Here is a 71718-nt window from a genome sequence, read left to right as displayed (position 1 = left end):
CCCTGTTGCTTCGTTCGCACTGGAAGTAATAAGGCAGATGTGCCGACTCACCCAGCCATCTACCGTACTTCGATTCACAGCAGCCGCCGCCGATCTCCGCTCGCACTGCGCTTTGCTTCAATGTACGGTATCGGTGGACTCACCGGCGAACAGATGGTGCCAGCTCGTAGCTGTCGTTGCCACGAAGCTCATGGGCGTCTTGCGCTGGAGTTTGAGGTATAGTAGCGGCGCCTGGTGGCGGCGTGCGAAACGTTATCTGGGTAGTACTAGCTTGGGTAGTATTGAGCCCTGGCTGTGGCGAAACACGTTTCTAGCCCAAGTTTTGCGTCGATTCGCGCTTTTTTCTGCCCTGTTGCGAGTGCGAAAAAGCTCGTCACTTCTCATGGACCATGCTGACCAGGCTGCGAGCTGGCCACAGCATATAGTTTAACGAAAACGGACTATCCGTGAGACGTAATGCTGGAAGCAGAAGGAATCGGCGACGCGATCCGGGAAGACCTAGCTCAGCCACGAAAAAGTGTCTCCGTCGTTACTTCTGCGTCGTGGGCTGCCATGAACTAGAAGGTCTGAATCCCAACATCAGATTCTACTGTTTTCCTTCAAGGCCTCACGAAGCGGAGCGTCGGGTGCGCTGGATAGCCACAGTTCGTCGCACTGGGTAAGCGAAACTTCCCGTCATGCTGACTGCTTCGCCTGTCTTGAAGCTTGCTTGATTATCTGCGTTTTAAATTTCGGTCATTTGCACCTACAGTCCCGACGGCAGACCGACATAACAGCAGGCGTGGCTGGTGATTCATGATTCGAGACCTGGCCCCAGCGACAATTAACAATTCGACCGGTGCGAAGTGGTGACCAGGTGTGTGCAAATGAGCACCGATGGTCGGGCTGATTCTGTGACAATTAACTACCCCACTATGAGCAGCACTGTTAGAGAGTTAAATGCGCTCATCCTTGACCTCAACAGCACGTTGAGGCAGCGCAGCAAGGTATAGTATTGATTGCAGCACATGGATGTTCGAGCGCTGTCATGAAAAGCTACATCAAGCGAGCAGCGCACGAGCTCGCGCTGCAGCGCGATTCGCACGAACGCTACTGCGAGCTCATAAGCAGTGCATCAGGTATTTATCAGTTGATAAAGGGACAGATGGCCGTTACTACAGTGCAGGCATAACTACTTGTCTAGCGGCATGCAGTCAGCAATGATTGCAGGAGGCCCGCCGTTTCGCCCATGTCGAAAGACCACTGCCGTCGCGGCGCCTACCATTGTGTGCTCGAGCAGGTCCATACGCATGTCTGCTTATGGCTGCTGTGAATTCATTTATAGCAAGTATTTCCTCGCGTTTGTGCGGCTGAATCTAGCGGCGTGCAAACCTTACCTGACGTTCAACTTCGTACGCGACTCGCTTCACTTCTGATTGACACCGCGCTAAAACTTCGCCGCTTATTTCTTGAGCGGCGTACACGTATTCGGCGTTGCATAAGTTATTGCCTTTACACAGCGTGCCACCCCTGAAAAAACCTTCGGCGCCCGATGTTCGCTGCAAGCCGTGGTACAACAATACCGAAAGTGACGGGTCGATATTGTAAAGTGCTTTCCGAAGCAGATGACCAAGCTTGGTACTACCCAGTTCAGGAAAGAGGGCGCTTTTTAGCACCATTTTCTCAGCGCCCCCTGGGCAATGCGAGAGCCCCATCGTGTGCGGTATCTTCTCGCATCGTGTGCGGGTCTTCTCGCGCTTTCGCCATACCCTCCTCTTTGGCTTTTTTCGTCGCGTTCTCTTCGCTATCACTGTCTTTCATTGGCACTCCGCGTTCGCTTTTTCGTCCTTCGCACTGCTGGTTGCCTAGGTAACGAGGACGCCGAGGGACGAACGATACCGACGCTCGACGCAGGAGCGGGCGCGAATTTAAGCTTAAGAAGAACTTGAATTTCTAGGAAAATTTGCGAAATATTTAACTTGAATATGTGATGTGTCCGGCTTCATTTGTGCCAAAATGTTATTACCAGTCTTCATGGTGGTGCCACTGAGCTTTTCCTACTTGGAAACCGCAACCTAGCATGTCGTGAGCTCACGAAGCAGTGGGAATTGCGAATATAGAATTTATTTGATGCCCACGTTTGGGCGTGCGGAAGGTGCGCTTCACCCCTTTTTGTGTTTTGTGCTGGAAAAAGAAATTTCCTCCATGTGTGAAAGCTGCAGGTTGCTCTAGTCCTCAAAGAGTGGAACACACCAGGCGTCTTCAACGTTGATACCATCGTTGTTTTTAATCACTGCCTGGCACAGCCCATTCGCCTGTAAGAAAAGAAGATGCAAGTGTAACAATCGTAATAAAGAGCAGACAGCGTGAAGAGAGAAAATAGCCGTGCTTGTTTAGTAAACTTACTGAAGCCACATCTGCAGTCACTCGGCTTTAGTGCAACTACGCCTTTAGCTTGGGACTAAGCTTTAGCAGGCGCGAGACATCGCACCATTAGTAGTATATATTGTCAGGATTGGGGGCTCAATCCCATGGTCCGTGGTCCTTTGCCAAGAATGGAGTACGGCATGAATTCGAAGGTAGCTGGCCCATGCCGTCGTCCAACTTATTTACGCTGAGATCGTTGATGAAGTGAAGAACTGTTTCTCATCGAGAACGAGGAAAAGGGTTTATTTACAGAAATTAAATCAGTCTAACATGACTGCTTGAGAAAAAGAGTAACAGTCCAACATGACTGCATGAGAGAAGTGACTCAGTCTAACATGACTGCTCAAGAGAAGTGTTCTCAGCATTCGCACAACCACAGTTTTTATACACTCGATCCGCCGGTCCTACGACGCGGCGACTGTTCGTTTACTCATCACCAACGCGCCGCTGCTCTGCAGACCAGTTTACGTACACAAAGGCAGCCGCGCTCTGATGTCCGACGACGACGTTGTCAGGGTGCCGTTCCGGGAACTATCGACGCCGATCGAGGGTCGCTCGTTGTTCCGTGCCACGCCAAAACGTGAGACGCACCAAAATACGTCGTCCCCACGGCAGTTTGTCCGTGCGTGTCAAATCAGCTCCGCGTTGGGGAACTCCGGAATCATTGTTCACGCACCGAACCAGTTCCGTCACAATGTCGAAGGGGCTGGAGGAAGGCGGCGGATTCCAGCGCAAAGGTCGCTTCTTTGAACGCCTCGCAGCTGCAGCGACGGAGAGGGAGAGGTGCGCGTCTTGCACCCCTTGTCGTAATCGGGTGGCAAGGTGGCAATCCTGCTCAGCGGCTCGCCATTCTTGACAATATAAACACAGCGGTGTTCCTAAGAATATTGCTTGTTCCTCACCTATTCTAACCGTTTTACAGCAGCCTGAAATATCGAATTGGGATGCTAAAGCAGCAATAAATGGTATATTATCGACCATGTTGAATCATGTTTAACCAGGAACATCTTCAATCACCAACTCGCCCAGCTTACCGTATGAATTCGGATATTTTCGAACTCAATTGAAACCAAAACAAAGCAAAGAACGCAGGCATGAGGATCAGTTAGTTTTAATTGCACTGCAAGTGCCAGAAAATCCCATTGATGCTAAGGAGGACGTCTATTTTTCTGTTCTTGCTGTAGACGCTGACGGTAAATTCTGGGCATTCGTTAGTTGTCAGACTTTACCCACGCATAGCCGTCACCAGGTGCTCGCATTGAGATTTATGTGAATCGATTGCAGAACAGATTCTAGCCTTTAAATGCGTAAGCTCACCAAAAGTAGATTCTACAGAAGAAATTGCACGTACAGAGTAGTCATTTGTTAAAGGCAGCACATGTGTGTGCTTCGCGTGGGAATTTTCTCCTCTGGCCGATGCAGAAGCACTTGGCTTCACCGCAAACGATGCATGGTTCGTGGCGCGACCAGACTTACCGACGCCTCTCCAGTGCGCTGGCATTGTTTCGGCTGGCTCATGTTGCTGGAGTGTCAGCAAAGTAAGGCTCTCATTGGCGTTAATCTTGGAAATGCACTCGCTTCAAGTAAGAACACCGATTACCGACAAACACACATTACACGAGAACGCGTATATCGAACAGTGCATGATGGGCAACTAAGTGTTTTCCATGAAATGTGATATATAAAAGGAAGTACATAATGAAACCATCAGAACAACACAGGTTCTTTCACCACATCACTTTACATGCGCATTCGCAATCAGGGAAATTTGCAACGATGAGAAAGGAACAGATGGTGCATTCGCAAACATTTCTACAGCCTAATTAAGTAATCACGACCGATCGAAAAACCACTCAGTCGTTTTTGTTTTTGGCAGTATGCTTTGCTTCTAAACGTCGCTTACAGTGCGTATAGCTACGTTTCCAGGATGGCATACATGCCGACATATGTTTCTGTGATTTGCCGTCTAAGCCTGCTTGTCTGTCTCGGTCATATGTGATATGCTTTGAAGATCGAAACTTGTTTATCCATCTTGGTACCTGCGGCATGTTTTTCTCTAGGGCATTCTCGAAATTATTAGGAACTAGCCCAATTTATTTTTCTGCTAGCACTCGTATGTTTCCTGTAAAAGTAAACCTTAAAGACACACGCACAAAGTGAATTTGTAGGACTAGCATCATTCCTGTAGCCGCATTCCAGCATCCTAGCTACATTCATACCTGACTGTAAAGTGGTGGACACTTATCCTCGGAATATGCAACCGAGCTATCGCACGTACTCTTGGCGGTGGTGAACTCCAATATGATTGTGAAACCATCGGTCCACTGCATGAAACAGAAAAAAAGAAACAAATGAGAAGCACTTCGTGAAGCCGGCGCCATTGTAGTGGCGTATGTCAAAGTATTCTCGAAATAGCTGGAGTGCTAGGAGAAAATATGAAAACCTGTAACAGGGAGCCAAGGCCCAGTCGGACTTACAGCCTTTTGCCTTGGATGCCACATTCGTTTGAAAGAAATGAACTTAAAATCAAATAAAAAATATTGTGGTAGAAGCAAATGGTACATAGCCAAGTTTACAGAAAGCAAAGGTACAACAGGTGCGCTAAACGAAGCTGTATGTCTCTTTCTCAGGTGCAAAAAGGTGCATATACCATAATGCTATTGTCGCATGTGCTGGATGTCCTAAAATTTTAAATGCATTAGAGATTGTCCGAACAAAGCCTCAGACGTTTTCAGCGGGTTCCCAGCTCCTCATGCCTTACAGACTAAAATTTTTATTTCTAGCTGCTGAAGAGCACCTCGTAAAGTGGTTTGTGTATTTTTTTGCGACTACTTTGTTAATGTACTAATTTCTAGATCATCATAAGCATACTGCACTTGTAAGAACGGACGAATTTTGCGCGCCGACGGGGAGGGGGGGGGGGGGGTCTGGTTGCGTGGTTGGGGCTGCAAATGATTTGTCCGAATCAGGCATTGTCAGGCGCGCTTTGAAGCTTAAATTAAGGGTGAAACCCTAAGAAGAAATGCAACATGGGAACACATACTTTAGTTTCCTAGCTCATAATGGCTTCGCGCCATTCGCTCTGTCGGAGATAAACCATGTACAGGGTGTGCCCAACTACCATGCACCAAGAGTCAAAAATATGCAAATGCCACGTAGCTGGACCGAACCATGGTAAGGTTCTTTTCCTTTGCTTGGAAATAATGAGATTTATTTGTGTTCCGCCTAAAAATAATTAGCGTTATAAATAATGAACATTTCGAATAGTATAATTAGGTGGCAAGTCTCAATAAGAAAATTGTAGAGAAACGTGAAAAGCTCGGAATACAGCTTTGTGTTACTGAATACGTGCCAACGTATTTGTGTTTTTCCGGGCCTGAAAGAACCCGCGAATACACGCAATATTGCCGTGCGATTGGCCGACCGATTCAGATTGCGCGTGGTCGTGGGATTTCTGCCTTGCTTGGGAAAACACCTTTGTGTGGCACGGGTTGAGCAACAGAAAGCTGTATCGGGAGTTTCTCATGTTGTTCCATAATTTTCTCACTGAAACTTGCCACTTATAATATACTGTGTGAGAAGTTGAATATATAATTGATTGTTAACTAAGAGATTAATTGGTTCATTAATTAACGCCGCTTCGAACGGCACCTGGGTTATATGGCAGACAAGATTGTCTGAATATAAAAGACGCGGATCCAAACTACGCCCACCGCTGGTCAAATTTTAAAATATTTTTTTTCGTCATTGAAAAGTGGCCTGCAACCAGTGACTTTAGAAAGGTCGATTGAATAACTGCGCATGGCCCAAGTTGGTACCGAAGTGGTTCATTTAACAGCTGCTGAATCCCTGTTTCGCATTCTCAGTGATGAAAGTTTTTTCCATTGGATTATTTTGAACCAGGTTTCCTCAGCACGACAGCCTGATGCTCTACGCATTAGGCCACGCACTATCCAGTGGTACAGTTCGGCGGGAAATACGTTAGGCGTGAACAAAAGAACATACCACAACCTGAGTCAAGTTTCCTAATGACGACAATCGCAGCAGCAATGTAGAACATGTTCATATAATGCCACGTCATATGTATCCTGAAGGCATACAGACCATGTAATGTATTATTTTACAATATTCGACGGTCTGGTTGAAATTTCTTACTTAATGTGCATTTAAAAAAAATGTCCCTTAAGGACCTCAGGGAGGCTGGCGCTGCGGTTAATACACATTGGCGTGGGGGGTAATAAAATACAGGAGTATTGGAATAATTATAAAATATGTTATATTTAAATCATCATTCTAATGTAAACAGCGTGGAATAACCAATAGCTGAACCGAATTTTGAAAGATTGCGTGTATTTTATTGCATGAATTGTAGCTAGTTAGTATGCAAGGCCTAGCGATTTTGAAGGAATTCTGTATATGCCAGTTATATTGGAATATGCGCCGTGATACTACACTGTTGTTCATCTTGCATTGTTAGGGAAACGTTGTTTTATACATTGAAGCACAAAATTAAGTGGAATACGAATGAATTACATCAGACTCTGCAAATTGTTACCTCGAAACTGGCGTAGTTCAGAGAATTCTTTTTAAGCCGATATGGCTTGCACATATCGGCTACGATTCTTGGACTGAAGTATGCGTCAGAAAATAATAACTTGGAAAATTAATCAGCGTTACTATACTATCTTGCACATTAATTTCTCGCAGAAGTAATGGCCGCCTCATCTATCTATCTATCTATCTATCTATCTATCTATCTATCTATCTATCTATCTATCTATCTATCTATCTATCTATCTATCTATCTATCTATCTATCTATCTATCTATCTATCTATCTATCTATCTATCTATCTATCTATCTATCTATCTATCTATCTATCTATCTATCTATCTATCTATCTATCTATCTATCTATCTATCTATCTATCTATCTATCTATCTATCTATCTATCTATCTATCTATCTATCTATCTATCTATCTATCTATCTATCTATCTATCTATCTATCTATCTATCTATCTATCTATCTATCTATCTATCTATCTATCTATCTATCTATCTATCTATCTATCTATCTATCTATCTATCTATCTATCTATCTATGTGTGCTGTCTAGAATGCTAATTGATATGTAACAAGTTATTTCATAATGCGCTACACGAATGTATTTATATGTTTTCGCCCAACACCGCTCAAGTGCAGTTGCGGAGAGAATGTTTGGGAGGCAGCTGGAGTAGAAACTTGCAGGCATATATGAAACGCACCTGAGCCCTGTCGTTCTCTTCTAGACTGGAATGTTGCAAACACGACGATAAGCGTAGTTTGCGAGTATGATCTTCAGCCACACGTGCGGCCGTTCGGCGAAAACAAGTCAAGAGATTTCAGTCGTGCGGTGTGCGTTTAAGGTTTAATCCCAGCTGCTGCACTCACACAGGTGTCTTCAAAGAGTACGAGATACAAGAGCCTCCTACTCGGCAAATGGGTGAAGTTCCCTATAATGCCTGTATGAATATATCTGGCGAGGTGGTGTTGATTTCCCTACTGCGTTACATTCATAGGTGCAACTCTGCGTGGAAACCACGGAAGAGGTTTGGTCGTCAAAGTGAATCACTCCGCGCCTTTCAGAGTAACCTCTAATGGTGATACATAGTCACCCGAGCGTTCGCGTGAGACTGGTGCAACGGGCTGCTAAAGAAGCACCAGAAAAGAAAAAAAAAACAGTGAAAAGCAAAATGCTTTATAACACTTTATTAACAGTCCTAAGGAACAGTTTGTTTTGCGTTAAGGGCTCAAACCTTGCACTTATTATTTTACCTCAATAAAGAACAGTTTCACATAACATCTCGAAAAAAAGCTGTAAACGGTTACTTGTTGCGAACGAAACTAGTTCTTCTAGTTCTTCTAGTCTACACAGCGTTGCAAGCTATGTGTGACACGGAGTATATTTAGGGCTCTGCAAAAAAAAAGCGCGACATTAGCAGTTGAAAAATGTATATAAAAACACTTTCTGATTACAAGAGCGTGCCATATTGTCTTCCTTATGTTTCCACGTTTGAATTTCGGGAGGAAAGGCAAGCTCCCCCAGTGGACCTCGTGTTTCTCTCTTCGATGTAAACTACTTTTGAATATAGCCTTAACATCGTCAGCGGCACCTGGGCCTGCGGTAGTACCATGGGACGTTTACTTAGAGCCCTTTAGTTAGCGATTATTTTGCTTCACTTTGCTTTCTTTTTAGACTGCAATATATGTTGGGCATCATTTCACATTTTCAGACCGCACTATCTTCGGGATCGATCTACGTTTTTCGGTCCGTAAACCACACCTTCGGTTCCTGTTGACGCGTGCTGTTTTAACCTGCATATACGGGTTTTGATTCGGCCTTTTTTGACTTATTACGTGTAATTACTTCTCCCTATTTAGCTCTACGCTAACTTCATGCGTTTCTTTCAGGCTTTATTTCGACGCCTTTCCGCTTCTCCTACATGCACTAGCGGCCTCAAATCATCAGATTCACGAGAAGAGTGTGTTTAGGTACCTATATCTCATGAGCCTAAAATTGACCTGAACTCGCCAAAGTAGAGCTTAGGCAGGATTTAGTATAGGTTTTTCAGCACGTTCTTATTTTAAATGCGCCATCAGCGTTGCATAATACGTGAAAAATTGTTCGGGCTCCACTCTTTTGCATTGGCGCCACGCACATAACGTCGGAGCGCAAGCCTCTCTGACCAACCACGAAAAGTTAAGTGCGGATGATGGTGCCGGCACGCTTGTCTTCGAAAATTATGCTAGAGCATTGGGTTATTTGCGAACACCAAGCTAAGCAGTAGCACTTACCTCAGTTGCTATACGAGTCAATCGAAGAAGAGTGTTAAGGTGCCCCTCTTCTGGCTGAATATGGGCGTTTGCTAGGGCCAGGTTGGCGTAGCGGCGGAACGTGCTCATAGTGAGCCAGCTCTGGGGTCCCAGGACGCAGCCGCCAGAGTCTTGTTCTTCTCCCATCGGTACGCATCCTTCGAAAAAGTCGATCATCTGGGACGCGACAAAGGCCGAGCTAAGCAGCACGAGCAAGGCGGACGTGAACATTTCGTATTGTCTCTGGTGTGCCCTTTCTCTAGCAGGAATATTTGTGGGAACGTGACGGTAAGCGCCAGAATGAATACCACAGTGGATCCAGACAGGAGGCGGCTTTGTACGGCTGTACTTAACAGTTGGCGACGAAGAACAGAATGCAGGTTTTACATATGACAGGATGAGGACGCTGATAACGCAGCGATTCGGGCCATGTGTTGCACTAACATGCCAGAGTGCACGCAGGTTGAAAAGTTGGCATGCGAGATGTCACGGCGAGTGCATGCTTAAAAATATAGAACCGGAGAGTGTGCTAGCTACAAGAGAAAAATATGTCCTAAGCTTTATCAAAGGGAACATGTGGGCGTGTGACAGGCATGTTAAGCTTTGTGGCAATGATAATGCGCGAAGTAACGTCAGGCCCAAATAGACAAAGCTATATCTAAAGAGAGACCTCCCACGCGAGGTCTTGTAACGGAGCAACCACGCGGGCGCCATAGCCCGCTGAGACAGGTCACATTGTTATCCATGTATTTTGAGGACGTCAGGAGTTCGGTAATCTACGTTCTTGTTTTCGTTTCGATAGCGAATGTTTCCCTTATGGGTTCACATTGCACGCTGTAGGCTATGGGCTCATATTTCTTCAGCGTCTCCTAATGTGCAGCTTTCTAAAATTTGTTATTCAGCATGCCGCCTTTAGAAACGTAATAAGCTGGTGGTCTGCAAACTTCATACCTGGCGCTCGCCGAATTGGCATGTTTGATTGATGGCGTCATTGACTGAACGCTTGACTGTTGCTGAGGGGTGCACTTGGCTTCAAATTGCACCTCCAAACGGCCTAGGAGAAGGTCAGCCAGGCCATAAGATGGCGGCAAGGAGAGCCTCCAATAAAAACAAGCTGGCGTAATTTACCAACTCAAAGTCCTCTTAAGTAGACTCTGCTCAAAGTAGGGTGGGAGTTTAGGAAACCGCTGGAGCTCACTCTTTCATGATAAAGCTGAGGAGGCTTACTTCGGTGCGGCCGGGTATACGAAAGTGCAGGCAGCGGTTAACGTTTCCTCGATAAATGTGTACGGTAAAAAGAGGATGAACTTCCCCACCTCTGGCGACAAGCTTTGCATTCGATGAATGGTTCGGGCGTAATCAAGAGGTTCGGACAGGAGAGAAATACATGTGCACGCCAAGAATAAGGCCAGATATACCAGCGTGGAACGATGCTTTGACAAAGTGGTAATGCTTGTGTCGAGACAACATGCGAAAAAAGCTAAGAATATACTGATAGCAAATGCGGGCTGGCTATTACAGAGAAACAACTACCGCAATTCTTACTCGCCCATATACGGTCTCTCTCTACATTGAGCTTCATTAAGCGCCGATACTATTTTGTTTAGGGCATCATCGCGTCCTATTGTAAAATCACAGAAGGCCGCTAGAGGTGCATGTGACTTGTGTGTTTGGCAGTCCTGTCATCACCTCGAAGCGCGGATTTGAAGATGGCGCCATCTGCAACCCTTTGGCTGCTCAAGCTGGAAGCTTTCGTTTGATTTGAGCGGTATCGGGTAGCAATTGAAACAGGAGCACATACCATGCTTCTGTCTGTTTGGTGCCCTCATCTGCCCCAGGTCCGTGAAACTCAGAAGATATGCTTTTTTTTTTTGCCTGAGCAGGCGCAAACACACTATTGGTGTTATGGCAAGTGCAAAGAGAAATATATCCGATTATATTGGAAAATATTCCAGGTTGTATTACTCCGGTGATTGATGAGCCTTGTAATTGCAGAATGAGAAAAGACGAGGAACAAGAAGGTAAAAGGAAAAAGGAACAGTAAGTCTGGACCCACATATTGATAAATATTGTCACAGTCGGTAATGTGGAAAGAAGACGCTGATGGTGGTCTTGGAGACGACGAAGAAGTGTTTTAGCAGGATCGATGCTCTACGCTTGTTGGCTCAGCCATTAAAAGCTACCTGTAAATAGACGAACGCTTCTCCCTTCCCGTAACATCATTGGTGGACGTGCGGGGTAATCGAGCAAGATGGAGCTCCGCAGCGGACGTAACCTGGCCGCCATGTCTTCCGAAGGAGACAGTTCAACCGCGGCCCCGTCGTCGCCCCCGACGGTCATCCTGGCCCAGCCTCGCGACCCTGTCATGTTTTCCGGGATTGACAACGTTGACGTCGATGACTGGTTACAGAATTATGAACGGGTCAGCGCACACAACAGGTGGGATAACACGCTTATGCCGGCTAATGTAATATTCTACCTCAAGAAAACATCCCGGGTCTGGTTCGAAACACATGAAGTAGAGATTACGAGTTGGGACCAGTGCAAACAGAAGCTTAGGGATTTGTTCGGCAAACCCGTCGGCCGCCAACGTGCTGCAAAGAAGGACCTTGGGACCCGTGTACAGACGTCCACTGAATCGTACGTGGCCTATATCCAGGACGTCCTCGCTCTTTGCCGCAAAGTGGATAACAATATGGCAGAGGCAGACAAGGTCAGCCACGTCTTAAAGGGCATCGCGGACGACGCGTTTAACCTGCTTGTTTATACGAACATCACAATGGTCAATGAGATCATTAACGAATGTCGCCGCTTTGAAGACGCGAAGAGTCGCCGCATAGTTCAACAGTTCACGCGTCTACCTAATACCGCAGCTTCGTCGACGTGCGAAGACATTTGTCCACCGCGTGAGCCCACCTCCTCCGAGAACGTCGTCCGTATCGTTCGGCGAGAAATCGAAGCAGCGTCTCCTGCCACGCCTGTGACGCAGTGCTTTGACGATTCCCGGCCGCTTGTGTCACTCATTCAGTCGGTCGTTCGCCAAGAACTTGCGAATGTAGGTCTTCCATCCATGTGCTCCGCCAGCCGTCCTGACTTTGCTTCGTCTGCTGCCTCTGCCCCTGTTCACCGGAGCCAATACGGTCCGTATCCGAGCTATCGCAACCCGGCCGAATGGCGCACCCATGACGATAGACCCATCTGTTTTTACTGTGGACGTGTGGGCCACATCTCTCGCCACTGTCGAAGTTCCTGGCCAGCCCACTCACGATCAAGCTTTCCCGCCTGCCTCCGCTCCCCACTGAATCCTCGCCCGCCATCACTCTCCACCGAGGTTGAAGACGCACCTGACAACGCTCGAGCCACCGCGACCAGCCGATCGCCATCACCACATAGTCGCCGCTCCCGTTCGCCCCAGCTGCGTAGCTCTCCATCCCCAGCTTACCGTCGCCGCTCTCCGACGGGAAACTAACTGGGGCAGCTCCTGGAGGTGACGCTGCTCTAGAACACCGGCCTGAAATTCCTCTGCTGACCCTGCCTACTAATCGGAACCTTCTGGACGTGGATGGTTTGCCCGTTACAGCACTCATCGACACTGGAGCCCAAGAAGATCGATGCTCTACGCTTGTTGGCTCAGCCATTAAAAGCTACCTGTAAATAGACGAACGCTTCTCCCTTCCCGTAACAATATATTGATACATTGAGGTAAGACAACAGCTCTGAAACTTGCGCCTGTTCAATAACAACCTATAATGACACAACAAAGAGCTAGATAGACACGCGTAGATGCGCGCCGATAATTTCTTCGGTGATTCGGACATTGGCTGTAGTAACGGGAGAGGCACTGTTCTAATCGAGAAACAACTTGACCTACTTTATTGGAACCTTGGGGCAGTTGTTTACATGATAGTTATGTTTTAATCCACCACCATTCTTTATAATAATAAAAATAGCATATAGCTCCAGAAATTCCTCGTCTAACTTCAACGCGAAATACACGCGATTTTGAAACCGAGCACGATGTGAGCGTACAAATGTCAGCCCCGCCGTCATATCACATGAAAACGCCCCGTGGCGAAAAGCCCAACGAAGTTCGAAACTGTACGTCGCGGCTTGTCACGAGACGTACTGCTTTGCTCGACATTTGAAGCGACTGCCAGTACCAGCATTCGCCGCAACGTGCCATTGTTTAAACTTTGTCAAAAACTTGTTGATGGGATGTTTTTGCGTGGCGTAGCTGCAGCGTCTGCTGGGTTTCAATGTTGCTTTAGCCTAGCTTTAATGTTCGGTTACGAATATCTCCAATATAGAATAGTTTGAAAGCTAACTCTCCAAGTTTGAGGCACTTTTTGTACGGATAGGGTCTCTGACACCGACCACCGTTAACGGAATGGTGGTGCCATCTGGGAACGGTGTAGCGACGTAGCAGTTTACGAGGGCATTGAAGTAACACGAAGCGGCGCCACCCATTTGGGCGGTGAAACGAGGGCAAACACCTGCTTACACCACGAGTTGTGTCAGGGTTTCCAGGTTTCTCTACTTTGCGCAAATTGGTTACATTTGAAGGCTCGTGGCGGGAAAATTTTGGCGTTGGCTAGATCGCTACTTTCTGGCAACTTTTAAATTCAACATTTTTCTAGAGCTAGAGAGAAACCAGAGAAAATGTTACAAATAGTGTAATTCGCTGTACTACACCTCTTATGACACACACTATGTGCAACGACCATCCTCACCATGTCTATTTGGAAGGGAGGACGAACTACCACCTTGCAGCTTGCGAAATTTATTCCAAACAAACACCTGCTGGCTCATTCCATGGCACGTCTCCTTTTATAGTTGAGCACTCAGAAAATCATAAGGTGGAAAGGCTAGCTTTATCATGGTTTCATGAAGAATTTGAGCAAGGACATTTTAGAACACTTCGATATACGGCTGTGACACTACTATAAAAGAACTTTTCTGAAGTGATAAGAGAACCTGACTAGTATATGATATTTCCTTGCAAAGTTGAAATATGGTACAGGGATACATTGACGAATGACGAAAGAGCGAGAATTGTTCGCACGACATGTTACCTGGTATTAAGCTTCAGCGACAACTACCTGCGTTTAATTAATCAGTTATACAGGGATGATTCCCGAATACAAATACGGAGCCACCAGTTCGATAGAACTTGATCCTTGACGTCACGTTTTAAATTAGTCGAAGGGCTCTAAACATAGAAGCTCCAAAAGGATGAGTTCATAATCGGCTAGAGCAAACTTTTCTTAAGAGATTCGCTATGGCAGCCACCTGCCGAACTTTTCGCTGCTTTCTAGTGCATAACAGTTTGAAATGACCGCTTCTAAAGCTTTCTTATCAACATGGACTGCGTTTCGTAATAATTGTGGGACGCCAGGCATTCAGGGGCTCATGGCCGTGTCGCCTGCTTTGAAACAGTTAAAGACCACATCGTATGTCATGTTCTGCAAGCTCTTGCACCCAACCACGGATCAAGGTTGTTGGCGTAGTATGACTTCTGCAATTCACTCGAATGGCAATAGCAGCAGCAAACTACCGAGACGCCCATATAAGATCAAAACGATGCCTGGCAGTCATGACGTATTTCCAGCTCCGGCAATCACTTCCGGCGTTTGCTGCATACAAAATCAGGGCCCTCGAGATCGCATTTGGCTAAGCGAGAGCCGTTTTGCGAGCTGTCGGTACGTTTGTTTAATGGTTAGTGTCGCTGAATGCCTTACGCTTCCACTGCGACAGAAAAAAATCAAATACGCTACACGGACACCGCTAAGATTTTGGGTGCTTGCCGCAGAGATACGTACAATTTACGATGCAGTGCATAACTAAAGCTCGAAAATTTGGCGTCACGGCACCTAAACTTCTCGCCTCGGAGCAATAGGGAAAACTGGCGAAAGCGCCGATGATTTAAAAAATGGCGGGCAACTACAATAAAAGAACTTGTCATTGGCATTCCGTCGTGGACGGAATGCCAGTATTCTGACGGCACTAGTTCTTCGCAAGAAAGGTACGCGTCCTTCGCAAGCTGAATCCGTAGAGTGTGGCATCTTCCTGCTGGGGAATAGCTTCGTTCAAATTGGGACATTTTATTTTTTTGTTCATAAGACCTTTGGCAAGGCCAGACAGGTACCGAAGTGGTGGCTGGAATAGGCAAAGAGGGCTTCGAATCAAACACAAACCTTCATATTTACAAACTCAAAGCTCTTTCGTGTACGAGCCACTGACAGTAGGCTGGAAACTCAGAGAAGCACCAGAGATCATTCCATGATGCGACAGCAACAGCGGCTGACGTCAGTGTACTTGGTTATATGAACGCGCAACTGCTGATTATGTTTTTGCGATGAGCGTGGGAACAAGAGGATGGACGTCCTCGCCACTGGAGCCTAGTTCTTGCATTACAAGAATGGTGCTCGCGTAATCGAGAGGCTTGGGTAGGAGAGAAAGAGTAGGTGCACGCCAGGAACATTGCCAGCAACAATGGCGTACAAGTATTCCTTCGGCAAGAGTGACGCTGCCACCGAGTTAATACGCGGAAAGTAATCGGCCCATTTATCGGAAACGTGGATTGACTAGCGTAAAGAAACAAGCAGCACAGTTATTATTCGTCTAGATAAGCTGAATTGAAGGCACTTTAGCGCGTGTTCACATTCTCTTGCCAAATAATGGGAGGTAGCGAGAGAAGGAATACAACTTGTACGCGTGGCAGCCGTATCGTCATCGCCTCGCAGCGCGGGTCCTGAGGCCCGCACCAGAATATGATCTAGGTTTAGAAAGATGCGGCTGCATCTCTAGCACCACTTCCGGTTAGCCGAAGTATCGCTACTGAACCGTGTAATAGGAGACAGTCCAAGAGATCTCGCCGGCTACACTTTGGCGACCTCGGACGTCAGCTGCCCGACACCCCCACCTGAAGGTGCCGCCATTTCAGACTATCTGGCTCCTCAAATGGAATGCCGAATGTTACCTAGTTGGTATCATGTAGCAACTGTATACTTGCGTCACATTTTATGCTGCGCCCTGTTCGAGACTAATCGCATTTCGGGCAAGAAGCCTGCGATACGCTCCGGGCGTTCGCGCTAGTTGTGCTTGAACCTGCAGTGTCGCGTAACGCGCCCGTTGTGAAATTCTAGTTCTACGCACGTTCGTCTGAATACGGGGGCAGTTGAACCAGATTGACCAACAGTAAATGGCATTGGTATAGATTAAGCTAATAATGAAGATGTGCACAGGGCATTCGATACTTGGGAGGGAATTTCCATCTGTTTAGAAAACGCTCAATGAGAATAACCATGAATGCGCCGAAGACTTACGCGCGTATTGAAAACATGTGACGCCATATCTTCAGAACGCTATACAGAGCATATATGAAACAATCGAATCTTCAATGCTGCTCAGAAAAAAAGAGATCGGCATCACTGTTACAAGCCGTAAAATCTGGCGTTTGACTTGCCATTACAACTATGATTGTGAAGCATGATTTGAAGGGGAAGTCGTGAACTTTTGATCACCTGGCCTATCTAGTGTGCTCGAACTTTACTGTGCCAGGACCTCGAACTCGGCAGCGCACTGGCATAGCTACTAAGCTGCCGCGGCGAAGGCGCAACGAGGAAAATAAGTCAATACTAAATTGTAGGCAGGAAGACCGTGCTCATGATGCCATCCACCATTTTGGATATCTCAGCGATACCCCCGCATACTACCTCTATGACAGAATGCATATAGGCACATAGCATGCGCTCAGCGTACGCCTCCTAGATAGCAGAAAGCTCCGGTGGTCATCGATCTGTGAAGTCGATAATGTTACCTTGCACGACTGCGACGTAAGTTAATGGGGAAGCTCCACAGTAAGTTGCGGTATATTTGACGCCACAGATGTCACGTTGAGCGCAGACTGCAGCTTTTTTTTTTTCTAGTGCGAGCTAGTGTCGGCGTGAGCGAGAGCAGCAGCAACTAGCGAGCACCCATTGTCACAAAACTGCAGGAGCGTTCGCAAAAAAGGAACCCAAGCGCCACTTAAATTATTAAGCTAGTAGTATTAGTATTAACAAATCTGCAATTGCGCAGATAGAAACGGTCGGGTTTGGGTAGTCATGCCAGAAAACTCAATCGTCATTCGTGTGCCTAAGAACCGGCCAATGTTCGAGGGTCGCCGCAAGCGTTTATGCTAGCGTAAATGGACATTACACAAGAGCAGCGCTTACAACCTTTATTCAATGCCCAAGTGTATGCTGATGTGGCGAGGGAACGCCTGTCATGCTTTGACGGAAGTAAAATCCAGTGCAGCACAGCAACGACGAGAAGTTTTAGGAGACATGCGTGGAGTACACATGGCATGATTAAGCATCAGGGTACCATTGAACAGGAACCTTGCCTGGCAGAGTCCATTGGCCTGTAACAAAAAGGATAAGATGGCAATGTAATAGGCGAAATGATGAACGCAGTAACTTGAGGGATGAAACGCCGAAAAATTGAGTGCGCTTACACTGTGTGAAGTAGAACGAACGAAGCTGTATTGGGACGCCTATATTGACAACTATATTTACAGAGGTTGGTATAGGATTCCTATATTGATTGAATAAAGACAGACTTAACTTCGTAGTTTTCATAATCTTCATTTTATCTCTTTCGTTGCCAGTGATTATAGCTTTGTGGTCACTGAGGAACACTACAATTGGTTGTACTGCTATGCTAGACAAATTTGGCGAAAGTTAAATCTATGCACGACCGGTGACGCATGGTCGACGCATTGACGTCCGTGTAACGCTCAATTGCCACCCGTTTCAACAGAAGGTATGCAGTCCTCTTGCTGTCGGGGCGAGCTAGGTCGACGTAGGTTGACGATTGGTGGGCGCACTAAAAAGGTCTTGTTATGCTTCTGCACCCTCCAATGGCAGCACAGGAGCGCCGCCATCCCACGGGGCTTCCATATGGCCATTGAGGTCATGTGTCATGGTTTATGAGATGTAACATTGAGAGCGACCGCCACGACTTGTCTCGTTTGCACGCATGCGCATGGGGTTGCGTCGGAGCAGTTTTCGGCGTACAGGCGACACATTGGACGGACGGATCCGCTAGCCATATACAGCCTTGCTGTATAGACCATATCTTGTCCGCCAACAGTACCGACAGATCTAAATGCAGTAAATGTATTCCCGAATGGCGAAATTAGCGCGCCTAAGTTTTTGTATAGGCAACGTTGTGGAAAATCAATGAAATCATTTATGCCATCCTCGTAGCTTAATGAGGCTATTCTCATACACGCAATAAAGATGGGAATATTGTGAAACTAGTACACGTGGTGGTTCAGAACCCTCTATCCCTAGCAAAGTAAACGATATTACAGCTACCGGTTCAGTTACATTTCTGTACACTAAATGTTTGCCGGGAAGGCAGTTTGGTAAAAATCAGATTTATTGATCTGATCATTGATTTTGGTAGACATTGCATATAGTGCTTGTGCGAAGATGGGTTGCCGGAACTGGGCCCCACGTAGTCGCTATTGAGCGCTGTCGTCATAAATTGAGTGCAGAACATCCGCGAACTTTTATCCCCCAAACGCACATGAGCAGTTTCCCAAAAGAAACCACACGCGTAGTGTGCAGCAAGCGCAGACGCAGTAATCAACATACTCGTAAATTATGTTCTAAGTATGGATGGTTCAATAAAGAAAATTCAACTCCCGGGTGCTGCAGGCGACTGCTCACCGAAATATTTGTGCTCGTATATTCTGTAAATATATTAAACAGCTTGGTTAACGTTAACGGGGCCACGCTGCACAGACGCAAATGGTTCCGTACCTACAAAAATACGACTGGTATGAGTCGCAGTTGGGGATTCCTCTTTTAGAGAGTATACATACCTCACTTCCAATTGGCGTACACTGCTCCTGGGTATAGGCAATGGTGCTGTTGCAGGCACTCTCCACGGTGGTGAACTCAACTCTGATTGCGATGCCGTTGGATAGCTGCGTGGAATGAGCAAAAAAGGCGACAGTATGATTCGAGGTTATCGCAGCGTTTGCAAGTATGAACACTTCCTGCGAAAGACGCGACGTATAGTCAGTGACGTTCGGCGAGAAAAGGAGTGAGCGAGAAAAGACAAATGGAGACAAGGTGCGCTAAATGAAACAGAAAATCTGGGTTTAAAGCGCAAGACAAGCAAAATGCTACAATACCATTGAAGCTTGTGCGGAATCCGTGAATAAAAGTTCGGAATAACGTAGAGAGGAAAACGTTGTGTAGGGTGCGGTGCAACATATTGAAAGCTCGCCACGTCTTGAACAACAATTGTAATTTCTCACAGCTAAACAGCCCACTCAGCGTGTACGTTTTGTTGCGAAATTGTGTTTTTTTTTTTGCCGTGAGAAATGCGCAGAAATAAGAGGCTGCGCAGTCTGCACTTTATGGCGCTTCCACCCCCCCCCCCCCCCCATGTTTGGAACTAAACAATTCACTCATGTCTGACGGGATGCGAAGGTTAAAGCGCGAGCTTCGACCGGTATACTATAGATGCAACTTCGGAGGACAGTTTAAAGCTAACCTTTACCTAGCCCACCGCGGTATGGCATGTGGAAGTGAATCGTTGGTTATATATAAGTGAAGCACTGTATCACAATATATGGTTGTAAAAGGTGCAATTTAGAACTGACGGTGGGGCCGCGGCAAGGGTGGAGGCTTCTTACACGCTGCTAGTTCTTTTCTCATACAGCTATACTAACCTGCCTACATAACCACTGGAGGTTCATATCAAACGTTCATGTCAAAAGATATTACACGAGTGAATCAGCGCCTGTTCTAAACGTGCGAGTGCGTGGCAGACGGCCTCGTAGTCCACAAGTTGCTTGACGTCGCATCAAGAAACGCGAACAGTGCCTTTGCTCCGAACTGCCTGCACACCGTTTTGAAGGATTCCGTGTTTCTGGTAATACTGCGCGAGATCGCATAAAAAAGAAAAAAAGAGCGGATCTGGTAGGGTAATCATGATGTATGTCCTCCGTTAGCTAAGACCAGTGCGAAAGCTGGCCTTGGCAAGACCTCTCACTCACTGCTATCGTCTGCTCGCAACGGCTTTCTCGCTCGCGCTTGTTTGGCTTGGTTTGGTCTGGTTCGCACACGCGTTGATTGTCATTGTTTGAGATTGTTTTGTAATCTGATGGTGCGCGCGACGCGAATTGTGTAGTACTTTCCGGAAGACAAGTGACACTTGCGATTACGCTGGAACCATCGATGAGGTACGTATCAAAGCCGACGCGTTTGACCCGCAGATCAGATTTTCAGCGATTGCCGACTTTGCGACACGTCTCTCAAATTCTTTGCCTCATTATATCAAGAAACGAAAACACAGAGGTGCGCTCAAATTTCGCATTAGGGAACATCGTAATCGCTGGCGAATAATTGCCGTCTGGGAATGAGGACAGGTAAGCATGAATAGACGTTAGGGTTACAGGGGAGCAAACAGGAAAAAAAGAGTCAGCTCTTGTTTTTTTTTCCATTGCTCTGCAGGGCGTGGCAGTTATTTTATTGGCGATGCCTGTTCCCGTTCGTACAGATGACGGTTTATATAATGTCTCATGCGAGTCGGTTGACCAACGGAATCACGCATGGTAGTACAGGTTTCTTTTAAATTTCCTATTCGGCCGCGCACACCTTCAAGAAGCATGGATGTAAGAGATACGGTTGCTTCAGAAGAGAAGATTCGCTGTGGATGGAAACTTCTTCCGAAAAATTCACACTAATTTTCGGGGCATACGCTCGCGTTGCGGAGCTCATCCCGAGCATAGCGTGTGCTAAAGAGACGCTCAACGTGAATAGCGGCAACAATGAAGCATACGTGTTTAGCTGCGAGTGCATATGTGGCGAGGAAGATTTAACACGGCTGAATGTTTGTTTGGAGTGACAAAAAGGAAGCAACAGTGGTTCGTAGGTGCAAATGCCAGAGCTAACCTTTCCAATATGCTGCATAAAAATAACTTGCATGAGGGCTCTACGTCTTACGCGTACGCATTTAAGATGACCGCTTTCTGGCCAATCGCTGCTTATATACTATGATACTGATACAACTTAAAACCGAAAATTCGAACTTGCATAGTGCGATAGCCAATGTGAATGTCAGCTAAGTTTAAAATGCTTAAGTGGTGTTATACATTCGTATCAATAGCGCAAGGAACAGGCGATGTGCAGGGATGCGGATAAGTGTGGGTAATGATGGCGAATACACAATCACAAGAAAATTCAAGAGTGAGCGCTCCAGTAAATGTGCCAACGGAGGGCATTTTGGACATAGAGGAGACGGGTCTGCACTAGACTGTCGGTTGTTCTCTCGTTGCTTTGCTTCTCCTACCTGTGTGGTTTATTTTTACCGGTGCGTTTCGAATTTCCGTGAGGTGAGAACGCATTATATTTTAAATACTCAGTAACGGTTGCATCTCTATTGTCCAAAAATGCGCGAACACTGACAGAATAGAACGGTGTCTTTTTTCATGCGATCAGACAACTTGTAGCAAAAAATGCGTGAAATAATTAAGTACGGGCCTCTTATCTAGATAAAAGCTGTGGATTGCGTGTCGATCACTTCACGTCGAGTTACAGACAAGGAAACAATAGACCAGTGCTCAGGAAAAACAAAATCGACCATAATTTTGAGTGGAGTGGATCCTCAAAAAGGGAGAGGCGAATTGATAGCACCACAGTCACGTCTACGCGGCATGGCAAACGCCCTCAGAAACAGTACACGCTAAAGAGTTAAACAATGTCATGGGCGTCTGTACTATCTGATCGCCGTTATACTCATTCCGTAGGCAATTAAGACTCGCCAGAATTCAGAGGAGAATTCACGGCCGACGTGCGAAGTGACCAGCAAGCGGGAGTTCGAACCACCCTGAAGGCGCAGAAATACTCCGACGTAACATGCACGTGACCTGCGTTAGGCGTCGACGAAAAGTCAGCCCTCTACCGCGGGGAATCGTCGCGGCACCACCAGCGTGAATGAGTGAAGAGCAAGGAGCAATAGGCCAGAACTGAAGAAGAACACAGACGACTCATTCACACAAACGAACACAAACTTTGCTCATTCAAGCATGAACCAACTAGCTCAAGCAAGAGTTTTACTACAGCCAGCGTGCCGGCCGGGTCGAGCGGCGTGATCTAGTCGCACAATTTAAGGGAGGGATAGAGCATGCCCTGTAACGCTGAAACTTGCTCGAGTTGCTCGACTCGATTGCAAAGCACGGCAGCTTCGTTTTAGGAGGTTGCGGGCTTGATGGCCGCCGCGGCAGCTGCATTTAAAGAGGGGAGAAATGCAATAACGCTGGCGTGCAGAAATTTGGCGCAATTTAGCACCAGGTGATTAAGTTCATCCATATCCCTCCCTCCACTATGGCGTGCCTCACAATCGGAAAATTTGACACGCTAAACCTCAGAAGTTAAGTTAGGTAATAATTACAGTAGTATACCGCATGGACGCCCTTCTTATCCTCCCATGTCTGGACGCCCTCTAGGCGGAATAATCGCTCAACGCCGTTGTTTGCTACGTTCCGTTTTCTTGCTGCTAACCGCATTGAAAAATTGAGGCTTAGTAAAACCGGGTTTAAGTACCCTATGCAGGAAGAAAATAGAAACTAACGGGGCGGTGCTGGTGTCTATGTGTCAGAATAAATTGAAAGTAGATGGAATGGTTGCTGCTCGGTAACCAAAAGACCACTCCTTACCTGAGCTGCTGCCCGGGTCAAATTTAGAAGAGTGTTCTGGTTCCCATGGTCCGGTTGAATAGTGGCGCTTTCTAGGGCTAGGTGGGCGTACTCCCGGTACGTCGTCGTAACCAGCAAGCTTTCTGGCACGAGTACGCAGTCGCCAGGCTTTTCTTCTTGTGGCGGTTCCTCGACGCATCCTTCGAAAATGTCAGCCACCTCTGAAGCGTGAAAGGCTGAGAACAGCAGCAGGAGCAAGGGGAATGCGAACATTACGTACTGTCGCAGGGGCATAGTTTTCGTAGCCAGCATACTTGCAGGAAGGGACCGGTAAGCTTTGGTAAAAGTACGAATGGTGGTCGACGGACGAAGCGACGTTGCCTGGTTGGATTTGAAAGCAAGCAAGTGCGAACGCGCGGCCGGTTTTAAGGACCTTGAGATGGGGGGGCCCCTGGTGACGCTGATAAAGCGATCATTCGTCTTTTGTGTTATAGACTGACCTATCACAGTGGTGGTAGACAATTCGCAACGTATTGAATCATTGCTAAGATATGATAATCAAGGAAAAAAAAAGCAGAGGAAGTGCTTGCAGCGAAAAAAGAAAAGCAGTGAGCGTAATCTTCGTGAAAAAGAACACGTGGCAGCCTCAATTTTTGCATTGAAAATGCGCCACGCTTAACTTAATCAGCTGCTTGCGCCTCGCGGCAAGGAAAACTTTTTTACTGGCCGTCAAAAGAAGAGAATCCGTTATGCTGCGCTGTCGTGCATGGGCAGTGACCGAGGATTATACAGATTACGAAGAATATAAGTGAATGGAAAGGTTTCTTGAAGGTAGTGTGAAGACAATGAATTCTGAGGTTTTACGGGCCGTAACCGCAATATGATTAAGAGGTACGTTGTAGTGGAGGACTCCGGATTAATTTACACCAACTGAGGTTCTTATTGGCGTGCTGCGCAGTTTTCTACGGAACACAAATCTTGGAGAGCAGTATTTAAAGTGAACGAGCAAGAAAAAAAAAACTGCTCTGTACGCATTCTGTGGAAGGCTTGACTTCGCATGCGCCAGTGTGAACAGTTGCGTTTAGGCTGAACTTTGACGCCGTTTTCCCAACGCAGGCATTGCGAGTTAGGCCTGTGGTTAGGTGACTAGAAAGCGCAACAAGTCGCATGTTTAGAAAACCAAAGATGCGCAGTGGCCTGCCTGACATAGAAGCATCAGAGCTCATACCGTGTTGCGGCCTTGGCAGTGGCTGACGTCAGAGAAGCTATGCAGATAAAAACACAAGTATAAATACCTGTATAGTGAAAGATACGTGTTTGGCAACCTTAGGCTCGACGTCCTAGGCCCAAACAATGAAACGTTCCTTTCCTTCGAGCGCTTCCTAACCTTACGTGAGGCCTCCTTACAGCGAAGGAGCGATGGAGGAAGCAAGCATACTCTGAAAGCTCCCTTCACCCGTCCTCACGTAAGGAGCGGTTGCCGCCATGCCTGGGTTCGAGATTATCTCTTAAAAGCTTTAGGCGAACACCAGAACACCACTATTCAATAAAAAAGGTTGTATCGTCACACAATCTTTAAGTTGATGAGCTAATATAGAGAAGCGTGGACGCTTTTTTCTAGTTTTGTTTATTAAACCTAAAGAAGTAGCGTATTACGGTGCAAAACTTGATGTGATCCAGCAACGCTGGTACGCCGGCGTCGTGCAACGCCTAGCAACGCTTCCATGCCGCACGCGTGACTGAAACGAACGTGCCTGGCAAAACGTACCGTGCTCGCGCTTCTCCGAAGATGGGCGACAGCACGCACGCGCAAGCAAACGTCACGTGGTTAAGCAGTGAGGCGAAGCGCTCGTTCAGGGCCAGGAGCGGCGTAAGGACGCATGAAGGTAGCTTGGTCCAAACGATAAAACGTTCCTTTTAGGTGTGTGCGAATATTGAAATTTTCGATTACGAATCGAATACGAATAAGGCGAAGAACTCTCTTCGAATATCGAATCGAATATCGAATACATGTGTAGTATTAAAAAATTGCAAGAGAGGTAACAATAGCTTTACTACCCTTTTAAAAATAACATTGCATTTTAGAAGGTTGCTTCAAATTAAAGAGGTACTCAATTATAGATAATGGACTCAGGTAATGCCCTCAGTCAGGTAAAACGCTTGTTACAGATTGTCGTGAAGGAAAATTAACTGCTCAATATGGCCAGAAAGTAAACGCTCTCTATGCACTGTCACATTTCTACCGGTAGAAAAGACTCTTTCACTAGGAACTGAAGTGGCAGGGATCGCCAAGTACTTCCGGGCGAGTGCACTTAAAAGCGGGTACCTGAAGCGGCCAATGGACTGCCACCACTCACAAGGATTCATGCCCCTTTCCAGAAGAGGCTTTTGCGCGTAGTCTGTAACTTCCCCCTCAGGGGCAGATGCCAAATGTGTCTTCTCTTTGTTCATCACTAGATCGTCAAAAGCATTCCATACACTCGATGCCACCAGTGGACACGAAGTCGGCGCTGGCACGGCAGTGTCCCCACGGTGTTCCACGACGGCTTCCTGGAGCTCCCTTGTCACAAGGTTTTTCAGCCAGATCATCTGAACAGATGCCTGATGAACTGTGGCCATAAAGCGCGGAACAAGAAACATGCCTAGGCTGGCCACTCCGCACAAAGAGCCTTGATATATTTTGAATCAATGTTAGCAAACCCTGAGTTGCCTTTGCAACCTTCAAGGCAATGGGGCATTCCAAAAATAATTGGAATTATAAAGCTTGGTGAAAAAGAAACCGAAATTGATCATGTCTCAAATGCCTGAAGCAGATAGACTGAAACAGAGCATACAGATAATGGCAACTCAGGGTTGCAAAGGCAACCCTGAGTTGCCTTTGCAACCTTCAAGGCAATGGGGCATTCCAAAATAATTGGAATTTTAAAGCTTGGTGAAAAAGAAACCGAAACTGATCATGTCTCAAATGCCTGAAGCAGATAGACTGAAACAGAGCATACAGATAATGAGCGGATCATGCGAAGTTCTCAGTTAATAAACATGTTCTTAGGAGAATGCGGAGCAAGCATACAATTGGTTAATTGCTCAATTATTCGCAGTCTATCCGAATATTCGCCGTTTCCACCGTTATTCGGCCGTCCTCGGATATTCGTGAATTTCCGAACATGGATTTCTCGAATCGAATACGCTTCGAATATGGAAAATATTCGATTCGTATTCAAAATTCCGAATATTCGCACACCCCTAGTTCCTTTCCTTCGAGCGCTTCCTAACCTTACGTGAGGCCTCCTTACAGCGAAGGACCGATGGAGGAAGCAAGCGTACTCTGAAAGCTCCCTTCACCCGTCCTCACCTAAGGAGCGGTTGCCGCGTGCCTGGATTCGAGATTATCTCTTCAAATCTTTCCGCGAACACCATTATTCTATTAAAAAATGTTGTATCGTCGCACAATCTTTAAATTGAATAGCTAATATAGAGAAGCGTGGACGCTTTCTTCTAGTTTCGTTTACTAAAGTTAAAAAAAAGTTGCGCATTACAGTGCAAAACTTGATGTGCTCCAGCAACGCTGGCACGCCGGCGTCTTGCAACGCCTAGCAACGCCTAGCAATGCTTTCATGCCACACGCGTGACTGAAACGAACATGCCTGGCAAGACGTACCATGCTCGCGCTTCTCCGCAGGTGGGCGACAGTGCGCATGCGCAAGCGAATGCCACGTGGTTAAGCAGTGAGGTGAAGCGCTCGTTCAGGGCCAGGAGCGGCGTAAGGACGCATGAAGGTAGCTTTGGAGCTACCTTATGCTGAGGAAGCACCAAGGAAGCCTTCACCGAGGGCCCCTCAGTAAGGAAGCTTTCAGAGTGACATAAGGTAGCCTCACCCCAATGAAGGCTTCCTTAGTGAGGTAAGGAAGGTTTCATTGTTTGGCTTCTTATGCTGAGGAAGTACCAAGGAAGCACCAAGGAAGCCTTCACCGAGGGCGCCTCAGTAAGGAACCTTTCAGAGTGACATAAGGTAGCCTCACTGCAATGAAGGCTTCCTTACTGAGGTAAGGAAGATTTCATTGTCTGGCCCCTAGTCGTCCACAACAGCTTTGGCATTCAAGGATTGGCACTGGCGTAATCTTAAGGCTAAGGTAGAAACCCTTGTAGAATGAAGAACATGTGCACGTCTGAAATGACCCCAGGTGTAGCAGCGCACATTTATCCCTGTAGCGAAACTGTAAAGCTGCCGTCTACACAATATCCAGAAAAAAAGAGGACAATGTTGAAAGGAATTTTCGATCGACTAGTGTATAGCGTAAGACAGCTGACATAAGGAAGTACAATATGGATAGAATTGAACATGCTCTCAGGAATGGAGGAAGCCTAAAAAGAGTGAAGAAGAAACTAGGAATCCGCAAAAATCAGATGTATGCGTTAAGAGACAAAGCCGGCAATATCATTACTAACATGGATGGGATAGTTCAAGTGGCTGAGGAGTTCTATAGAGATTTATACAGTACCAGTGACACCCACGACGATAATGGAAGGGAAAATAGCCTAGAGGAATTCGAAATCCCAAAGGTAACGCCGGAAGAAGTAAAGAAAGCCTTGGGAGATATGCAGAGGGGGAAGGCAGCTGGGGAGGATCAGGTAACAGCAGATTTGTTGAAGGATGGTGGACAGATTGTTCTAGAGAAACTGGCCACCCTGTATACGCAATGCCTCATGACCTCGAGCGTACCGGAATCTTGGAAGAATGCTAACATAATCCTAATTCATAAGAAAGGACACGCCAAAGACTTGAAAAATTATAGACCAATCAGCTTACTGTCCCTTGCCTACAAACTATTTACTAAGGTAATCGCAAATAGAATCAGGAACACCTTAGACTTCTGTCAAGCAAAGGACCAGGCAGGATTCCGTAAAGGCTACTCAACAATAGATCATATTCACACTATCAATCAGGTGATAGAGAAATGTGCGGAATATAACCAACCCTTATATATAGCTTTCATTGATTACGAGAAAGCGTTTGATTCTGTCGAAACCTCAGCAGTCATGGAGGCATTACGGAATCAGGGTGTAGACGAGCCGTATGTAAAAATACTGAAAGATATCTACAGTGGCTCCACAGCCACCGTAGTCCTTCATAACGCAAGCAACAAGAGAGAGAGAGAGAGAGAAGAATACAGGAAGGCAGGGATGTTAACCAGTCAATAGTCTGGTTGGCTACCCTACACTGGGGGAAGGGAGAAGGGGAAGAGAAAGAAGGGAGAGAGAAGGTGTAGGTACGCGTACGGACAGCACTTCAGTTAAAGTCGCTCGAGCAAACCAGAAGTTCTGAGAAAACACAAAAGTGCCTTCACTGCCTTCTGAGCCGATGATCGGTCGGGACGGTGCTCTAATATTGTCTGTTCACTTAGAGGACGATCGTCTAGTTTACTCAATGTGTCGGACAAATACTGTCTTTGGGCTTGAAATTGAGGACAATGGCACAATATGTGGTCAATGTTCTCCTCGCATGCGCAAACATCACATGCAGGACTATCAGCCATTCCAATTAGTGCTGAGTAGGCATTTGTGAAGGCCACTCCAAGCCATAACCGACACAGAAGAGACGCTTCACGCCGGTGCACACCGGCTGGAGGTCTGAGTTGAAGTGATGGGTTTAGTCGGTGCAGTCTTGTGCGTCTTGTATGTACATTATTCCACTCTGCTAAGGAGATCGTGCGTGCCAGAATGCCAAGTTGTCTCGCGGCGTCGGTCCTTGAGAGCGGAATGGGGACGCAGCCGTCTTCTTGGTTTGACGTCCGAGCTGCTTTATCGGCGTCTTCATTACCAATGATACCGCAATGACCTGGTATCCACTGAAAAGAGATATCATGGCCTTTTTCTCCTAAGTGATGGACAAGTTCCGCGATTTCGCACGTGAGCTGATCGTGAGTTCCATGTCGGAGAAATGAATGCACACATTGCAAGGCCGGCCTGGAATCGCAGAAGACTGCCCATTTTCTAGGACTTTCAGTATTTATCACTTGAAGCGCGTCGCGGAGAGCCGCGAGCTCTGCAGCTGTAGACGTAGTGACATGGGAAGTCTTGAACCGCTTGGTTATTCTCATTGCTGGTATAACTACAGCGCCGCCGGAACTGGTTGATGTAGTTGATCCATCAGTGTAGATGTGTGTGCAGTCGCTGTATTTCTCGTACAAGAGAAATAAAGTTAGTTGCTTGAGCACTGATGATGGCAAGTCCGACTTTTTCTGAAGTCCTGGGACTGTAAGGTTCACTTGAGTACGGCGCATACACCATGGAGGAATAGAAGGCCTTGCCGCAGGTGTGTAACCTGACCTGAAAGAGTCACGGTGCGCGAAGACAGTCGCACTGAATGTCGTGTGGGGCCTATCTACTGGGAGACTTGCTAGGTGGTGGGTAGGGTTCCGGGCGAAGTGTCTTAGGTGCACACGCATTGTTTCAATGCTAATGTGCGTTCTAATAGTGAAATCTTGAGCCAGCAAGCAACAAAATCCCAATAAAGAAAGGCGTCAGGCAGGGAGATACGATCTCTCCAATACTATTCACAACATGTTTACAGGAGGTATTCAGAGACCTGGATTGGGAAGAATTGGGGATAAAAGTTAATGGAGAATACCTTAGTAACTTGCGATTCGCTGATGATATTGCCTTGCTTAGTAACTCAGGGGAGCAGTTGCAATGCATGCTCACTGACCTGGAGAGGCAAAGCAGAGGAGTGAGTCTAAAAATTAATCTGGAGAAAACTAAAGTAATGTTTAACAGTCTCGGAAGAGAACAGCAGTTTACAATAGGCAGCGAGGCACTGGAAGGGGTAAAGGAATACATCTACTTAGGGCAGGTAGTGACCGCGGATCCGGATCATGAGACTGAAATAATCAGAAGAATAAGAATGGGCTGGGGTGCGTTTGGCAGGCGTTCTCAGTTCATGAAGCGCAGGTTGCCATTATCCCTCAAGAGAAAAGTGTATAACAGCTGTGTCTTATCAGTACTCACGTACGGGGCTGACACCCGGAGGCTTACGAAAAGGGTTCTACATAAGTTGAGGACGACGCAAAGAGTTATGGAAAGAAGAATGATAAGTTTAACGTTAAGGGATAAGAAAAGAGCAGATTGGGAGAGGGAACAAACTCGAGTTAATGACATCTTAGTTGAAATCGAGAAATAGAAATGGGCGTGGGAAGGACCTATAATCAGGAGGGAAGATAACCAATGGTCATTAACGGTTACGGACTGGATTCCAAGGGACGGGAAGCGTAGCAGGGGGCGGCAGAAGGTTAGGTGGGCGGATAAGATTAAGAAGTTTGCAGGGACAGCATGGCCACAATTAATACATGACCGGGGTTGTTGGAGAAATATGGGAGAGGCCTTTGCCCTGCAGTGGGTGTAACCAGGCTGATGATGATGAGTGTATAGAAGCACGACAGTATCTCAAATGTTGTTCGACAACCTACGGGTTCTACATGCGCTTCAATGAAGACCAGAAATATTTCGAATATCCCATCTTCACCTGCTTTCGCCGAATTATGATAAGCAGAGAGAGGTGGTGTGCAAATTGTATAGGTGCGGCAGTCCAGTCGACTTCACCTGGGCGCACAGGTCGGGCTCCGAGGTGAAGTATGGTCCCAATTGACTTTATCGCACATTGCTTTTTGGAAGTGGAACCATTTGTAGGCGGCTTAAATCTGATGTGCGCTCACGGTTTTCATGTTGGTGCGAAACTTCTGTACCATATTTCGCTGCACGGCGTTCCGCTACCTAGTTAGACATTTGTATTCTGCCAATCGTAAATGAGCTATGACAGGGAAACAAGCGTAGAAAGGCCATTTATTAAGGAGGCGGCACCAGACGTCTTTGAAATCTGCACGAGGGTGATGTGCTGTTTTCGCATTATTTGCCCAAAGCCTGATGCAGGATTTCCTATTCATACCGCATTGACAATGCCAGCAATTTGGCATAGTTTCATTGTCGGTTACCAAGTTGCCCTATGGCTTCGTATAGCTTCCTGTTCAGTTCAAATCGCGCACGTTGCGCGAATATGACAGGGCAGTGAAATACAGCCAATTGTTCACCAACATACACCTAATGTTACTTTTTGGGTCTGAATCTTTACGAAGATGTGCTTCTTCAGTTTCACCACCATTACCCTTAGTGTTAAAAAAGAGTGCGTTTCCATTCCAGCCCATGGAAGTTGATGTATACTGAGAAGCTGGTGCGCAAATTAGACAGGTACTACCACCCGAATAAGTCAGCATGTGAGCGACATCTGCCCTGTAGACATAGACGATTGGACGTTAACTGCGACCATCCGTGTTTTGTCCACCATAAAGCTGACAGTCACCTGCGCTAGGCCCTTTCATTATGGTTCTCCTCCTCTGCCCCTTTGCCCAATATCCTGCCCCCATGACGTAAGGCAAAGTGTACAACATCAAGTGAGACAGTTACCGTGGTATGCCGTTTTTAATGATGAGTTTCCTGTTTTGGCTGGTATGTATTACGCTCACGCATTTCATGTAAACTACCCCGCCCCCGCCTTTCAGTTCCCCAGTGTAGCGTAGAAACTGTTTTGTTTCGCCTTCCCGCGTTTCTTTATTTTGTATCTCTCTTTGCCATAGCTACCAGTTCGCAAATGTGATAAAAATCTGGTTACTATGGTTTTTTTTACTCTGGTAAACAATATAATAATATGCCAGTCAATGTAACTACCTTTTTGAAAGAAATGTTTTCCTTGCGTCGTTTTCCATGAATCAATACTGGTCGTTATCACTAAGCGTACGGTCCTTTCGGACAGTAAACTTGGGAGAAATTTGCATGCAAAGAAATTCGATACATTTTTGCAAGAACATCCAATTTGCAGTTTATTCGATATGTATATGCTTACGTATAAGTTGCGCTATATCAATTTTCATGTCTTGTGCACATGATTCTGTTACCCATCCGTTTGCGAAAACTATAATCAATATGTTCGTGGGAAACACCGGGCATCTTCCAGCGTCAGGTTACCAGTGAACAGGAACCTTGCCTGGCACAGTCCATTCGCCTGAAATAAGAAAAGAGTAGATGCAAACGCAGCAGTCAAGAATGCAAGCACATACAGAAGCACCAAACGTGTGCTAGTTTTTCATCAATGTTCCTCAGAAATCTAGTTGCTCATGCACATCTGAAATTTGTACGCATTTAGTAACTAATGCTATATGCAAATATGAGTGTGCCCTTTGAGCGACATTAAGTGCTCCGCTATATCAAAGTAGGAGTGTGTGGTGTAACCATTATTATTATATAAACGAATGCACTCCAAGAACGTTTATGCTCCTTAGGACTTGTCTTGAAGCAGTAATTGCAATCTGTTATGCTTGCATTTCCTTTCTTGAAAATACTGCGCTCACTACCATCATGTCAACAATGCTTTGTCAAACTGATAATGCCCATGCCATTCATGATCTGTAACAATACCGGGCCCGTGGCGATAAAGAAAAATCACGCAGACCGAAACGAACATTGTTTGGCTATTGCGATAGTGGTACTGCGATCCTGGTTTGTCAAGTAATTTTACGTACTAATTTAAAAGCGAGACGGGAGCACATGAATGTAACACAGGAGAAGCACGTGTAATGCTGATACACTTCGCTTGACAGATTATATGTTATTTCGGACACAAAGGTATCACTCCACCCACGTGTCATTAATTTTCTGCATCATACACATAATATCTTTAGGTTTTCACACAAAAACACATGCTGTAGTGACTGAAATTAAGAATAGTTGTTGTCACCTGATTGATCACTATCAATCAGGTGATAGAGAAATGTGATAGAGAAGTGACTATAGTAAGGGGCCCCTCACTTTCTGAGTGACATTACAGTGACAAGCCAACAGACGCCTTTGCAGAATCTGCCTAAAAGTGCCTCTTTCCGTTCGTGATTGGAATGCCGTAAGGAAACACCAAGGGTGCGATCTTGTACGCGTTCCAAACTCGAACGGAGGCGGTCCGTTCTTTCCGTCGCGAAATTGGCGGTCCGTTCCGTTGCGTTCGTCCGATAGCAGACAACACGGAATGATTGACAGCAGATATCACTTCACAATTGACGTCATCGCGTTCTTCACCGTTCAAACTGACCAACCGTGTGCGGCTCGGTGGAACGGACCACCTCCGTTCTATTTTGGAACGTGTACAAGATCGCACCCCAAGTTTGCGATATCGAGGTTCTCGGCTTGAACCGCGTGTACATTTGGAGATATCGTTTTTTTCTCTAGATAGATGAAGATACGTTTGGTTACGAAGGAAAGAAGGAAAATATATTTGTGCACGCATAAATACGTACTATATTTACCAACTGTCGCAACTCTGTGCATATAACATGCGATGGAATCGAAAAGGACCCGCACCGCCTTGACACGGCCCCTCACTTTAGCAACTCTGCTATTATGACGTGCCCCACCACCGTACTGACGACCTACTAAAAATATAATTTTTAGGCTAACAGTGTTTAAATTCATGATAAACTAGATACGGCTAGATACTGGCAAAAATACAACGCACCACCCATAGGATCCCGTGGTATGCCTGCGTGCATGCTTTTAACGTTGGCTACTGGCACGCCATCCACTTCGAAGAAAGTTCAAGTAATCTGCTACGGTCGCAAAAATAAATCAGCTGCATGTCCTACACTAGACAGAAGTGGAAAGAGGGGTAGAGCGGCCTCGCGTCTTGGAATATGTGCAGGCAGGCTTGGCAATTAAAATAAAATATTTTGTACAAAAAATAACCCGCTTGCTGGCGTGCCGGCTTCTTTCAAGGAACAGCGAGCTCCCAATAAAGCCTTGCCAAGCACGCCGGCAAGCGGCACTGTTAAGCAATGGTGAAGATCATTCCCAGTATTTTTGATTTCTTTCAAGACTTCTGATAAAGCCTAAAACCACCTTTAATACGTTGTAAGTGAGGAACTGAGTCGCAGCAAGGAGCCATGCTTGTGCTAGGAAAGAGCGCTACTAAATCTACACGACTAGTGGTATGTAAATTTATTCCTGGTGATTGCATGATGCAGAAAGATGCGACCACGACGTCATATGGGATATTGCTCGTGTGAAAGCATTATCCTATCCTAAGGGCGGGTATGTTCAAATAAACAGAAATGCTTGGGCTGAAGCTTCTTCGGCTATAGGAGTATAATTTACGAGAAGTGGTTTGAGAAGTGAAAATCACTGGAGGAAACTAAAATGCAAAGCGTTGCTTTTATAAAACATAGTCACGTGTTCATGGCCTACGGTGCGCTCAGACAGCCAAGTCGGAGTTAACTATTCAGTCCTTTTCCAGAAACGAACCGAGGTGCCACCCGGTGCCACGTATTTCTTTTGCTCGCCTGTCATTTGTTGCTAGATATCTCATGCGTGGCTTCTTGGCAGCCTTACCTCACTGCCATCTGGCGGGCACTGGTCCCTGGAATAGACGACAGAGCTGTTGCAGATGCTCTCGACAGTGGTGAACTCGACTCTGACTACGATGCCTTCCGACACCTGCATGGAATGCAAAGAAAGAAAGAAAAAGCGCCATGGTAAAGACGTGGGAGGAGTGTCGCATATTTACTTGAAATAATGGGATAAGAAAAAATGCGAGGTAGAGCCGAAGCGCAATGGAATCGAGTCACGAAAGAATACGTGCACACCAGCTTGACTTACACGCAGCAGACGATTCTGACCCAAGAAAAAAAGTGCTGTTTTGCATTATTAAGATGCGCAGTCACAGTGCGATTACGTACAAGGAACAGTTTAATCATGTAAAATCACGAAACGTGCATCTGAAGACGTTCAAGGCAATGCGGTGCACACAATTCTAAAGTTACCACGCGATCCGTTGAAAATAGCATTCTCACTCTGCTGGAAAGACGGATGGGGCGGGCCAATCTATCTAGAGGACGTGTCCCCGCTAAGTTCACTCGATGTTCAAAATTGTGTCCAGTCACTTGAGAAATACGCTACCAAAGGCATGTTGCTAGCTATTAAATGGAAAACGTCATTACTTGCATTCTGTTTAATTGCATAATTTCTTAGGAATAAATGACCTACTCCGCATATATTAAGCATAGAGCAAAACTTTGAATGAGAGTGTTGTAAAGCGTTCTCGAAAGGTCTTTCGGCAAATTGTAACTTTCTACTTTTCACATAATCGATTTTTGCTGGGTCCTAAAGGACGCTAACGAAATATAGAAAGAGGCACGCGACATGCCCGCTTGCGGCCATTGATTGCCACGCACTCAAGCGTGCGGCTTATCAACAAAATGGGCGTTAAGCCTGGTGTGACGCTGCCTAAGTAACAGGGTAGAGACGCAGGGGATGACTGCGTGATTAAGGCAAATGATAGGCTTCTCTGGCCGATGCACATGGCCGAGCCGGCTACGCACCAGGCTCAATGCAAAACAGTCACGTGCATTGACTGATTTCACCGCAATTATCCCAGCTCCCATTGGCTCTGTACCTGAGTATGAGTACCACAGTTACGTCAGTACCTCAACTCCATGGGCTGGTTTGTTGTGTTCTGAACGCAGCAGTGTCCCACACGTAGAACTTGTGAAGGCGTTAAAATTCAGAACTGCCTGTTACGCTTCGCCAGTCTCACTAAATCTGTGAATGCTGTATGTGCTCATACCTTGCTGCGAAATCAATCATTTCACATTGCGGCACATGGCACGAAGGTTTGCCTTTCATTTCGACTGACTAACATATCAGTCTTTATTCAATGCAATGGTCACTGTAGCACTGAACTTTCTGGCACCCTGATACCTATTCCTGTCTGCGCAAAAGTATAAGACTGTAGCCTTTTATACGTTGTGAATCATTTGGAAAAGCGCGAGGAGACAGAGACAATCAAAAGACACGGGACCAGCGCTTACTATCGCCTGTTTGTGTCGGCTTTTGGGTAAGCAAAGGTGGCAGGTGGCTAATTTTTATCCTTCGCAAACAGCATAGCTTCTAGCGCAGCAGCGTAACAGGTAGCTTTACAGAAAGGTTATGAAGTTTTAAAAAAGACGTGTTATGCAAGAGAAAACACTGCTGTGCGTACCACAGAATCAACCAAACTGTTCGCGCCCTGGAAGCAGCCAACGATGGCGCTGCAGACATTAGTGTTTACTTTGCTTACACGCTCTTTACTTGTATAGGAATTAATCAGAGGCTACAAATTTAGGATTCGCATATTATACTACAAAAAAGAAAAAGAAAAAAGAAAGTCATTAACACGGCGCACATATAGAAGTGCTAGCACTCTTAAAGAAGTGAAGTTACTTAAGTACAAAGCAGGCGCTAACCGGTAACTCATTAAGTAAAACTTACGTGAGTTGCTGCTCGCGTCACATGAAGAAGAGTGTTGAGATTGCATCTGTCAGGTTGATGAGCGGCGTTCTCCAGGACTTGGTGGGCGAAATTTCGGTACGTGTTGGAGAGAAGCCAGCTTCGCGGTGCTAGGACGCACTGGCCTGCCTTTTCTCGCTGGTTCACGTTTTCTACGCAATCTTCGAAAAAATCGAGCATGTGGGATGCAACCAGTGCCGAGCACAGCATCACGAGCAAAGTGCACTTGAACATTTCGCCTCAGCCGCGTCTGTTCTGTAGAAAACAGACATGCAGGATTGCGGCCGCGAAGCGTGGTAGTAGTACTGGTGTAGGCAGATATAGCAGAGAGCGTTGACCGGTTGTGTTTGGTAGATGGAAAGTAAGAGCCCGAGGTCGGTTTAGCGATGTTTAGACAGTTTAGAAGGGACCACTCGTGACACTGATAAGTTAACGCGACTAAGTGGCTCTTCCGGCATACTTGTGGAACGTGATAGCGGTTAAAAAAGTTTATCTCGATGCCTCAGCGGGAATGACATGGTTCGGGCACGGCGCAAGAAAAATAATTTAGGTGTCGACACTCTATGCGAAGACACCACGAGATAGCGGTGGAAGCGGAGCGTGCGAGCCAAGCCGAGGTGGGCACTATGGGGCCTTGATGTCCCCCTCATCGTCGCTCGTTGCATGGCCTGTTCCGCGATGGGGACATCAATGTTCACTATTCGATGACGCTGATGATGACGACTTATTGGCATCCCCTTTTAAACAGGGTAGTCAAAACTGTATTTGTGGCCGCCCCAGGATAGGTAGTCACCTAGCCTGGGTATCGGAAGCGCGAAATCGAACTGCTGAAAAACACGGAAGCCAATGTAACTGCCGCTATGTCTGTGAGAGTTAATTCTCCAGGCCGGCGAGTATCGCGATTTACACATGTAGTTAGCACCTAGGGATAATGGTAGCGGGCTAACGATGTCGATGTGAATGTGATAGAACCGGCCGTCAGGTGGGCGAAAGGAGTGAAATGGCGACTTCGTGTGTCATGCCGTCTTGGAGCAATGATAGGGAAGACATTCGCAAACCCAGTAGCGCACGTCTGAGTTCAAACTCGGTCAAACAAAGCCGGAATAATTAGACGCTGCGTGGCACGAACTCCGGGATGACTTGCACTTCATGAGTTCGTGAAATGCTTGATTGCGGACTTGGAAAGAAACGAATGGGCGTGTTCGACCTCTTCGCAGCTAGCAAGTGATGGTGCCTCAAGAAAATGGAAGTGGCATGTCGGGCAGTGCTAATGACGTAGATTAGGACTGGAGGTCTCGAAGGTCGACATATCAGCATTGCGTCGTAATAAATTCTTCGAAGTCCAATGTGGACATGGATATTGACACGTGTACTTCAATCAGTGATTGTAGAGCTGAATGTCGTTGACGCTCTTAATAGGCCAGTATATAACACAGCGCTGCGGAAATAATATATTGCTCAATGAAATACTAAGGAGAAAATGGATCTGTGAACAAAAAGAGTGAAATGCCAAGTAACACACTTAAGAGCATCTGTTACAACGGGACGTAAAACAGAATAGCTGTTGCATGCACAAATTGAATTCTGCGGGTTAAAAAGTGTTGGTATCCAGTAACAGAACCGTCCAAAACAAGTACCCAAACGCCGTGGAGGTAGGTGAATAATTTTGAGCAGCAAAAACAACTTGGTGAAAACACTCGCTTTCATTGGTGAGAGTCGTTTTCATTAAGGGTCTTTCTGACCTACCTTTCGTTTGGATTTGGAGTTGCTAATAAAGCTTGTGTTCTTCAGGGGGCAGTCGTGTCAGAAATTTCGCTAAAATGCGTATCGTGTTCAGAACCTTCAGAAAACGACATGAACTGTGCTGTATGGCTCTCCTAAAAAAATAACACACATTGTGGATAGTTCTGGGCTACTTCAAGGATAGCCTCAAGAGCTTATCCTATCATTTTCATTGTTGTGTCTGTTGATGGTCCTCCCGAACAGTCATCGCTGTCGACACATGTTCGATGATTTTCCAAGCATGTGTGCCAAATAAACATTTTGGTTTTGTCTATGCCATTACCTTTAATAGATTTCACGGGTTTCATCCGCGGTTGGTGAAGTTCGTAATAAACCTTCGTGCGTGCTGTTTACTTCTAAGTGCCCGTAACATCTGATGAAAATAAATGCGCCTAATAACAGAAACGTAACCTCTAGACATTACACAAGATTAAACAACGCGTCCTCACATCGGCGTTACTGTCAGCACAGTGACACACAAGTCATATGGATCGCCATATGTAGCAGCGCAAAATTTTACTGTAAGCAGTTAGCGCGCTGTGTGTATTCGCCTGTCTTTCTGATTAAAGTCCGTATCTAGGGGCCTGTAGGAGTGTCAGATGGTCTACAATAACTGGCCCAAATGACTTGTAATGGTAGTGCGCATGTCGTAACTTGCTCCTGTCATCAGTATAGAATTTAAGTTCACAGAATAGCCATTATTACAGCTCCGCTAGTGCTATAAATACAAGTAGTAGCGTAATGCAAATGAAATCGGCATGGTTCGACAATAGAAGTGCAAACCTGTACTCGAGATTACAGGTTTGTAACTAGACAATTTCACTTTTTAAAGCAACTATCAATTTTTCAAAAAATTTTTTTTAATCCTCTTTATTTCAAGCCTAGATTATGCATAAAAATAATTACATTTGTGAAGCGCAAAATCTTCCAAGATTGATGGCCATCAAGTTGCCTTTCCTCGGAAGTCACCTTAATTATAATATCGTTGAAGCACCAGCTTTATGTCTACCCTTAGACACTTCTTCTTCCTGATTTGAGAAGTACCTATGTTTAATAGTGGAACATGTGTACTTGGTCACGCTGGTAGAATTCTTCCAGGGAATGACATAGATAGTCGCAGAGCACAGTGCATTTTCCTAAAAAGAAAACGAAAAGAACAGAAAATATATTTTGTTAGGATCAAATATTTTGATTCCTCGAAGCGGAGGAGTACGTTTGCTTGTCGGATTTACTTGGATATGACTGTGCATTCCCAACGTACTCCAAATGGCGACTAATTTATTATCTGCCAGCATGTTTATCAGCGCCCTATATTTTTTTCTTTGAACGTTCTCTGTCAGTGGTGCTATTTGAAATATGGCTTTATGCCTTTAGTAGCCCTTCTCACATGAAAGGTGGCGGCGAAAAAGGATAACTGTGAAATGGTGCAAGATAACAACAAACATATGATAGGATAGGTATGCCGAAGAACCTCAATAAACATTTTCGCTGGAGGGGAATAAATGTAAGATTTCTCTTGCTTACTTTGCAAATTTACTTTGTTGAGGATTCCACTAGAAGAATTTTCTTGGGCATACTTTTTTCAAACACATACTCAAATGAATAATTCACCGAAATATGTCAAAAATTTTGAACTAATTTAGGTGGGTTCCGGGCACAGGCGCTTCTTCTCAAACAATCAGGTAGCATATTTTTTTCGACTGGAGCCAACCTTCGTACTCACCAGATGATCGGTTAGTATTAAGTGCTTAAATTGTTCTAGCTCTCCATAACGCAATCGCATAACGCATCGCAATCCATAACGCATAACGCAATCTTGTGTGCAACGCACACAAGATTGCGCTCAGCGCGGTGGTAAGGGGCACTTTCAAGGTAGAACCGCTTCCGAGAAACGTCCACCCGCAATTCAACGAGGGGCGCCGAAAGGCGAGGGCCCGAGCACTGCTGAAATCGACCGCCAACTGCCCGGGCCTGGCGGCATTTGTAGACGCGGCCCAGTACGGGCGCAGCGACCGGTACGCGGCCGTCTCGGTAGGCTGGGATGGCACAATAATTAACGCAGCATCGGTCAAGGGGGTAACGTCCGAAGTGGCCGAACAGGTGGCAATAGCCATGGCAATGAGAGACCCCGAACGTCCTCACGTCTACACAGATTCGCGATCGGCGGCAAGAGCATTCGCCTCGGGCTCGATATCCCGGGAAGCGGCGGCCGTCCTCGGCAGCGAGGGAGCCGCGGGTCAGCACCTCGTCAAATGGTTTCCAGCCCACATGGGGGCCGACGTGCACCCCGAATTTCCCAACGCCAACGAGCTGGCGCACGGACGCGCGCGAGGACTCACGCACCACGGCGATCGTGGCGAGCGAGGTGGCGGGGAGGGAGGGGAGCACCGAGACCCGCTGCTCACCTTCAACGAAGTAACAACACACTATCAGCTGTCGAGGAGGACCTTCCCACTCCCCCACGCTAAACTCACGAGACCACAGTCATCGATATTCAGAATGCTTCAGACAGGGTCGTTCCCCTCGAGAGGCAGACTGAGCCGTTATTCACCAGAAGTAGAGCCGCAGTGTCCGGATTGTGGCGAATCTTACTGCTCGCTAGCGCACATGCTTTGGCAATGCTCCGCGTTAAGTGGCACCGTGTTCACTAAAGAAGAAGACTGGCTGGACGCCCTGCAAAGCGACGACCACCAGACCCAGCTCCGGGCCGTCCAGAGGGCTCACGAAAGGGCGGAGGCTCACGGGCTTCCCGTCCCAACGTGGGTGCGGCCCGCGACCCCTGCCGCCCACTAAACGAAGAGTGGGTGGGGAGGGGTTCCTCAGGACACATTAAAGTTATTTCCTCCTCCATAACCGGTGATTTCGCTGATGTTAAGTCGGACTAATTAAAGTTGCATTCGTTTGTGAAATTCCATAGCTTGATTCAGAAACACTAGAGCATGTCAACAGTTACTAGTACGAGTACAGTATGATACGCAGTTTTCTTGAGATCATTTTTTTTTCACGAGCAGAAAATAGATGGAGCGGAGAATTCTACAGACGAGTAGTTTTTCGCTTGCCAACGAGTCATACAGACTGAGGCGGAAAGCCCAGGTACAATAGGCTGTTCAATAAATGAACACACGCGCAAAGTGAAGTTATGGTGTATACGAAATATATGATATGCACTCTGTAATTGGTTTCAATGGCATAGGCTACATTTTCCTGCTACAATAATGAAACTAATGCCTTTCTTTGCTTCTTTTGGCCGTGTTCGTGCTTGGATATTGGTTTTGAGTGGGCATCGGTTAGGGTAAAAGGGGTAAAAGGCTAAAGAGCTGCCATTATGAAGGGCACGTGTTTTCCCGTAACCGAATTCCGTGGTGCGTTCGACACGAAGTGCCAGGTATTCAGGAAGACTTGTGAGAGGGCTAGTTGGTAATTCAAGAGGGGAGTTAAAACCCAAAATGACACACGGGGTACGGAACTGGACGTAAACAAGTGCCAGGTCCGGTTCCCTGCTGCCTGCGCCATTTTACGCTTGAACTCAACTATTATTGGGGGTGAGGACTTGGGGAGACGCCATCGGTCGGAAGCGCCTCGCTTGTGTAGTGTGAGGGATAATGCGGCGCGCTCTTCATAGGTTTGGTTGTCGGTGCTCAATAAGAACATCACGCACGAGCCCTTCTGGGCATTTCTGTAAGTACCGTCAACACGATGGAAGTTTTTTGACTGGCAAAATAGTAATTTTGGGCAAACAGAAAGCGCGGAATGGTTACCGTACACGTACAGTGAACGCCCACTGCGCACAGTCGCCGCGACAGAGTCCCCCGACCCGGTTTCTCGCGTGAAAGGTAGGCAATCGCTGAGAGCAAACTATGTGAAATATGCTCTTATAGTAGGCTGTCTCTATAACCAAATGGAGCTTTGCAGAATGAAGCCTCAATGTAGTGATCAAACGGCTTCGCTGTGACTGACTATGCGTCTGCATGCATGTCCGTGCACAGTGTTTCGCGCCGTACCGTGAGCTTTAGGTCGGAGCATATGAGCATATGAGAGTACACAAACAACCATTGTTGTGTGTACACTAGCAGACCTCTTCAAAAAGAATCCCGTTATAAATGGGGACTTCGGCGCCTACGAGGGTGACTTGTGATGCCCCGTCGTAACGATTCAATCTTTTTTTCTAGTTCTCTTCTTCTAAAGTATTGGACGTTAAAATATCATTATTTCTCAAGTTGCGTCACTCTGTAAGTTTATCGGTATTTCTCAGCGGGCGATTTCCCGCTGCTTTTTCGTAATCCAGTGCGTTAATTCATAACACGAAGATGGCCATATGTCACGCTTTTTCTTTAATGTGCTTCTTACCGCTCCCTTTCCATTCCAGTGAAATCGTATCTAGCGTCAACAAATTCATAGGCCAAACCCTCGTGAGATCAGCCGGGCTGCGAGCGCAAGCGAGCGTCTCAATGCGCGTTTTCTGCTACTCACCAAACATCGCAGAACCGTAGCACCGTAGCAGAAATATTCCTCGCGTCTGTACTTAATGCATAGCTAAGTTGTAGCCGATGGCTGTTTGTCGGTTCTAAGTTTCGCTAGCCAAGATTCACTTAGCTTCTTGTCCTGCGGCTACGTGTGAATAAGGCTGACACCGGGATCCGTTGTGCAGGTCCGGCACTGTGGCACCATGCCGCAGTAGACTACCGTGCAGCACGCCTCCAAAGGCGGCCGCTACCTATTTTCGTGGCTTCAAATGTTGTCAAGCAGCCACCCAAGGAAGGACAGCCTCACCATTTAATCAGAACAGCTGCGCAGGTGGAACTTTTTTTAACTGTCGTTTTCAGCTCGCTTCGACGATTCTGAAGCAGCCGATGTGGCTTTTGTGTCCACGTGATCCCTTATGCTACGTAACGCCGATGGTGGCACCAGCTTTTCCAGTGGTGGAGCTCGCCTGCAATACCTATAGACAAAAACGTCTCACTAGTTCCCCCGCCCGGTGCAGTCAAGGCTCATTCATACTAGGCCAACAGGACACCGATTTCAGTCTGCACACTGTTGGCGAAACATTCTTTCCTTCGTGTCGGCGCCTCTCTCACACTGTACCGACGCCGACAATCTGTTGACGGTTGGCGGAGTCCTCGGTGTCGGCACAGTGTGAGAGCAGCGCCGATACAAAGGAAAACACGCTGTTACTGACCGTCGGCAGACCAAAATGGGTATCGTGTTGGCCTAATGTCAATAACCCTTTAAAGGACGTCGGCGATATATAAAATGGCAATGTAGGCCATTAAGTTAGAACTATCGGAGTGGGTAGCGAAAAAAATAATTCTGTCACGTGTTAGTGACGAGAAGAACACAATAGCAAAAGTGTGAATGGTGAAACTAAGTCTTTATGGGGCGAACCTGTGCCCAGGAAAGGAGGCTACACTCAAAGCACGATAGAGGCGAACACAGTCGGCGATCGTCAAAAATCTGATCAGCTGGTCAAGCGCGTCGGCTTTTATACTTGAGTCATCGCAAGTTCCAGAGTAATCGCTGGTGCCCGCGTGTCTTCCAGAAAGTTCTACGCAATTTGCGTCACGCATACATGGAATCTGGTTGCACAAGGTTCGGTGACAACAGACAGTGGAGAGAACCATCGATAAATTTAGAGAAACATCCTATACATGGAGACGCGTCCTGCGCTGAGCGATAACATCTGTTAGATAGTGAAACGAGGTCACCCAATAAAGATAAACAAATAGAGTTGTCAATATGCGGGGGAAATTGCAGAATGAGCTCAAACCAGGCATATGCATAGAGGACATGTTCGTTCTAACTTAGAGCATAGACTTCCCCAGCTCAGAATAGACCTCTTAAATATTGTTTATAGATATTGAAGGAGCGTACGACAACATAGAGAGCGAATTGTTCTAGAATATTGTGCAGCACGGAGTCATAGACGACAATTTCGTGGAGATGCTAGCAAGATGTATAGAAAGAACCGAGCACAATTATAGTGGAAGATCTGAAATGTAATGAATTGGTAGAATTTCAACGACGTGTGAAGCAAGGAAGTCCTTTGTCTCCATTGTTGTTCAGACTTTATGTTTAAGGGCATGGAAAAACGACGGGATAACAGTGAACTAGGGTTTGATTTTTGCTACATCTCTAAAGGACAAATGGTGCCGCAGAAGATCCCCGGACTGATGTGTGCGGAAGGCATAGTGTTACTTGCTGAGAATGCAAGCGATACACAGACACTTGCCAATGTGTGTGGCAATGCAGCGACAAAAATAGGCCGTAGGTTTAGCAAAGAAAAATCAGGAATTATCATCTTTAATGAAGAGACGAGTAAACACATCGTGCCAATTAAAAAAAGTCGTACCCATAGTCAAGCAAAATAGCTCGACTTATTATAGAGGAAGGAAAGGTTCACTCAAGTATCCGCCAAGATATCCTGAAGGTAAAGGGGAAGAGGAATGGAGCAACAATGAAAGATACAGCTCTCTGGGGTACGAATAAGTATAAGGTGCTGAGTGGGATGTGGAAACGTGTAGTGGTGCCGGCGCTAACATTCCTAAGTGTCATGCTGTACTTAAAATCCGGTATTTTGTCGGTGCTAGAAAGTTGCTGGGCAAGTTGGCTTTGGGAGCCCAAGAAAAAACCACAAATGAGGCAAACCAGGGTGACGTGGGTTGCCTCGTTGGAAGTGCATGAAGCGCACAGCAGAATTAATTTTGAAGAAAGATTGAAGGGGGGGAGGGGGTTGCATGGATCAAAATAAACGGGCGGCTTTAGTGCATAACCATTTGTACCTGAAAAGCGTGTACACAGAGTGGAGGAAGAGGTCAAGAAATTTGGCAACGAAGTACAGTGTAATCGAAAGCGTAAATCGACAACCAGCAGTCAGCAGACAGAAAATGAGGGAAACAGAGGAAGTGAATTGAATGCAAATATTGGAAACAAAAAGGACCATAAAGATTTACAAGAATGAGAAGAGATAAGTTTGAATGGGAAGCCTGTATGGTAACTCGAAGGGAAGTGTCTTGCTATCTGAGGCTCGAGGAGGCTCCTTAGGGACAAAAACATACCAGAGCCAATACTCACTACTAGATGGGGCATATGTGTGGTGCAGCGAAAATCCGGAGACCACTCAGCATGCCATAATAATGTGACAACTTGGCATATTATTTTTGCCAAGGGATTCGCCCAGGTAACGTGCACTTTCCTGAAGCGCCTGGATTTAAAGTGGACGCAATCATCCGCCGGCCAATAATCCAGATAAGCAAGAGACGTCAGGAGTCAGAAGTGACTGCGGGTAATATTGAACGTATGAGTGTTGCGATTTAAATATTCTGATTCTAAGCACTGCCCTTTCGATATGTGTGAGTCAACACAAAATGAGCACATCATACCCTACGTTTTCTTCTGTGTTCATGCTTACATAAAATTGTGCTGTTCTTGCAGTGCAGATCAGATTGAAAAGCGTTCGGTTATATTAAATTGCGGTGTTTATCGCCCAGACACTGCGAAGTGAACTGGACAAGACGCCATAATTGCGCCCTCTGTATTGATGGGGCACTTAGGTATTCTCAATGTGGACCCAAAGTAGGATGCACAAGCGTTTTTAGAGCGCTCCTCTTTAGCGCACGTTCCTGCGTTGTTCGTAGTCATGCCTCGGCGTGGGCATCATCGGCATATAACCGAGCGAACGAACAGAGCAAAGTATGAAACAGCGAACACGAAGCGATGCAGGGGATGAAAAGCAAAGAGAGTGGGAGGAGGAAAGCAGGAGAGGAGGCTACAGCGAAAGCGTGAGGCGGAAAGTGGAGGAGGAGGGCATGGCGAAAGCTTGAGAAGAAAAGCCTAGTGCTGTTGTGCGGCCACGATGGCTACGCGGTGTCGCCAGAGTAGCGCGCGTCGTCTGTTTGCCGATGCCATGCGAAAGACGCGTCGGACGATGCTATACAGGGTGTTTCAGCTAACTTGGGACAAGTACAAGAAAAACAACCATGGGCGCTACGCGTGTCGAATTGGTGCAGTATTTTTCTGAGCCATATGGAGCACATCATGATATTTTTTCCAATCCTCCTAGCTGGTTATTTAACACGGATTGCTGAATTAACTTTTATAATACTAAATCTAGCGAAATAACTTGTATACAGAAGTTGTATCGCTTGTTCAGTAATATGAGAATATTTTATTTATGCTAAGATAACTGCCCTGTCTAATTTTTTTCCAGCCTTTACTTAAAGTGCGCAAGATATTAAAAAAAAGCTTCCCGTTACTTCCTGCTAACGCGCCGCTCCTTTAGCGTGCGTCCTCAAATGTCACTCGATCAAATTATGGAACGCTGCTCCGCGCACACATATCGATTTAACAGGCTGTCGGTGAATGCGACACATGTTAAGTGACGTAAGCGGCGTAGTGCTTTCATAAAAAATTTCTGCGACGAGAAAGCGGCTGCCACATGGAAATGCGATACGAGACCGGAAGCAGCATTTGACGCAGCACAGGCACTTTTCTTTTTCTTTTCACACCAAAGAAGAAGCACGATGGAGGCGGTGAGACTGATAGTATGGTGTAGGATGGAGATAAAAACCGTGCTGCCTCCGGTCCCATATAGCATTAGAACGTGGCGGGCGCATTTTCGGTTTAAATTTTTCTTTTAAAGACGGTAATCGCCGACAGCCTGTTCAGTCGACCTCTGTATGCGGAGCAGCCTATGATAAAAAAATGAACTTACATTCCAGGGCACCAAAAGCGCGGCGCTTTAGGCAGTAGCCACGTGGTACTTTTTAGATTTCATGTACTTTAAGGAAAGGCTGAAAAAATTTAAACAGGGTAGTTATTAGAGATAAAATAATCCGATGCTTCTGAACAAGCGCTGTAACTTCTGTATCGATTTTTCCCTAGTTACTGTTTAGAACGGTAATTAGGCAATCTTTGTTAATTACCCAGCTTGGCGAATTGGAAAGAAATATGACGGGCTCCATATGGCTCCGAACAATACTGTGCCCATTCGATACTTCGTCAAAATCAGCTGAAGCATCCTGCATATGAAAACAAAGCGCTGCAACAAAGCGGAGGTCTGTTTGCGACGGCTGCTGTGAATTGCGCTCACGCGTCACCCACGCGCGGCCTCTCACGACCTCCCGAGTAGCGAGCTAGTCGCGCCTTAATTCGCTCCGTTTGCAACGTTCCGTACAAGACGGTTTGTCCGTGTCAGGCAATATATCGCGGGAAAAAAATACGCACAGAGTTGTGCTACAATTCGCGTTAAGGAGTATCGTAATCATCGCTAAATGTTGCATTCAATTTCTATAGGAAAGCGGCCGCCATGGCCGTTAATGGAAGCCAAGACCTCGTGCTACGCAACGCAAATTGAGTTCGTAGAACAAGTATGAAATGAAAACAGTAAATTTGAATGAAGGTCCATTGATAAAATTCACTTTCTGTTAGCCGTTTTCTTTCTAATCTTTATTGCACGTTTTCTGACTGTCAAAAAGGTAGATCACTTGTTGCTGTTGTAACGAAAATATATAAGCCCAAGGGATTAACAGGGCCCGCTGGCGCGTGAAGATTCTTGTATCTTTTGTTTTTTTACTGTGAAAACGAATAATCAGCTGCACTACCCCCCCCCCCCCATTCTGCCACGTAACCCTGCTCCTCACCCTTAGTTGGTAAAAGCCGTCGCTTTTTTAACATTTCCGCTTTTGTCATGCTGCTCAACACAGCAAATGAGCCATTTCAAATGCTGCGTGTTTCAATCGAGCGTTCCCAGAAGGCGCCCCCACTGAAACAAGTCCCGTTGTGAAACACTCGCTTAAGAGACATTCCTTTTTCAATCAGCACTAATGTTTTCATCTCAATTGAGCAATAAAGCGACCAGGTGCAAGGCGAGCGGGATGCAGCTAGAGAAGCGGTGAGCAGAGAGGACAGGTGGTACTACTTTTGAGAGTTCGCCTTGGTTCGGTTGGGAAAAACAAGCGCTGCCGTCAGTGGAGACACTTGACGTGAGGTTGCCGATTTAAAACGCACGTGCTGTCATGCTAAACATTTATGGCGTCTGAAGGTTCAAATGCTGTGGCGGAACGTTCAGAAAAGACAGCCTTCAGTTTCTCGCGCTGCGCTTTCCGTATTTAACGGCCATGTGAAAGGAAGATCGTAGTTGCCTATCACACGACACTCACGCCGCTTGGCACCGAGTAGATATGAAAAATCGGCTTGTAAAGCAGCAACCTATGCTACTGCTACAGATTTGCAGGTTAACGGCACTTAGACCTACACTTATCTATATATAAGTTATCTATATATAAGTGCGCAACAAAACCACATGCACTGCAAAAATATAGTTACTGCAATAAACATACGCATCGTTATGTTATCAAGCTAATAACTTTTGTGAAGTATTTTGCTCTTACCCTACAACGATAAACATCCTGAATCATTTCTCCACAATTTTAACAATAACTGCATAATTTGTTTGCCAGGACGGCCCCTGAATATTGCTTTCCAGTTTCATTGGAAGACAGGTAGGAAGTGAATGGTCACTTTGCAAGAAAAATGCAAACATTTCATGCAAAATTGAATACACTCCTGCTGAGAACTGCAGGGAATCTTATGACTTGGTGGGCAACAACTAGCTCTCTCATGTAAGATATGATTTTCGTTGACAACTTACTGCGACACAGTAAACTTGGCAAACTCCGAATAATTCGACATTTGTGTGCTTTCCTAAGCTAGACATCTCAAAAATTGCCAGAAACCTCATCCTTTGCAGGTGTGGCGTAACTTCATCGCAATTCGTTAAGGTAAAAGTAGAAATATGGTAACTTGACCCGCTTACTCCATGTTTTATTCCGGGAACTATGTGATTAAACCTTACAGACACTGGCATGAAAGGTAAATATAAATTTCGGTATCCCTTAAAGAGATTCTTTAAACGTATAAGCTCAATTGCTTGATTATTTATTTTCCATACATTTGCTGAGCATTTATTTGAAGGGACCTGGAGTTGATTGTAGACAAGCAGACTACGTGACAAGCGAAAGAGAAGATGAAATTGTTTTTTGTATGCTTAGGATATGCAAGCGTGAAATCAAGAAGAAAAATTAAAATGAATGCAGAGCATGTTCTATGGGCAGACTGAAACAACACTAGTCTAAATTTGGTTTGTTGCAGGCATGTGGAAATGCGTTCCTCTATTAGAAAAAGAGAGCATAACACAAACACACAATCGAAGATTCTACAGCGCATTCTGTTGGAGGTATTTCTCCTTCTTTCTCGTTGAGTTTCACAATATCATGTAATTAAGCATAGCGTCGCCATAGTTTAGACTAGCTTGTTTTTAGAAAACGCGAGAACCATGTACAACGCTTGTGTGTACCGTTGGTCGGTAGCCCACCTAAGGTTTCATGATCGGGTGCATTATCATAAGGAGGAGTGTCATATGCATAGCGTATCGTGAAAATGAAAATGCCACAGTTCAATAGGCGCGCATGGCTGAATGACGTTTACTCTATTTGGGATGAGGTGTGCGTGTGTAGGCCCGAGTGTACACCTGAAGGGCCACTATAAATTCATGCTTAGGGAAGCGATCCAGCGAAAGTTCTTCGTGTGTTAAACTATCCAAAGTACGGTGCACATTTTGTAGTTGCGTTCATCGGCGTATATTTTAACGCATTTATTGTTAGAACAGAGGGAATATGTGTACATAAGCTTCTTCGTAACCTGTTTACTACACTCAAAAAAGCTTTTCTGTGTATGGATGGTTTCTTTTCAACATCAGCTCCCTTTGTCGATTTCAATCAAGCATATCTGCTGTGTCATCTTTCTTAGACTCATGATACGTATTCTTTTTGATAATATGATAAATCTATGTCCAATAAATAACGACTGCTGATAAAAAAAGCTCTGCCCGCTTTCTATTTATCCCTACCACCACGCTGTTGTTTGCTACCGTAGTTGCGCTCTAAATCACACCGACTTCAACAATTACTTCAATATGAACGCACCGTGATCTGAAAAAAAATATTATCCACTGATAACAACATTAAGGCTTTGAAAACACAATCAAACACACCCCACCGAATGATCTTACAAGAAACCACCATTCAAAGTTTCACTTTTATTGTTACGTCATATTGCTCTATGTACCAAAATGAGGAATTGCAATCACCTACCGGTTCAGCTGGCGTACATACATGAGGTATGTACGGAACGTTTCCAATGACGCAGTTTGATGGAGCAGTAGTGAATATCAGCTTGTAGTTTACACCTGCTACAACCTATTCAGAAGAATAAACAGGACTGCTCAGAAGTTATTCAGTGGCGCCATTAGTGTGATTGTTATGAAAACGGGAAAAAATTTCACTATTAGCCCATTTCCTGCATCGTACTCTTTGTTCGCTGTAAATAAGATAAAATTTCCGTCAACAAAGATGGTTGCATAAAGGGAGCAGTGACAAAGTTGTAACAATAAAAATATAAAGAAAGACATAGCAGTAATTGATAATGCTTGGGTATTGCCTAACTCAAATGAAACAGGGTCCAGTTAAGTGTGTCTCTTGGAATCACATCATACAAAAGCAACAAACTCGGAGCAGTAAGTGCACACCACGCTGGCTTAGCGGCTACGGCATAACACTGGCAAGCATGAGGTCACTTGATCTAGTCCCGGCCACAGCGGCGGCATTTTGATGGGTTCAAAATGCAAAACCACCCGTGTTATGCGGATTGGGTGCACGATAACCATCCCCAGGTGGTCAAATTTCTCAGACATCCCCACTCCGGCACACCTCACAATCAGATTGTGGTTTTGACACGTAAAACTCCAGAATTAAGTTGTTAGAGGGTTTAGGGGAAGCGTTAGCTTGGGAGTACCTGTATAAATGCTTGGCGAAGCAGAAATAGTTTTACCGGCAACCCTTCATCGGATTGATAAGAGATGTCGCATTAAAATCAAGTTAGAATGTAGTGACTGTAGCAAGCCATCTTGATTTGGGCCGTACATATTTACGAAAATTCTTCAATATTTCTCATTTCTTAAAAAAAAAACATTTGAACCACGCAATGGAAAATGACACATTTTCTAAAAATTGCAGGTAGTAGTGCTTCCAAAGCTGACAAAATAGATTTAGTATATATGGCTCTCAAATAAACTACTAATGTGTGTGCATCACTATGGAAATACCCTAACGGATGAAGTTTAAACAATTGCGATATTTGTTCTTGATACAGATTTACAATGTGGTAAAGTTCGGGCATCTATGTATTTCGATCTATTCAACAATTGGCAATTTTTGTAAAAACACTAAGGCCATAAATGAAAATTCATCGGTCACTAGAAGGTAAATTTTCCTCTGTTTGCAAAAAAGAAATAATTAAAGCCAGTCAATGTATATCTCGCAAAAGCACATATCTTTTTTTTCATTTATACATTTATTTGAATCCGCGGCATCAGAATTCGCCCCTAGGTAAAGCTTGTTATTAAGTTTAGGGCAGTGCACAGTTTGTGCTGTGTAGGAATGAATTGCTGAAGAGGAACCTCCACTCCCAGAACAGCTTGAGCATCCGGGAGACACGTTTGGTAACCAGATATTACATGTGACACTCGCGCCCTAAGCCACGGGATCGACGCCAGAATTGCCAAATATAGCCACTGGGCTCGACGCAGGATAGAGAAAGCGCTACAATATGAACAATAGCTGCATAACATGGAGGCTGGTCTTCACAGAAATTGCATTTATTGCTACATCTGGAGCGCTGAAATACCCATGAAAAGACCAGTGTCAAAGGGAGGGTGACCGAACAGAACGCCGAAAAGTGAGTATGTTAGAAGCGTGGAACCTGTTGCTTCGTAATGAGGTACAAATTTTGTGCTATGTGTCTTTGTAAAACCTACATGGTTAGAATAGAAAACGATGCTATCGTCAAGGCTCAGTCTGCTACTGTAAATTACTATACATGCCGGTGGCATGTCTTATTATTTATTAATCTCGACACATATGATGCACTAGCACATTACAGTAGTACCATTGTTATTTGCAGGGCCTTGGTCCAGCATGACTGCTATTGACGCTAACACTGAACAAATACAGCAATAAGGCGCATGCAAACAGACCTGGGTCCTGACTTCAAGTAGGCGAACGACTGTGTGGTAGTTTTGCAGGCCTTGTGTTTGCGTGGAGACAGCATAGTGAGCAAGCCGAAGGTAGCCGGAGTTCCTGTGAGGATCTTGCTTCCTCCAGCCTCCTACCATTGCCGATGTTGCGCAGTTGCATAAAAATAACAGCGTTCCCAACGCGTGAGCGAACAGGATAAAATCAGCCCTGTTGACTGCTCGCATTCCGGGCGAAAACCTAAACGCTTGCTATAACACGACACTCGTTAAATATTCGCGGAAGAAACTTACTTAGATCATTATGCCACAGGCACGCATATAAATGACCAAGGGAAATAACAACGGCCAATTTTCTTTTTTGTTGTTATAAGAATAAAACCGACGCAGCTGTAGCCATCTGCAGGTCGCGTTGCGTGGCCTACACCTCGCACTGTTGCGCGCGAACAAAAGGACACAGGTGTGTCTTGCCATCCTTTCACATCTGTTGAAAGGCGCTCCCTTCCAGTAGCACAGATGCCTTCGGCCATTGCAAAACAACTGTGGCTATCTCTCTAGCACAGATCCCATAGGACTGCGTGAGCACGGCTTTGAACTCAGAGCCAAACATTCAATACGTAAATAAATGCAGTCAAAGTACGGCAGTGCCATTGTGAACAATATTAACAAACAGCAACGTTCTTAAGTAAAATAATTCACAATATTTAGCGCCAATCGGCTTATTTGTCGCATACTGCTTGTAGTAGTACGCCTGCTGCTGGAAAAATAGAAAGAAAAGAACAAATCCGCATCTTACCGCGATGATTGCTCTTTTGAAAAAAAAAAAAAGATGTATCTACTTCCCTGGAGCATTTGGGTTATCGAAAAACCAAATGCAATGACATAGGTATACTGCAATGAGCGCCTGTTACTAAATTGACAAGGTTCACGTATAGGTGAAGCCTTTAACAACCATGTTATTTGTTTGTAACTTTCTTGAGAGTTCCCAGGCTTTCTTTTTATTTTCATCTCCCATATTCTCGTGGAATTGGCAGGTGCCCAAAGACACCCTCAGAAAGAGCCAAAAGGTTTTTGCAAGACGTTGTGTTTCTTTCAGCGGCCTCATTTAAGCTGGAAAGCAATTATCGTCTTTGGTATTTTATCAATAAATGAAAGCATATGCACCTGCTGCACGGATATGCGAATATCCAGATAAATCAATGTTTTCTTCATGTGGTTGACAGATACTACACGACTAAATAGGATGTTTACGGCGGCCTTTCCGTTCGTCTTTTAACATGTAGTCTCATTCAACATTTATACACAGCAGCTGGTCACTACCTGAATACCATAACGATTATATGTTTATGCACTACATTAACGATAAGCTGCGCCGAAATAGAAACGCCAGTTCAGGCGGATTGCGAGGCGTCGATTCGGCGTTATCAAGACGGCGAAGACGATGCTCGAACCTCGTATTTAACTGAACGATGAGGAGATGCGTATGTAGAAAAAAGAATGAGGCATGTTTAATATGCAAATTGGGCGACAATGGCTCGCGCTCATCATCGCAAAATGGTCAGAAGTGAGCACATGATGATTATGGTCATGATCATCAACAACCTATTTTATGTCCACTGCAAGACGAAGGCCTCTCCCTGCGATCTCCAGTTACTCCTTTCCGAGAGGGAATAAGCTGCACTGCCATATACACATACGTATGTATACACGGAAACTATCGCGCACGAACGAATCGCAAGACACCGACAAAAGATTCTGCGAGACACGGAGTCCATAGCACTACTCGCATTTAAAAATAATTATATCGTGCACGATGCGCTAGCTTCGATCACAAAAGGGGGGCATCTAGTTAAGCACGCCTCGGCAGCACACTTCGGAGGTTACTGCAGCTCATTTTGTTAACCTAACATGCCTAAATACGTGCTTGATTTATCCGCAATAGATGTGTTTTGCTGATCACCATGGGCTACACAATATAGAATGGTTTTTAACAGTTCTCTCCTCGTAGTGCCGGAATCTCACGTACGTAGGCGGCCATGAACTCGGCTAAGTAAACGAGGCATTTGGAAGACATGTTACAGCACTTAACACAAGGGGCAGAATTATGATGGTACTGGTCGCTTCTCTCCCCTGAAAGCTGAGTAGAGACGGCGTACTTTCATATTGTGCTGCGTCGAAGGCCGAGTCGTCGAGAGTGAAGAAGCTGCACTGTCGTATACAGATACATATATATACGCGGAAACTTTCGCTCACGAGCGAATAGGGAAACTTGGACACCGGATTCTGTGCGAAACGGAGCCCACAATGCTACTCGCGTTTATATATAATCATAACGTGCACGATGAGCTCGCGTCGATCACAGAAGGGGGGCCTGTAATTGGGGACGCCTCGGCGGCGCACTTCGGGGGTTACTGCAGCTCATTTCGCAAATATTAGGTGCGCAAATCGATTCCAGAACAACTATGAAGGCATAACCCTCTTTCAAGACGGCCAAGCCAGAAAGCAAATAGCTAACATGATAGGTGCTCTGAGTTGAGATGAAGACGAAGAAAATAAACATTAAAAAGAATGTTGTGGCAGTTTATGGAATGCAGTGGTGGCGTAGAGGTAGAACACCCGCCTCGCGTGCAAGAGGTCCGTGATTCGAATCCCGGTGCCGGCACTTTTCCACCGGATTAAAAAAAAAATCCGCGTGTTGGTAAAATTGCACAAACAGGCCTGGAGTGTGGCCTGATCCCGGTGACCAGAACCGGTAACGCACTCCCTCACCAGAGCAGGATTGGCCACCCTGGTGCAGTACTTGGCCACCACCTCCTATATGAACACAACAATCAAAGCCCGGCCCTCAGTCCCCAGCAGCTGCGCAGCAACTGACCACGGCGGCGGTCAGACCTCTGACGCAGCAGAGGGTGCTAAGAATCACTGGCTCCGGGCAGGCCGCCATTGGAATATGAACCTGGCAACGTTTAACGCTAGAACGTTATCTAGTGAAGCGAGTCTAGCAGTGCTATTGGAGGAATTAGAGGGCAGTAAATGGGATATAATAGGGCTCAGTGAAGTTAGGAGGCCAAAAGAAGAATATACAGTGCTAAAAAAGCGGGCACGTCCTGTGCTACCGGGGCTTAGCGGAGAGAAGAGAACTAGGAGTGGGATTCCTGATTAATAAGAATATAGCTGGTAACATACAGGAATTCCATAGCATTAACGAGAGGGTCGCAGGTCTTGTTGTGAAACTTTAAGAGGTACAAAATGAAGATTGTACAGGTCTACGCCCCTACATCCAGTCATGATGACCAGGAAGTCGAAAGCTTCTATGAAGACGTGGAATCGGCGATGGGTAGAGTGAAAACCAAATACACTATACTAATGGGCGACTTTAATGCCAAAGTAGGCAAGAAGCAGGCTGGAGACAAAGCAATGGGAGAATATGGCATAGGCACTAGGAATAGCAGGGGAGAGTTATTAGTAGAGTTTGCGGAACAGTATAATATGAGGATAATGAATACCTTCTTCCGCAAGCGGGATAGCCGAAAGTGGACGTGGAGGAGCCCGAACGGCGAGACTAGAAATGAAATAGACTTCATACTCTGCGCTAACCCTGGCATCATACAAGATGTGGACGTGCTCGGCAAGGTGCGCTGCAGTGACCACAGGATGGTAAGAACTCGAATTAGCCTAGACCTGAGAAGGGAACGGAAGAAACTGGTACATAAGAAGCCGATCAATGAGTTAGTGGTAAGAGGGAAAATAGAGGAATTCCAGATCAAGCTGCAGAACAGGTACTCGGCTTTAACTCAGGAAGAGGACCTTAGTGTTGAAGCAATGAAAGACAATCTTGTGGGCATCATTAAGGAGTGTGCAATGGAAGTCGGTGGCAACTCCGCTATGCAGGATACCAGTAAACTATCACAGCAGACGAAAGATCTGATCAAGAAACGCCAATGTATGAAAGCCTCTAACCCTACAGCTAGAATAGAACATGGCAGAACTTTCGAAGTTAATCAACAAGCGTAAGACAGCTGACATAAGGAAGTATAATATGGATAGAATTGAACATGTACTCAGGAACGGAGGAAGCCTAAACACAGAGAAGAAGAAACTAGCAATTGGCAAGAATCAGATGTATGCGTTAAGAAACAAAGCCGGCAATATCATTAATAATATGGATGAGATAGTTCAAGTGGCTGAGGAGTTCTATAGAGATTTATACAGTACCAGTGGCACCCACGACGATAATGGAAGAGAAAGTAGTCTAGAGGAATTCGAAATCCCAAAGGTAACGCTGGAAGAAGTAAAGAAAGCCTTAGGAGATATGCAAAGGGGGAAGGCAGCTGGGGAGGATCAGGTAACAGCAGATTTGTTGAAGGATGGTGGGCAGATTGTTCTAGAGAAACTGGCCACCCTGTATACGCAATGCCTCATGACCTCGAGCGTACCGGAATCTTGGAAGAACGCTAACATAATCCTAATCCATAAGAAAGGGGACGCCAAAGACTTGAAAAATTATAGACCGATCAGCTTACTGTCCGTTGCCTACAAACTATTCACTAAGGTAATCGCGAATAGAATCAGGAACACCTTAGACTTCTGTCAAGCGAAGGATCAGGCAGGATTCCGTAAAGGCTACTCAACAATAGATCATATTCACACTATCAATCAGGTGATAGAGAAATGTGCGGAATATAACCAACCCTTATATATAGCTTTCGTTGATTACGAGAAAGCGTTTGATTCTGTCGAAACCTCCGCAGTCATGGAGGCATTACGGAATCAGGGTGCAGACGAGCCGTATGTAAAAATACTGAAAGATATCTATAGCGGCTCCACAGCCACCGTAGTCCTCCATAAAGAAAGCAACCAAATCCGAATAAAAGGCGTCAGACAGGGAGATACGATCTCTCCAATGCTATTCACAGCGTGTTTACAGGAGGTATTCAGAGACCTGGATTGGGAAAAATTGGGGATAAAAGTTGATGGAGAATACCTGAGTAACTTGCGATTCGCTGATGATATTGCCTTGCTTAGTAACTCAGGGGACCAATTGCATTGCATGCTCACTGACCTGGAGAGGCAAAGCAGAAGAGTGGGTTTAAAAATTAATCTGCAGAAAACTAAAGTAATGTTTAACAGTCTCGGAAGGGAACAGCAATTTACAATGGGCAGCGAGGCACTGGCAGTTGTAAGGGAATACATCTACTTAGGGCAGGTAGTGACGGCAGATCCGGATCATGAGACAGAAATAATCAGAAGAATAAGAATGGGCTGGGGTGCGTTTGGCAGGCATTCTCAGATCATGAACAGCAGGTTGCCATTATCCCTCAAGAGGAAAGTGTATACTAGCTGCGTCTTACCAGTACTCACCTACGGGGCAGAAACCTGGCGGCTTACGAGAAGGATTCTACTCAAATTGAGGACGACGCAACGAGCTATGGAAAGAAGAATGATAGGTGTAACGTTAAGGGATAAGAAAAGAGCAGATTGGGTGAGGGAACAAACGCGAGGTAATGACATCCTAGTTGAAATCAAGAAAAAGAAATGGGCATGGGCAGGACATGTAATGAGGAGGGAGGATAACCGATGGTCATTAAGGGTTACGGACTGGATCCCAAGGGAAGGGAAGCGTAGCAGGGGGCGGCAGAAAGTTAGGTGGGCGGATGAGATTAAGAAGTTTGCAGGGATGGCATGGCCACAATTAGTACATGACCGGGGTTGTTGGAGAAGTATGGGAGAGGCCTTTGCCCTGCTGTGGGTGTAACCAGGCTGATGATGATGATGATGATGATGATGATGATGATGATGTGGCAGTTTTGGTTGTGGTCCCTCAGGTGGCGGCTCGAAGTCCTTGGACTCGGGCGGTATCTTCGGTTGGCAAGTTGGGTTAAGGAACTTTTTTTTTACGAAGTAGATGCAAGTAGGCGCTCATTAGGCCGAAAGTGGTGCCCGTCAGGCTCGTAGCAATATCACGCGTGGATCGGCCGGTGGTAGTGTTAGCGACACCTGTGCAGTCGTTTATACTACGCACACCCGCGCGACGTCATCCTTAGTTGATGCGCCATGTGCTATGCTCAAGCTGGACCAGACTCATATTTCAGTTGGACCAGCCCCAATCTTAATTTGTGCCACCCTCCAATTTTGAGTTGACCCACAATTTATGGCAATTTGGCCCTTGACCCAAATTCAAATCGCCCACCCCGAATTTAGGTTAGCCCACTCGCCAATTGAAGTTGGGCCAACCTGAAATATCAATTTGTCCCACCCCTTAATTGAAGTTGGCCCACCCCGAAATTTAGTTTGGCCGATGTCCAAATTTCAAATTGGCCCACCCCCATTGAGTTGACCTGCCCCCTTATCAAGTTGGCCCACCCCACATTTCAAGCTGGCCTACCCACAAATTTCAGATTGGTCCACTTGCAAATTTCATGGCATCCCAACCCTAAATTTGATTTCGCCCACCCCAAATTTCTAGTTGGCGCACCCATAAACTTCTAGTTGGCCCACACGCACATTTCAGTTGGCACACCACTACTATAGGCATCCGCATGCGTGTTCTAAGGAGCCCTATGTATCTATAGGTATACTGTTTATTTTCTTCTGCTTCAAATTGTTTCCTTATCACCTAAAAGCTTCCAATCCTTTATATTTATACTATCAGTACTTAATTTTGAAAATAACACGTTTTTGTGCATTGTTAAGAACGGCCCGCTGAGGTGCAAGTTTCGCCAGCCGGTTGGGACAGCGGCGTCAACTTTTCTTGGACAATGCGCCACGTCCGCCACTCTGCGTCGCGAGATTGCCGAGACGAGTTCGACGAATCGGGCTTTGTGACGGAACCCGCCATCACCGATCTGGTCTGCTGTGAACAAGGGAGTCCCCGAGGGAACGTAGTTCGATGCCCCTTCTCACGCCCCGTTCCTGGCGTCAGCCCCGAGTTCTGCGAAGACAGTCTGACCTCGGTTGGGGACCATGAACCTCGCGCAAAGAGGTGTGTGTGTAAGCCCTCGTCTACGGTGCCTGGTCGAACGTTTCCCTCACCTTGGGATCGAGGGAGGGCAGAGTGTTTACAAACAGTATTTGCACGAGTTTGTTTTCCAGCCGAAATTCAGGCGGAGCAAGGGTCAGTATTCACCAGCGAATTGATTTACACTTTCTTGCAAAAGTGCGGGGTAAAGTTGATACACAGTTCCGTCTATTATCCTCAGTCAAACACTGTAGAGAGGTGGCATTCAGTGCTTAAGCGAGTTTTGCTGGCGCTCTGTTACGAGCACAAGGAGGACTGGGAAAACTGTTTGCCGGCAACTTTATTTGCTTTGCGAACGGTTCCACATGAGGCTACAGGGTTCTCGCCAGCAGAACTAGTGTATGGGAGGACACTCCGTTCTCCACTGAGGATGTTAAGAGAGACGTGGGAGGAGAGAGTCCAACCGTGGTTGAATACGTGGTAAATCCGCTGGAACGGTTAAGCGCAACCCAAGACCTAGTCGAAAAGAACGACAAGAATGTGAGGCTTCGTATTTTTAACCTCGGAGACCAGGTAATGACCCTCAAACCTTCAAGAAAGAACAAACTTGGCCAGCGGTTATATACGCGCCGGCAAAATTCTATGTTTTTCTAATAAAGAGCCCTCTCTCTCTCTCTGGCTTTCACTTGGACGGGCCTGTTAATGTATTGCACAAACTTTCAGATACGAACTATGCTCTGAAAATGTCCGGTCGCTGGAAGGAGGTGAGGATATATCAGGCAAATTTGATGAAGCCGTATGTAGAGCGGAGCGGAGTCGTTAACTATACCATCAAAGAGCAGGATGGCACTAGTACCAAGTTTAAGGAGTATAAGGCGTCCTCCAACTCTGAAATCGGCCCAGAAGAAGTAGTCAAACATTCGGTAAGCTCGCACGCTCTTAGACGCGAGCAGCTAGATGAGCTAGAAGGGGCGTTAGGGGGATATCTCGACAGATTCAGCGATCGGCCGGGTAGAACCGAAGTAATAACGCAGGAAATAGAGATGACATCAACTGAACCCGTAAGATCCAAGCCTTACAGGGTGTCTCCAAGACAGAGAGAGATTATGGAGGCAGAGATACAGCGCATGTTAGAGTTGGGAGTTATTGAGCCCGCTGAGAGTTACTACACGTTAACGCTAATACTGGTAAAATCCCTAACAAGGTCCCTCGTCCGTGTGTTGACTACAGGAAGTTATTTGCCATCACTAGGGATCAGATGTACGCGATACCCAACATTGCGGAACGAATTGAAAGAGTTAGCTCTGCTAATACATTTCAACTATAGATCTCGTGCGGGAGTACTGGCATGTTCCCCTTTCAGAAAGTGCCAGCCGCTATGCCGCATTCATCTCACCTGTAGGCACTTTTCGCTCTCTCGCACTCAGCTTCGGGCTGAAGAACGCGCCGTTTATCTTCTCTACATTATTGGATATTGTCCCAAGAGACTTGCAGGAGTTCGTTTTGCCATATCTTGATGATGTAGCAATTTCTTCGGACAGCTGTGAGCAACACGCATCGCACTTCAAACAGGTGTTCTCACGGTTGAGAGAAGCCGGCTTACCGATGAAAGCGGAAAAGTGTAGAAAAAGTGTAGATTTGGTTGTTCACAGGTTACTTATCTGGGCCATGTTGTCGGCCAGGGCACGAGATGGCCGGCCAAGCTGAAAATAGCTACAAGTGGAGAATTTTCGCAGCCGGGCCCCAAAACAGACCTTCGTTCATTTTTTGGACTTGCGGGGTACTATCAGCGGTACATTCCGAATTACTCGCAAATGGCAAGTCCATTAACGGACGCCCTCCAAAAGGGAGCACCGAGTAGCGTTCACTGGGATAAGGACAAAGAGAACGCTTACCAAAAGTTTAAAAACGCTTTTGGGTTCTCGTCCTGTGCTTGGCGCACCAGACTACACAAAGGAATTCATAGTTCAATGCGGCGCAAGTGACAGAGGTATGGGTGTACCACACCCATACGAGGTCGGCGACGATACCAGGTAGGCGACGATAACGAGGAGCATTCTATACTCTATGCTAGCCGTAAACTAAATGTAAGAGAGGTAGCCTACAGCACTTCAGAGAAGGAATGCGTTTGTTTAGTTTGGGTCTCCCAGAAGTTGTCGTGTTACTTGTACGGAGCGAAGTTCATCTTCGAGACACTGTCCTCTGACGTGGCTCAATCAAATGTGACACAATAATGGCCGCTTGCTCCGATTTAGTCTCACTCTCCAAGAGTACAACTTCTCCGTTAGATAGAAGGGAAAGTTGCATAGCAATGCGGATGGTTTGAGCAGGCTAATTTGAATTCTGCGTTTAAGGGTCCTGCCTAAATTTTAGGGTTATTATTGTTAATTTTGTTAAGCCGAGAAAATCCCCTCTCATTTAGTAGGATTCCCTCAATGATTGCTGAATTTGTCAGCACGAAATTGCTTCAAAAATTGGCATAGCGAAATGCAGCATTTTTTGTTTCTACACCTATGTTTTCTTTGAAGCCTAGCGGGTCTAAAGTGAGATCCAAGGTACGCCATCTCGGCGCAGGACCGTGCTGTGGGGTTCGTTTTGCAGTTGCCTCTCCTTGTTGAATGTTTTAGGGCGATGACATCATTACACAAGTGGTCGCTGCTGGCCAAGGCATCACCCCCTGGCCACCAGCCGTTCTCTTCCTGCCCAGCGCCTGTCAGCGCTGGACAGTCGTGGTTTTCCGGGCCATCGAGGCGCTGTTAAGAACGGCCCGCTTAGGTACAAGTATTGCCAGCCAGTTGCGACAGCGGGATGAAGTTTTCTTGGACAATGGGCCACGTCCACCACTCTGCGTCGCGGGATTGCCGAGACGAGTTCAACGAACCAGGCTTTGTGACGGAACCCGCCACCGCCGACATGGTCTGCTGTGAACAAGGGAGTCCCCGAGGGAAGGTAGTTCGAGGCCCGTTCCCACGGACCGTTCTTGACGTCAGCCCCGAGTTCTGCGAAGACAGTCTGACCTCGGTTGGGGACCATGAACCTCACGCAAAGAGGTGTGTGTGTAAGCCCTCATCTACGGTGCCTGGTCGAACGTTTCCCTCACCTTGGGATCGAGGGAGGACCGAGTGTTTATAAACCGCTGTTTTGCGGCTGCTCATTGTACTTTCTCTTGCAGTCATGCTAGTCTGATGAACTGCAACGTCCTGATGTAGATACTGTAAATAAACCCATATTCCTCGTTCTCGATGGGAAGCAGTCCTTCCCTTCAACAACGTCCTCAGCGTGGATAAGTTGGACGATGACATGGGACAGCTACCATCTAATTCATGCCCGACTCGAATCTTGACAACTGATTACTAGCGATGGTATTGACCCCCCCCCCCCCCCATCCCCCATCCTGACAACTGGATGCCAGCGGTGGGATCGTCGTACAACTTTAACAGCATAAACAAGGCATTACACTTTTCCCGTGACTGGGCTGCGGAACTCGCCAAAGAACACTTACGTATTTGAAGTGAGCAGTAAGCAAACGCAAGTAGTTAAGCAAAACAACAGTGCAATCTTTGCCGCGCGTTTCAAGGTATATACCGGGTGTTTCAGCGATCACTTTAAAATAAAAATGTTAGAAGTGATGAACTAGAATTGTGCTACTAGGCACAAGCAACCTTATATCAATAATAATGGCATCCTCAAAATTTTTCAATGGTAATATGCCTTGCAAAATCTGGAACAACCATTTGTAAATTGCTGCATGCTTTAAAATAGAAGTTATATAGCGAATTCTAGTAAAAGGTTCATTAGGTGTTTCAATTTCTCGTGCAACGAATGTCCATTTTTCAAGCTGCTCTACAATTTTCTCATTTACACGTTTCATTTAATTATCATACTTTAGAAGTTGATTCTTCATGTTAGAACTAAGTATCTTATTATGCGAAGTGCAAAAACTATGTTTATCCCCAACGACAGTAAACAAGATCACCTTGGTTCTATTGAGCTACGTTACATTTGAATATATTTAAAGCTAGGTCCAAGTTAAGTGAAAAGTCTTGTATATATACAGGTTGTCTTTCGTAACTTTAGCCAAATATAAAAAATATGCAAATGCCACATGCTGAGCAGACTTACGGTAATATTGTTTCAGCCGCTCGGAGATACTCAGATATGTTTCATTTCGCCTAATTAGATAATTAGTCTTAATTACCTATCAACTTCTCAAATATTATATGTTGATGAAAACTGTCAATGATAAAATTGTAGAGCAACATGCGAATCCGCCGATAAAGCTTTCTGTTGCTCGATACGTGCTACATAAAAGTGTTTTTCCGAGCGTGAAAGAAGCCCGCAGATGCACGCAAAGTGGCTCGCGCTGCCATTCACGCACCAGTTTTGAACTTATTCGTTACAGATTTATATATCAGAAAATTATAAGCACCATTTCTACATGTGGAATCATTTTTTTCTGTAAGGAGCCTGCTCTGGCAAACACAGTTTAGGGCATACACATGCAAATACAAACTTAAGACCACGTCGAACATTGCTGCAAGGTGAATTAACTGTAACGTGACTGTAACCTAACTGTAAGGTGAGCAGATAGATATACGTGATAATTTTAGAGCGCAGCTATTAGGCGTTCCTGCGGCGGCTGTAGGGGGTGGCAGTTGCGTAACCGATCGCAAAATCAAAGAGAAAAATGAGAAAGCGAACGCGGAGCGGTAGACGAAAACAGTGAATGGTGGAGACCAATGAGAGCTGCCCCTTTAGTGACGTGTGCGCGGGAAACTGGTGTCATGCGAACTCGCCCGATAGTTCGATGTCCTACTGGTATCTGGTTTTAGCCAGAGAGACAGAGGGAGCAAACAAGGATAGGAAAGGCAGGGAGGTCAACCAGAATAGCATCTACTTTGCTACCCTACACTGGGGGTGGGGTAAAGTCGAATAGATAGAGGAAAAAAAGGGAGAGAGTGAGCACTGAGTGCGTGTGGGAGGGACACTATACACAGGGGCAGTATAAACGGTATCTTATGCCGGTACACTTCAAGTATTGCACTAGTGATCGAATCGCTTTTCGAGCCAGTGACTGGTTTTAGCGCCAGACCGCTCGTTTTGTACTATCACCTGCTCGCGCCAGCTTACTCGCGCATGTTTGGTTTGTATTACTTCGTCTCGTTTGCACTCGTTTCGATTGTCATCTTTTGCGATTGCTTTAGAGCGCAGCACTTATGCGCCCGTTCCTGCGGTGAGCACCGGCGTACGAGGTGGCGGATAACCGAGTAAACCAGCACATAACCAAGCGAACGACTAAGCGGAAAGGAGGCTGCGGTGATGGCGGCTACGAGGTGGCGCCAGAGTAGCGCGCGTCGTGTCGTAGATTGGTCTGAGATGGCTGCTGTGAATCGCGACCACGCGTTCGCCACGCGCGGGCACTCGCGACCTCCAGGTTAACGAGGCGTCATTTGCATCGAGCCGCCCGAGTCAGGTTGTCTGCGCCAGCCAATAAATTGGGAAATGAGAACACGTGCACAGTTGCACTCAAATTTCGCATTAGGGGGTATGGTAATCGTCGAAGTTTTTTTTTTACCAATCAGGAGGAAACCGAATTGCTTTAGTGTGACAGTGTTAGTGAGAACAAAGCAAAACTGGCAATAACTATGGGTTGCTCACGAGCGGCTCCGTTACGGAATATTTATGCTGAACACGTTTTCACTGTATTTAAGGTGAGCAAAAAAGAACGGAATTGCGATTGGACGAATCTGTGCAAATCTACTTTATTACGTACTACGTTTGCAAGTATTTAGGCAAGTATACTGGTCATCATGCATATTACCAGTTCCACAACATCCCCGGTAGGTGAATTTACGACATCTGTTCGATGTTTCCTTAAAGTACTACATGATGTGACGACTTCTGTGACGTTCTCCAGGGCCTGGACAGCGCCTTCTCCGACGCATGACAGCCCGACGCACGGGTTACGCGTCGTAAGCGTAGGCATCTAAAAAAAGAAAGACGCAATGGTCATCGAGTGCAAGGTTAAGAGGACACTTTTGCTCTTTTTCCCGCTGAAGTAAGTAATGGTGTATAGTGAAGTTCAGTAAAGTGGAAAGTTGGGCTAGTTAGTGAGTGATCATCATACCTTGCTGGTGAAGCAGCGCACTGACCCGGACACAGTGAAGACAAACAGGAAAAGACGACACTCGCTGCGTGACGACACAGCAGCGAGTGTCGTCTTTTCCGGTTTGTCTTCACTGTGTCCGTGTCAATGCACTGCTTCACCAGCAAGGTATGATGGTGTATAGTGAGCTTGTTAAACGTGCCTTCCTTTACGATTAAGCCAGCAAGGGTAATTTAGATCACTTTTCTAAAACAGTGCCAGATCCATAGCTTAATCAAGGCGGGGGAATCTTGGAAATATATAACTGAGGCTGAGATGTCTGGAACGAAATGGTACAAGGGAATGGTGAGGAGGGGGTACTGTAAGAAAACCACTTAGAAACTTGTCGCTCTCGAAGTCTTGGAACCCTTCTCTCCATCGGCACATTTTGTCACACTAGTTGACCTATCCTCTCGTTGCCTTTATCCTCATCGCGCTGTGCCACTGTTTCCGTCACCGTCGCAGTGGGGCAGAATTACATGTGGATCGGACATTTCTCGATTCCTCGTCTGGTTTCTTTTCGTTAACCTTTGTGGCTTCATATGATAGCGACGCATACTACGTAATTGTAGGTTTATAATACGGATTTCATCGTGCGTGGTGAAGTGCAATGTGAACTTCTCTCCCTTTCTCCCCGCTCCCTCCCCTTGGAGCGAATAATTGAGCCAAGCAGGGCTGAGCGTTTCGAGCAAAATGGACCTGCGTTTTTTGCTCGGCTGTAGAGTGAGTGAGTGAGTGAGTGAGTGAGTGAGTGAGTGAGTGAGTGAGTGAGTGAGTGAGTGAGTGAGTGAGTGAGTGAGTGAGTGAGTGAGTGAGTGAGTGAGTGAGTGAGTGAGTGAGTGAGTGAGTGAGTGAGTGAGTGAGTGAATAAACTTTTATTGCACCCGGCTAATCCCACGACGGGACTGACAGATCTAGTCTACCGCCCCTATCGCGGACGTGCGGGACGCCCAGGATTTGGTCTTCAAAGACGGTAGTTCGCAGGAGTGCGTCCCACTCTTCCTTGGTGAACTTCGGGTACAGCGACCCGCACTCCCAGAGAGGCAGTTGTGACAGGGGACCAAAGGTTCGCGTGTGTTGATTCCACAAGGACGGAAATTTCATGGATGAGCGTTTGCAAGCCATTCGATAGAAATATTTCACTGTTGCTGCTCAGGAGGTAAATAGGCAAACCTAAGGATTAATCATGAGAAGTGAATGTAGAAGAATACAGGCCTGCGACTTTGTCCATCAGATTGGAGATTGAGTAACAATACTCTTGGACAGATTAAGGAACAATGCTTAAGAAAATTGAATTGTAACTTCAATGAGCATGACTGATCACTTATTATTGTTCTTCACTTATTCTTGTTGTTTGCCTCGGCTTAATAGAAGGTTATGCGCTACCTGTGGCTAAAAGAAACGCGGTATGTACAGTAAAGGCGCAGGAAGTCACCGCTTTTTGTTGCCGTTTGAAGAGCACGAAAGCTAATTAACATCTATCTGGGACGAAAAGTTTTCGACATTGCTCGATAATGCAGCGCGCGTTATCAGACTGGCCCTACACCTTAGCTTATGTTTTTTGGTGAAGTCGGATTTGTCCCTTTGTGTCTGAGGTTGCTCAGCAAAGCTTCCCGCAGGCGCTACAGTGCCAATCAGTCTGCGACATTTCATCGCTATCTATGCTTCTTCAAAGACATAGAAATATTAAACTTTGGTGCCATCGCCTAATAAACAAGAGCACTGCAATTCTTAAAGCCCATAAGTTGCATGCTCGATGAACTTATAAAACATTCAGATGCTAACAGGGATAAAGCTGCTCTCGTTCATATTTTTTATATGAGCGAATTCGTGTGGAGTAGTGAGAATATCAGCCATAAGTCTTAAACTTTTTTGTTTTTGAAAGTATTCTGCATTCAATATGCCGACTCACAAAAGTGCGCTTAAACTATTATTACCCGAACTATGCAGTCTGGGCCGAGTGTTCATAGTACGAAGGAGATCGTCCATAAGAACGCTTCTATTCGTAAATGAAAGATCAATAGAGAGAAAATCACATAAAGTCCAGTACCTCACCACCAACGAACTTAGTGTGAAGTTTTATTTTTATTGCCATGTTACCTGCCCATCAAGATTCACAGTGCAATCTCCAGAACCCATGACCGCTCATGTATTTATGGTTCAGACACTGCTTTCGACAAAGAGGGACGTAGTTCACATTAAGTCAGCAATATTGTAGCGTAAAGCTTGCGTGAGTACAACGAGGAGATTATTTTGTAACTGGAAGGAATAGGACTAAAGAGGATCGTAAGGGCATTATTTTGTAAGTCAGAGAAGGAGGACTAAACATGATCGTCTAAATCCCATGCAGCAACGAACTCGACACGTATATGATGTCCATTTTTGCCAAAACTCATATTGTGAACATTGTGTATTCGCACCCGACCGGCAAAAGTCGTCCTTGCTTCTATGCAGTGGTCCCTGTACACAATAAATACCCTGAGATATACCATACTGGAGTAAGAGGTTACAGTAGCTTGTAGGCCTCCTTCCAAGGAGTGGGAAAGCTAATTATCAACGAAAAAGAAATTAGTTCTCGTAAAAGTTGCTTACAAACAGAATGCGAAGGATGGGAATGCAAGTTCGCTGGAGCGACATCAAGTGCAATTGGTTTTAGAAGTTTTTGATCGATTTGTCTCTAGTACACACGAGACACGAGGCACGGCACTGAATATCCCTCAATCTACATGAACAGTTAAGTTTAATTTTATTGATAATATAGATTTTTATAGTGTTCGCCTAGCAGCACTAATTCTAAGTTCGTAGCGGTAGACTGAAATAGGTCGGTGCTATATCGAAACGGGAAGCAAGTATTCCTCGTCGTCTTCTTCTCATTACCATGCCCACTACCCAGCGCCTTCAGTACAATCACACCCCACCGAAACAGTAGAAATCCCGTCGACCTAAGTGCAGGAGAACACGGGGGGTCATGACACTGCTTGAGCCAGAAGACGTGGCCGCGACGACGCTGGTGGGAAGGCGCTTGCATTGGCCCAATGAGGTAGTTTATCGCAGATGTTTGTTTGGCAAAATAATTTAATGTGTGATGCGTCTGTGCTTAAATTATACGCGGCACCGTTCTATAATTGATGTCGCCCCCTTCCCTCTAGCCGTCTTCCTTGAACAAAGTGTCTCATTCGGCGGTCTCTATTTGCACTTTGTCTAGTTCGTTAAATAAATCACTTATAATCGTTTAGGAAGTGAAGTGCGATAGTTATCATTAGTGAATTAGTGAATTATATTTCTTTAATTAGTACAGTTAGGTAGGGTGCTAGTCAATAATGTTTGGTTTCAATTAGATAACTGAGGTAATCATTTGGTTAACTTTGTTAGTTTGAATACCTAATTAGTTTTCTGAGTGAACTGATACATTTTATTAGCTTAGTTGGCTACTGTAGTTTGTTAGGTTACTTATCATTCAATTTATGTATTGTTGTTGTTAGATTAGTTAGTAACATTGATTAGTTAGTTCTTACTACAATAATTCGTGTAATAATTAGATGTTAATCAGTGTAAGCAGTAAGGTATTGCTAATTAGCAGTGATTAAGCAATACTTTAGTAATGATTAGCTTAGGCTCAATAAGTCACTAATTACTTGTAATCAATAAGTTACCTTTGTTCTAAACGCAGGATCTTTTACGCGCAATTATATAAATGGGCAGTGTGAACTTGGTCTCGTGTCGGTTTCTAAGAATGGAGTGATCCAAGTGTACAATTGAAATCATGAGTTAAGGCGCTGTTGCTAACGCAGCTGAAATTAAAAACAAAGCAAGGTCTGGTAGTTTCGAAATCGTCGGCGCTTGAGCATCTGAAAACTCTGCAGGAACCGGGTGTCGATTTTCACGCTGTGTCGACAATTAGGATTCGCCGACACAGGCAGCTCACCTTTGCGAAATAACAAGCGTACGCACTGAATAATACGTGTCTGAATAATACATGTTTGTCTATTACGTGTCCTTTTGTTTTTCGCTCTTATATTTGTAGCATCGGGACGATACTGTTTTTTTAGGGGGGGGGGGGCGGGGGGGGGGGCTACTGACACGTGTACTTCTTTATCTTTATCGGGCGACCACGTTTTTCGCTTGACAAATGCTATCGCACAGCGCAGGACGCACCTGCGTCTATAGGAAATTTCTGGAACGTTATCGATGGTTCCATTCACTGTCTGAGACCGAACATTGTGTAATCTGATTGAATGCATGTGCGACCCGAATAATGTGGATCTTTGTGGAAGACACGCGTGTCCCAGCGTATACTCTGGAACGTTCGACGACTGATGTATGAAAGCTGACGCGGTTCACCAGCTGATCAGATTTCCGACGATGGCTGACTGTGCTCGCCACTGTCGCAGTTCTTTGAGTATAGCGTGTTTTTTGAGGGAACAAGTTCACCGAATAAAACGCGTTTCGTCATTCCCAGTAGTTTTTCTTTGCTCACCATCACTGCTACGTGACAATACGAAACTCTCCCGTAGCACTACGCGGAAGTTTCATGACCAGCTAAATAGTAATAATTATTGAAGGCAACTTCATGAATCGATGTATCCTGCTTGCATGCTGCAGCTTAAGAAAGTGACAGGGTCATGACGCAGGCGCTGGCTGCGCAATCCATGCGAGTGATGGGCTTCGTCGCGCGGCGTTTCATTATAGCGATAAGCAGACCAGGCAGTACACGTGGCAAAATGCACTGTTTGCTCATGCGCGTCGCCTTTCACACCAGCGCAATCGTGGCGCGGAAACTTGCATGTTATCTGACTTTTTTTTCATTTTTCAGGGCTTTCTTTAAGAAGAGGAAGGAACGAGTAGGGAAGGTAAGAAAAAGCTGTGAATTACGTGCTTTATAGTAAGCTCTACATCTTTCTCATTCAGAGGTCTGCACTAAAATATTTTAGAAGTTCGTTTAGTATTCTTTACCAGTTATACAGTTAAGCAGAACACAAAAGAAAGCGCGTCCTGTTCCATACAGTCGCCAATAATATGTTTTGCTTCGCTTTCACCTACAGTGCATAGGCGTACTCTTAAACCATGGCTGACGTTAGCTGGAACAGTTTGGAATGGTGGACTCAACATGTTTCGCGTAAACAGAAATTAAATACACGGCACTCGAACTCTCAAATTTGTGATTAGGAATGTAGAAGCCCTGCAAAGAGCTTGCTATCGTCGATATTCGTGTCCCCTCTCTTACAAACAGCAATAAGGATGTGAAAAAATTCCAGGATATTCCGTAACATTTATATATCTCATGTTACACCTCCGTACTTTGTATTGAAAGAATGTAGTTAGTTTACTGAAGGTATCCTGACAAATGAAGTAATTAAAAGTGACTGCCGTGTTTGTCCCATCTCGTAATTTATTGTTCAAAGTAAGTATTAGCACTGCTTTTTAAACTATATACAAAACTACGAGATCGCCCAATCTGCCGGTTTATTCAACTAAAAGAGGTCTGTTACCTGCATCGCAGGCTTGTTTGCAGCTCTCTTTGTCTGGGAAAACGTTGACCACGGAATGGCACACAGGATACTCGTAAGGGAAGCATTCTTTCACGCTTGCGTTGAAGTACCACTTCTCCTCAGCATTTTTCGGACAATCTTCCTTCTGTTCTGCTATGGCTTTGCATGCATCAGTGGGGGGATCATCATGGTATAGGGTACCGCCCATTCGTCCTGCGAGCAGAAATAGATTAAAGCGAAAGTGGCCCATATATATATATATATATATATATTTGTGTGTGTGTGTATAGCGTCATGTACATGTAAAGGTGACTAAATTGTGTATTGTAGGGGGAGAAATGAAATTAATATAATATGTTTTCGAGGGGTTTGTACTAACGCACGTACATGCGGATTCGTAGGTAAATGACTGTAGACAATTTTGCACTAGTGGATGTTCGTTAAATAAGGAAGAAATATTGGCCAGCATATTCCTTAAAATATACAGCAGATACACCAATAACTTACACCAATTACATTTCGCCTTGGTCACAAAGACGCCTATTCTTCAAAATTGGAAGCCTACAGCTTGACTATAAGGCACAATCTAATGACTGAATTTTGAACAGATCTTAGGACGCTAATTAAAACCGAAAGGTAAAAGCATTCGCTATGTCAATATGGAGTTCTTTATGGTGTGAAAGTACTCGCCGTGTTCTCAATATCTTTAGAAATTGCATCACATCTGATACTATTTACAATTGACTGCTTACCGACTAATAAATCATCTATATTCTCATTACTAGCAATGATGACATCATAGATTTAGAATACGGATTTCCTTACAAACGCTTGTGACGATTTTTTTTATTTTACTAAGAAATTTTATTTCTCAAAGAACCTGTGAAGCTTTTCTTGGTAGATTCATGCTGCAGTGGGGTGGATGACAGTTTGACCCTTTCAGTACAGT

At 45.7% G+C, this 71718-nt stretch overlaps 3 protein-coding genes across 3 annotated transcripts; all 3 read right to left on the bottom strand.

The window, feature by feature from the left end:
* Positions 1 to 2085: 2085 nt before the first annotated feature.
* LOC135900459 (uncharacterized) lies at positions 2086 to 9588 on the bottom strand. The gene is made up of 3 exons (XM_070521263.1): positions 9243 to 9588; positions 4626 to 4730; positions 2086 to 2294 (listed from the first exon to the last, which is right to left on the bottom strand). The coding sequence occupies exons 1-3, from the start codon at positions 9489 to 9491 to the stop codon at positions 2208 to 2210; spliced, it is 441 nt and encodes a 146-aa protein (XP_070377364.1). The 5' UTR covers positions 9492 to 9588; the 3' UTR covers positions 2086 to 2207.
* Positions 9589 to 17466: 7878 nt separating this feature from the next.
* LOC135900458 (uncharacterized) lies at positions 17467 to 23374 on the bottom strand. The gene is made up of 3 exons (XM_065429956.2): positions 22981 to 23374; positions 19135 to 19239; positions 17467 to 17664 (listed from the first exon to the last, which is right to left on the bottom strand). The coding sequence occupies exons 1-3, from the start codon at positions 23269 to 23271 to the stop codon at positions 17527 to 17529; spliced, it is 534 nt and encodes a 177-aa protein (XP_065286028.2). The 5' UTR covers positions 23272 to 23374; the 3' UTR covers positions 17467 to 17526.
* An 8439-nt stretch (positions 23375 to 31813) lies between these two features.
* Positions 31814 to 36744, bottom strand: LOC135906789 (uncharacterized). The gene is made up of 3 exons (XM_065438382.2): positions 36295 to 36744; positions 34378 to 34482; positions 31814 to 32008 (listed from the first exon to the last, which is right to left on the bottom strand). Exons 1-3 carry the CDS (start codon positions 36544 to 36546, stop codon positions 31925 to 31927), a joined length of 441 nt encoding a protein of 146 aa, XP_065294454.1. The 5' UTR covers positions 36547 to 36744; the 3' UTR covers positions 31814 to 31924.
* Positions 36745 to 71718: the final 34974 nt, after the last annotated feature.

This window comes from Dermacentor albipictus, chromosome 7 (genome assembly GCF_038994185.2).
Source record: "Dermacentor albipictus isolate Rhodes 1998 colony chromosome 7, USDA_Dalb.pri_finalv2, whole genome shotgun sequence".
NCBI lineage: Eukaryota > Metazoa > Arthropoda > Arachnida > Ixodida > Ixodidae > Dermacentor > Dermacentor albipictus.
The sequence above is the reverse complement of the archived record's forward strand: the minus strand, read 5'-3'. Positions and strand labels throughout refer to the sequence as shown.

Coding starts and splice junctions, on each gene's coding strand:
- LOC135900459 (XM_070521263.1), bottom strand. CDS start 9,491: ATGTTCACGTCCGCCTTGCTCGTGCTGCTTAGCTCGGCCTTTGTCGCG. Junction 4,731..9,242: donor TGACTCGTATAGCAACTGAG/GTAAGTGCTACT, acceptor TGTTTCATGCAG/TGGACCGATGGTTTCACAAT. Junction 2,295..4,625: donor GTCCACCACTTTACAGTCAG/GTATGAATGTAG, acceptor CTTTTCTTACAG/GCGAATGGGCTGTGCCAGGC.
- LOC135906789 (XM_065438382.2), bottom strand. CDS start 36,546: ATGTTCAAGTGCACTTTGCTCGTGATGCTGTGCTCGGCACTGGTTGCA. Junction 34,483..36,294: donor TGACGCGAGCAGCAACTCAC/GTAAGTTTTACT, acceptor CATTCCATGCAG/GTGTCGGAAGGCATCGTAGT. Junction 32,009..34,377: donor GCCCGCCAGATGGCAGTGAG/GTAAGGCTGCCA, acceptor TTCTTATTTCAG/GCGAATGGACTGTGCCAGGC.
- LOC135900458 (XM_065429956.2), bottom strand. CDS start 23,271: ATGCTGGCTACGAAAACTATGCCCCTGCGACAGTACGTAATGTTCGCA. Junction 19,240..22,980: donor TGACCCGGGCAGCAGCTCAG/GTAAGGAGTGGT, acceptor CATTCCACGCAG/CTATCCAACGGCATCGCAAT. Junction 17,665..19,134: donor GTACGCCAATTGGAAGTGAG/GTATGTATACTC, acceptor TTTTTGTTACAG/GCCAATGGACTCTGCCAGGC.